Below are 57,201 nucleotides of genomic sequence, written 5' to 3'. Positions count from 1 at the left end.
CAGGCTCAGTGGGGAGCCTGCTTCTCCTTCTCTCTCTATACCTTTGCTCCTGCTCTCTCTCTCAATAAAATCTTAAAAAAAAAAAAAAACAAAAAAAAAAGAGGGTGCTACTGAACAGGAGAGTAGTGCATTCACAGGGGAGAATTGCCCAGGAAACAGTATAGCGGTGTAGTTCCACGTGTGGCCAGGATGTGGCCAGGAAAGAGCAAATGATTTTATGTAGCCAAGTGCCTCATGCATATTGGTGGGACTGGGGGACACTGTAAATTGTCCAAAGTAGCCATAGGACAAAGTAGCCACTAACACAGTGTTTCCAGCTTCTTCTTTTTCCCACTGACCCAGAAGAGATTTTGGACCTTACTCCTTTTCTTTGCCTTGCCCATTCTCCATGGAAAACATTGCTCTGGCAAATTGGTTTACCTGCACTTCTGTGGCACAGAATCAAGAGGAAAAGGGAAGAATGCCCAGGTGCTTTTTAAGGAGGTAAGGATAGGAGACAGAAATGTATAGGGGTAGGAGCGGAAGGGTTTGAGAGAAATGGAGAATACCCTGAAGAATTTCCATGCTCTTTCTAGTGCTTGGGGGGGGGGGGGGTAGGGAATGCAAGAACTAGCTTTCGTGAAATAACATTTTGGTAGCTAGGCTGTTTATTTGATCACTGCACCCCTTGGGCTAGCTCAAGCTGAAGGCATCATTCCATGTGTTGTAATGGTATAAGGCTGGATTTTGAAGGGCAAGGCTGCTGTCAACAGATTTATTGCGGGCAGCAGGGCGGGGGGAGTTGTATCATTGGTTGCATCACACTGGTTCATTGATTATTCAGGACCTTAACTCATGTGATGGGGTGATGACTGGAGGAGTAAAGATGGGCAGGAAGACTAGTTAGGTGGGGATGGGGGAGGCGCAATTCCAGAGGTTTCTGAAGGAGAATACAAAGAACTGATTATTGATTAGACTGAGGGAATGAAAGCAAGGGACTAGTCAAGACTGGGATATTTGGGTATGCAGATATACCAGGGGGCAGAGAAATGGTTATTGCTGGTTTAGGGCAGAGGTAATGAAGGAGGTGTGAAGGGGAAGGAAGGGAAAGCAGACCAGAGGAAAGGAGCTGAGTGAAGACTATGTTCAGGTGGAGGTATGTGTGTGAACCTACGATGACCTACAGGAACCTGGAATGGCAGGTTTGAAGGGGAAAAGTCAGGGCCTGAGCAAAGATGGGGGAAACACTGTATACAAGAATGGAAGATAGAACTATGTGGGATGTGTCTAATCTAGGCCATGTGAAAGGCTGTTATTTTGAGAGGTCTATTTCCAAGTCCTAAAATGGGTGAAACATACAAAATAAGAACTTGACCGAATTTGCTGGCAAGAGATAAATGTAGAAGATTGGTGTTAGAATCTCTTGTCCTACCATGGTTGCATTTATTAGGTAACAAATCCCAACTTAAAGTGGCAGAAGTAGTAACTGGAATGTACTGGCTCATGTAAATTACAAGTCCAAAAATAGGCTCAAGTTCAGGTCAGGCTAGATCCAGCAAACTCAGTCATCAACCCTGACCAAGCTCATGGTGTACATCATAAGTCTAGCTCCCCATGTGGTTACTGGAAAGCTACCAACAGCAACTAATCTACATGCACCTGCATTCAGAGAGAGAACAAACACCTCTTCACCCATCACAAGACTGAAGTCTTGAGTTTTCCTGTAATTAGACCAACCCCTAGCATGAACCCACCCAAAATCAGAAGGGTATGGAATTATGCCCAATAAAAAGTCCTCCCCAAGAGTTGGAGAGGATATCCGTCATCTCTCTCCCAAACCCCACAATAGGCACACGATGGAGAGAATGGGAAAGATCCTACTGACACAACCAATCAACACTGTTCAGTATGACCATCAATCACAACCACCCAAGTTTTTAAGTACAAAAGGCATTTGGGAGATTGTCCATCCCAGCAGAGAGTCTAAATCCAGGGTGTTTTTTCTCTGCAAAAGAAATTCAGAGACCAACTCATGCGACTCCAATCTGAAGAAAGAGGTTCTAATAAGAGCTGCAGACCGGTATTCATGTCTAGAAATTTATTCTAAGGAAATAAAAGATTTGGTCATAAGTATGTTCAGCATAGGGTAGTTTACAAGAGGGAAAAAATGCAAACAAATGAGAAGTCCAAACATCAGATACTGATTTAAAAAATGTACCCATACTGAAGAGTATTACTGTTGTAAATATAAACTGATGTTCAGATGTTTATGAAAAAGATTATAAAACAGTATGTACTCCTAATTCCATTTCTGTGGGGAAATTTTAGAGTGTCTATTTATATGGCTATTTATACAAAAATTTACCTTTGAAGAACACACATACAAGTTCTGACTGTGGTTCTCTCTGGATGGAAAGATTGGAGAAACTTTTCATCTTCTTTTATTTACCTGGCTCATGCATTAACTGTTAAGCTAACAGGCAAGCCCTTTTTCTCTTTTTGTCCTCATTAGGCATATATAACGTTCAGTCTGATTTTTCTGGTTTCTCCTACTCCTCACCCTTATATTCACAGGCAAAGAAACTGACCCATCTCCTCGGGTTCCATTTCTCAGAACAGCAACTGTCACGCTTCTCATCTGCAGTGGTACTAAGCAACTAAACAGTGAGAATCTTGTGACTGTCCAGCTAATGGGATAAAACTCACCTCTCCGAGCTCTGAGATCTGCTTGCTCACTGTGGGGAGCTTTCTTCCCTCAGTCTTGCTGAGTTAACATTTATACTAAATCGCTTGAAATCAAATTGTCGAGATCTTATCAACACTTGATTGCAATGACCTTCTTGGCTGACCCTTGACTAATGTAACCCTGTCCTAATGTTCCAATTAAAATCGCATCAAATAAGTGAAATTGGATTTTCCTTTGCAGTCTGTGCAAGCCTTCCTTACCAAGGCAGCTCTAAGCGTATTAGCTTCTTCCCCATGTAACCCAGTTAGGGTGCTGAGACCTCATGCAGTATATGACACGGCATTTCCATTCACTCAGTCCTGACTTACGAGCAGCTACCATTTGGTGGGTGAGGAAACGTGTCAGCCTGGCCACCCACTTTCTGGGGTTGGAGGGGGGGCGTGGGTTAGTGAAGTCACATGGGCAGCAGCTGGTTGCCTCCCTGTGCACAGGGCACAGCTCTAGGAGCTAGAGAACACACACCACGGTGTCCACAGGCCCCTGCCACCAATGAGCTTCTAATCTATACAGGAGAAATAAGTACAAAAAAGTCGATCTAATACAAGGCATACATTAAGTACCTTAAAAGAATTAGAAATGAAAGGACACACAAACACATTTTTATTTCACTGGCAAGACATGTAGTGGAGACCCCAACAATGACATTGTGAAGGAGGAAGCAACACACCAGAACCTTCTGTGGGCTGTGATTTTCTTTTAAAAAATTAGTCAAACTTCTCCTAGATGCCTAGTATTTTGTAAATGACTTTGAAGGGGCCAGACAACAACCTAAGTGTTTTTCTTAAAATAACCTTGGAAGCTGAATTATTCTAAGCTTCAAGGCTGTCAGTCTTGCTCACACAGCACATGCCAACCTTAACTACACATCTAAACCCTGAATATCAAGATGGTCTTCCTCCTGACTCTAAATAACCCCCAATATTGTTTACGCCTGTTCTCCTTTTTTCAGTCCTTATAGGAAAGAGAAAAGACCAAGGGGAGCCTGGGTGGCTCAGTCGGTTGGCCATCCAGCTCTTGATCTCAGCTCAGTTCTTGATCTAGGGGTCATGAGTTCAAGTCCCACATACTTAACAAAAATAAATGAATAAAAATTAAAAATAAATACAAGAAAAAGACCAAGTCCTCTCCATATCTTAGGTATGTCTACTGTTAGGAACTGAATCACATCCTCTAAATCCAGATGCTGAAGCCCTAGCCCCCAGTACTTCAGAATGGGGCTATATTTGGAGATGGGCCTTTAAAATGGAAATTAAGGTAAAATGAGGCTATGAGAGTGGGCCCTAATCCAACCTGACTGGTATGCTTATAAGCAGAGGGAATTTGGTCACAAAGAGATATCAGAGATACCAGGGAAGCATACACACAGAAGAAATACCACAGGAGGAGCAAGAAGGTAGGCTAAGGAGAGAGGCAGAAAATCCAAACTTGCCAACACCTCGATCTTGGACTTCCAGCCTCCAGGACTGTGAGAAAATAAGTTACTGCTATTTAAGCCACCAGACCCTGGTATTTTGTTACGGCAGCCCTAACAAACTAATGCACCCACCATGTGAAAACACCTACAAAATTTCGTGCTTTCATCAAATTTTTATTGAGCACCTACAATGCATGAGAGATATAAGATGGTATAAAATGGGTACTGATATTAAGAAACTAAAATCTTTTGGGGGAAATAGAATCTACAAATTTAATCACAGAATAATATATTAAAAGTGCCTCAAATGGGTTGCAGAACACCCAGGCTTCAGAGGAAGGCACCAGCTGGTGGCAGGGACCCAGGCAAGACTTCCCAAAGCGAGTGAGACTTGAAATAGTCCAAATAGAAAGAAGAGGATGAGATGAAAACAGTGGGGCATCCTGAAGAAATAAATTAGTCTAAATATCAAACTAAATGTAAGAAAAGCCTGAAATCTGATCATTCAGGGCCTACAAAGCAACTCTGGATTTCCTTAAATTTTGTAATATAAGCAAGAACTACAGTAAAATTTAACTGTAATAATTTAAGAAAAAACATCCTTTTAAAAAGCTTAGAAAGTTTTATGTGTCAAATTTAGGGATTTTCCTCTATGGCTGTTTTGAGGAGGTATCTTAATGTTCAGATACGCAGGTTCCTAATTAGAACAAATGACCTCATCTCGCATCACACTTTACCTTCCAGAGACATTTTTACATCCTATTAGTTTATTCCCTGAGAGAAGAAGGTCCTTAAAATTAGTATTAATTAAACAAAGAATACAATCGCCAAATTTCCTTTTTTTTTTTTTAAAGATTTATTGGCAACAGGGGTTGGAGGGGGTAGGGAAGAAGGAGAGAATCTCAAGTGGACTCCCCGCGAAGTGTGGAACCCAACACAGGGTTCAATCTCACAACCCTGACACCATGTCCTGAGCAAAAATAAGAGTTGTACACTTAACCAACTGAGCCACCCAGGGTGCCCCCAGAATTACCAAATTTCTTATTTTTAACTTCCTAAGCAGTTAAAGTTTTAGAGTACATAATTTCTGATTGTAAGTAATAGCCTACTTCCTCAATTCTAAGGTGTACTTTTTTTTTTAACATTTCAGTATCTCCAAAATAAGATACATCTAAAATTTAATATACACAATTAATGAGCTATGGGGTTTCTCTCCCAGAAAAGCCACAATCACATCAATAGTGCATTTTTCAATTGATGGTACCTTAAAACTAAGGAAATGGGGTCATAATAATAACCCATTTATCAGCAGGACCTAGTTCTTCAGGAATCACGGTCCCCTCAGGTGTCTTGAATTTCAGGGGAGATTTTGAGACTTTACCATGGTTTGCGGGGCACCATGAAGGTCAAGTAAAGTCCACGCCTATGGCTGAATCAGGGGATGGGGGGGAACACTCACAATGATTCTGCAAAAGGTTCATATCTCACCCAGTCACCTCTGAATCCACCCCTCTGATCACCATAGCAACCCACGTGGAAAAGGGGGTGAGGGAAGAGTTTTATGATGCTTGCTAAATCCAGGGGGCTTAGCTCATCTTTTGATGTCACTGAATATACACCCCAAACCATGGATCAGAGCCATGCTTGTGCTTCCCCATCAGGCATCAAACAGACCTAACTTAAAGACCAGACGGATTTTCCAGGCCAGATGGGGAGCAGCTCTTGTACCTTCACTCAAGCACTCTAGCTAAGCCCAAGCAAGCATGCCTCCAAACCTGCTCTAAAGCAGCTGTTTGGGAAGAAGAGAAAAGTCATTATGCAAATGCAAGCAGTTCCAAAGTAGGCAGTCTTCCGAAGATCATGTCAGGTACATAGTAGAGACACGGGGAGACTGTTCTCAGAGTTCAAGCCCGGTTCCTTCACCACTATGATCCTGGACCACCAGATGATTACCACTAGGGCTCCAGCCATCTGCACATGGTAACATTTCTCACCAATAGAACTGAGAGCCAGGCACTTGTGCCCCATTTAACGTCATCACGGAAACAAGCCTGTGGTATAACTACTGTTACATAATCAAATAATTATATAATAATAAGAAATGGGCTGCAAATGAACGACCTGGCCAATGATTTACAGTCAAGAAGCATTCGTCAGAATAGGAATGAGAGGTTTTAATCCCCAAACTCTCCTGCCTTCTATTACTTTTACAGAGAAATAACCTTACTGCTTAAATTAAAAGACACTGAGATGACAGAGCAAGTCATAATTCTAGATGTCTCATTTATCCTACAACATTTAAATGATTCTATTATATCAAAGGACACTATAAAAGTACTTGAGAGACAAATATTTAATAATAAAATCATAATTATAATCTTTATATCTTTAGTTTTGTCAAAATTCTTCCCATCATCTTTGCCTAAAAATAATTGTTCATTGTACTTTACTTCGCAAGTGGGGTTTAAGTCATCATACAATGTTTTGATATTTAACTTAAAAGATTTCTGGACCTAATTTAACATACCCGCATTCAATGTAAACAAGAGCTCAAGTTTTCACTTTCATTTTTCTTCTGACACTTTCTACAAAAGAACACTGCATGCCCGTTTTTTCAAAAGAGGCCAAAATCATATGATTCCGAGAGAATTAAAAGAGAGAGAGAAAAAAAAAAAAGGCATACAGAGAGATCTGGTCAACTAGCTCAGGATGGAACACCTCCCCCAGGTCTCCAGAGGGGCTGCAGAGGGGTCCATAAACCAGCAAATACCACCTGCCCATTATCTGCCTTAGAAAGGTGCATACCTTTGAAAGTGAAAGAATTTAAGTCCAGTGTGGCACTTTCAGAAAATGGCATCAAAGGTTGGACTATAAATCTTTCTTATTCTCAAGTCACTGGACATTTAAGAGCAAAGATATTGATGGGCTCTTTCTCTCCTGCGCTTCTTCCTTGTAACAGATGTATGATTCATGGATTGTCCTTTAGTGGTCCCCATTTTCATCTTATTACTTTTTCTTTGCTTCTGCTTTCTGACAGCTCTGAAAAACAAGGTGCTAAATTATTTTGTAGAATAAGCATAGTGAATTATGTAATTATGTTGGAATTTAATTAACCAGCTGACCAAATAAGAAAACAGAAGGAAACGAATTTACTGTATCATAAGCATAAATCCTCAGGATCCTAACCATAATAACAAGGAGAAAGACAGAGGCCTGACTAAGCAAAACGCTTGAGTAAAGAAATTTCTTTGAAAGACGGTTACCACAGATTTATTTGCGACAAACCCAGCACAGAGTCAAGGCAGGAAAAGCCCCTGCTGTGCTGAGCTGCACGGTAGCCTCTAGCCAGCGTGGGGCAACCAGGAAACCTAGGACGTGGTGAGAGCAAGTTAAAAGTGTCTAAATGTAAAATGCACACTGGATATTGAAGAAAGAATGCAAAATATCTTGTCAATAGTTTTTATGTTGATTGTTCAAATAACATTTGGGATACATATTACTTAAATTTTAAAAATCATAAAGCCAGTAAGTTAGGAAGGTTTATTTATTTATTTATTTATTTGGGGGGCTACAGTTTTGGTTTTGGTACATCCGTCCTGTTCAGCTGAGCACTTCAATCTCCAAATCCTTGAATGACATTTTTCAGGAAAAGGACCAACACATCTGCCAGTTAGCAGAGGCAGAGAAATGAAATAACACAATGGAAAAATAGACAATGCTTACAGACGCCCATCTTATAAGTTCTACAGCTAATTCTCCTTTCCTCAGTGGGCCTAAAAGTCTTAACAAGTGCCATACAGGATGCCCACACTTTGTGGTCTTTGTCTTCCAGAAAGACTAGCTTCACATCGAACAAGTTCAACTCACGCTGTGAGGACACTAAACCACACCAGAACAAAACAGATACTTAGTTTCTGGTGCTCTCTGCACTGAGTTACAGACTACCTATAGCTGAGAAAGATTACTGGTCTGTTCATTCACTTTCTCCAAGCTAGCAGAATCACGCCATTCATCATATAGTGAACCGAGGAAAGGCTGGGGCTGCCAGCTCCTTCAAACCTGGGAAATCCCCTCAGGTACCTAGCCATATCAATCATTAGATTCCCTTCTCCTAAACCAGAAGTCCTGGGGAAAAGCTTACTCTTGATCTTCCCAGGACCCAAATCTTCAATTCACAAATAGAATAGAATCACTCCATGGAGCAAACTCTGGCCTCACTTTTGGTTCACACAACATACATATTAAGTGCTGGAAATACAAAAATGAGTGGGTATCATCTTTGACTCTAAGGATCTGGGAGACTGAGACAAGCTAGAAGTCGCCTTTCATTATTCTTCCCCCAACTCTTTTTTTGGGGAAGAAACTGAGGCTATGAAATCCTCCACTGAGGAAGTAGCAGAACCAGCTTGATTCTAGAACCTGTGCTCTTAATTACCTTGTACTATATACTCTGCTATAAATTATTCAGATATATAATGTGCTAAGCATATCGTAATCACTAAACAAATATTACCTACTATTAGTAGTACCACATGACTATTCTTCAGAATTTTGCTTGACAACTTCCATTTTTCCATATTTAGATTTTGGATCATAGACTGGAATAACCTATTGGTTCATAAATAAAACAAATACCACAGCCTTCTTTATACTTTTCTGTGTATGTTACATAAATCTCTTTTCCCTCCAGCCATTATTTTAAGAAGCCTAATGTCCTGATAAGTGATTTAGCAAATTTAATGAAGTATAATTTCTTGACGGCATAGTCAGTGAAGCTGTATGTGCCTGTATACAAAATTTACAGACATTTTCTTTGGCTTTTCCACTTATAAGAAGAACTAAACATGAACCAGACCTCACTAGAGGACACAGTAAACAAAAGCAGAAAAAAAAATATTCATTTTAATATGAATAAACAAACTTTCCAGAGAGAAAGTCTTTCAACGCAGTATAAATTGAACTGCTTGAGTATAAATCAATTCATTATTTTGTTTTGCCTTAAAATTGAATTGACCTAGTGTTTGTCCTCTAAATTAAAGGTATTTATGTAATGATAAAACGATTAACCACAAGAGGGAGCCAGCACCATTCCAGTTCAGAAGCAAAGGCAAATTAAAGAAAAACAAGTTAATATAAGACAGCTATGAGATATCTTTTATGCCATATATGCTTAAAAGATGATTAGAATTATTTTTTACTATTGTAAAGAAAAAAAAAACTATTTTGCCTTGTCAATTTCATTAGGAAATTTTTTTGAAAGCAATACCTGAAGATAACTGTTCATAGGAGTTTAGTAGTCTTTTCTGAGAGAAAAAAGTAATACTCTTTAAGACTTTTCAGGTACACCACATCATAAAGGATTTGCTACTTGAATTGAACTTGATAAAATCTAATATTGAAAGATACTAAATGGTTTCCTTCGATGGAAACAGTACAATACCACCAAGCCAACTAGCGCAGGCTACGGAGGACCAACATAGAGCCTATAATACATTACCAAAATGCAAATTCAGTTCCTCTGTATCGTAAAATCACAGACTCAAAGTCTGAGCATGTCACTAACTTGATTTGCAACCAGATTTACCCTGTACATAGTACAACAAACCCAGACCAATAGTTTATTAGGGGGTCTCTATTCTTAAAAGGTTTCTAAGAAAAAATCTTTTAGAAGATTCTTCAATACATTTCTTAATTTAGAAACTTCCATTTCTACTCTGGATTACTTAATAGAAATAACTGTTTAGAGTAAATTTGGTGAAAAGTAATGGAAAAATAAAACAGTAGGCAGAATTCAAATGGCTGGGTCTTAATGGGAAAAACTAATTGCCACTGACCAAAAAAAATGAACAACTGGAAAATAATTCTAATACAACCATAAATAGTTACAATAACATCAGATATTTCAAATATGAAGAATTTTTTTAAATCACAAGTCATAAGATGGCTCAGAAATTTTATGCTGATCCCAATTCTCACATAATGTTAATTTGTCTATCTAGTTTTCATAACAACAAAACAAGAAGACTCAATAACTATCATCCCTTTTAGTTTTTTTTAAGTGTAATCATTCAACTGTGCCCAGTTGAAATAGCAATGGTTTTTTAAAATATGCTGTTATCACTGGTATAACTTTGCTCTGAGTGATAACCAACACCAAATACTGGTGGAGAAAGTGAAAATAAGCATAGGAAAAAAAATGGTAAAAATTAAAATTTTATATACTAAAATAGTTAATGTTTTTTTGAAGTCTGATATAATTCAGAGATAAATTCATTTTCCGATGTGTTCACTGTGGGATTACATACTATATTCCACCTGAAATGCCTTCTCCAGACTCACCTGCTGTCATACGTCTGTATCTGATCTGTCCTGACTTAAATATCATGTCTGTCAATAAAGGCTGGACTCCCTCCCCACAAATTATAATTTCATATGAACCACAGGAGATAAAAAGTTAACCAGTTTCTACCTTATACTTTGGTGATTTTCATGTCTTACCTGTAAAATGTTAAACTCTTTCACTTATCTTTGTGCCCTCCCTCCTCCCATCTATGCAAACAATAAGTAACAGTAAAAACAGGAAATAATTCAGCACTTCTGAATCCTCTATTGCATACTTTTGTGGAGGACTGCTTTACACAAATCACACAAAGAAAATTTTTTTCTAGGCAATAAAAGAATTCAACTTACTTGTTCACTTTCTTAGATGTAGTGATCTTAGGACAAGTACTACGTTTGTGGTCTAATTCACCACAAATAAAGCAGCCATCTTTAGGGCCCCCGCAAGAATGATCTGGAAGAGCACAGTGACTACAAATGCTACAGTGGATCCAGGCTATAAAATAAAAATTGAGTTTTAGAAGAAGTTCATTTAATTTTTCATTTGATCAACCTTTATGATGGGGCAGCATGAACAGTGTTTACTTCAAACATCGTGACCGATCTGTGTAACTGGTTATAATATGGTTAAAGACGCCAAGGTTAAGAGATCAGAATCCCACATAAAGCAACTAACTTCTTTCTGATACATGGCAGCCAGGGCAGCCCTTCTTCAATGAGTCATGAGCAGCAGGCCACTGACACAATGGGGACTGGATGAGTGACACAAAGCCTTATTAAAATGAGCCAAACCAAATGCCACACTGAAGCAGGTTACAAAGTCATGTCTCCCCAGGAAGGAGAGTGTGTGTTTTGGCAACTGCAAAAATTAAAAAGTAAATCAATGTATCTCTATATTAATTTTTTTCTCTTATAAATATAATTAAATAAAAATCCCATTCAGGTAAAGAAAAACTCTAAAATGTTTTCATAGGATCTCAAACACTAAGTCTAAATACTTACAAGGTTTTACACACTTTTTGCAGAGAAAGCAATGGTTCCATTTCCTGCCATCCTACAAAAATAATTTTTAAATTATGTTTAATGTATCATTAAAAAATCAAGTTCCACAATTAAAAATTAAAATGTCTTATTAAAATCTGTGTAAATTATTCATTCCTTATTTCTCACTTTCCTGGGCTTCACAATTAAATACTTTGATTTTAATCTATGCATTTCTCCACTCAACTCAAACACCTCCTTGATGGGCCCCAATTTCCTTAACTGGAAAACTAGGGTATTTATCTACATGAACTTGAAAGTCCACTCCAGTTCAAGCAACCCAAACTGCACAAAGAAGGATTCAATGAAAATTTCAAGAGAATTAATGATTCATAACTTTTACGTGCCTATACAGCATAATCCTTAATGAAATTCGAATTTGAGAACTTTAGATCATCTAAAAAGACAGAGATTACAGGGTAATGTTTGGGTAATGTTAAATCTGTGACCTAAAACTACCTAGAAAAGTATGTAAGACTCTTACATGTCCAGTTTAATGAGAGTTATGAAGTACACACTGATGAATCCCAATAGGTCAAGAGAATACTGCTGACCCCCTAGACACTCCCCCAGGTACCCTTCCCAATCCAGCATTCCTCTGCCCCACCAAGTAACACGTACTCTGATTTCTGTGATGGTCACTTCCTTGCCTTTGTTTATTTTTACCACTTATGTGTGTATCTCTAAATAATAAAATTTTGTTTTCCTCATTTTGAGCTTCATGAAAATAACCTGAGCATAATTTTTTTAAAATAAGGGACACAGATATTATCTCCGCTGACTGAAAATACATGTAATTAGATGTGCTACCACAGTTAAAAACAAGTATAACCAATAACAAAATGATAAAGTTATGCAAAATGTACTTTATGATGGTTATAAAAAATACAGCCTTTCCTTTGGTGAATCATTTGTACATATTAACCAATCTAAACTTCACCTGTTCTTTCTGACTGGATTTAAGGCCACCTAAAGGGCTACCCTACCTCCTTAAGACAATGAGTAGGAGGTATATTCCTGTAGTCCCTCCTGACCTGTAAAAATTAGAGAGTACTTCTCCACTAGGGCTTTGTGTGGTAACTGAGTTAATCCATGGACAGCCCTCAGGGAAGGCCCTGGTACATAAAAAGTGCACAGTGTATGTTCTTACTGTTTCATCAAAATAGGGATGGTATCTTGTGGTTCAGTTCCTTACTTGAAACATCTTAATTTTACCCTCAACTAAGTTCAGCACTCACCTCATGCTTTGAGACACTCCTAATTTTAGTAATCATACAGTACCTCACATAAAGTGAATTTAGGGGCATCTGGGTGGCTCAGTCGGTTAAGTATCTGCCTTTGGCCCAAGTCATGATCCTGGTGTCCTGGGATTGAACCCTGCGTGGTGGGGTGGGGAGTGGGGGGAGTGGGGAAGGCTACTTCTCAGTCTACCTCTGCCCTCCTGTCCCCCCACCTTGTGCTCTCTCTTGCCCCAATAAATAAAATCTTAAAAAAAAAAAAAAAAAAAGTGAACTCAATTAACTGCTAATAACAATGAAGGCATTTATTTTTTTTAAATGCACTTATTTTTTAAAGCCTGTCATACTTTAAAATTAGAAACATTGTATTAAAGTATAATAAATGATATACAATAATAAATAATACAGTAATACAAATTGTAATGTTATTAAAATAGCATTGGAGTCCCTCGGTGGCTCAGTCATTTAAGCGTCTGCGTTTAGCTGGGGTCACGATCCCCAGGTCCTAGGACTGAGCCCTGCGCTTCACTTTGGGCTCCCTGCTCAGCAGGGAGTATCCTTCTGCTTCTCCCTTTTCTCCTCCCCCCAGCTTATGCTCACTCTCTCTCTCTCAAGTAAATAAAATTGAAAAAAAAAAATAACATTAAGCAAATGTAATGAAATGAGTAAGTTAAAATAAATACATACAAATAAGAATGCATTCTAGAGAAACTATACCTTGGAGGTGCAAGAATTACAGTGCTCACAGTGTTGATTCTCTAGGGAAACATACCGTTGACACAAAGGGCAAAATCTAAGGAAGAAAGACTTAAATCAGCTGCATATTTTCAAGAACATTCACAGAGCAGGTAAATGGCACTTGTTACAAAAAATTAAGTGTAATCCAAATTCAATGCAAAATTATAGACCAAATTTAAAGGTAGCGGAAGAACTATATGAGTCACTATTAAAAGCATTTTGAGGTTGGACATATGGAACTTGATTCTCAGTAACTCATGTATTACAAGGCCTCACTAAGATCTTACCTGTACCCTTCCTCGCTAGGAAGGATTATTTTGTTGGGTGGAATATTGGTGAAAATACGCACAGGAGACTGTTTTCGACCTGTCTTCCCATGTTTATAAAGTGCATGATTATCATAATCTACCTAGAAAGTTTAAAAAAATTGAAAAAGAAGATTTACTCAAAGGAATCAACATCTACAAAGATTCTTTAACCAATAAAGAACAAGCTGGTGCCAAGAGAGGAGTTAAACCAAAGTATTTAAGACAAAATTCTTAAAAGCTAAAGTTTACTTCTTAATCGACAGACTCTGAGGGGCCTCGGTGGCGGTGAAATTCCATTATGGAAAAGGTAAACTTTGTTATGATAAATTCATACAGCCTGATCTTAAGAGAACAACTATAATCTTTTATCCAAAAACAACAGACTTGACAAGAAGGTCTATTAAGGAATTACAAATTCAGCTTTTGGTGCTAAAGAATTCCAAACGTGAAGATGTGTGATGACTTGGCTGGAGCTTTTCATTTTTGCGTGTGAAATCGGCTGCTTCTCAGTTTGCAGGTCACCAAGTCCCAGTACAGCCTTACTTCGACCCCCCAGCATTCACCATTTGACCTTTTATGCCCTGGCCAAACACAGGGCTGGGGACCACAGAGCAGCTCTGCCACTCACCTGTTGGTGCCTCGAGGTAAATTTACATAATTCTCACCTAGAAAAGGAGGTTACTGAGCCCTGCCTCAGAGATGCTGGGAAGGGTACATGAGACAATGTGCATAAAATGCCGAGTTCGGGGCCCTGGCATATATATGGTAGAGACAGAAAGATGCAGATGAAGAGAGAAATTCACAACAACGGTTGTGACTATTTCAAACATTTACCTCTCCTCAAGAACCCTACCTCAGCTTTCAGCCTTGGCAGAGCATCTGAAGCTGGAGCTAACAGGCTCAATGTTTATTAGCTTCTTGCTCTCATCTCCTCCAGCCTCTCTGCTATCCATACACGTTCTCACTTTGGATTCAAACCTGCTCAGAATCCACCTAGTCACTAGGTCCATCTTTCTTTAGATCAGTAATTCTCCGAGTGCGGAGTCTGGATCAGCCACATAAGCGTCGCCCCTGAGATCTTGTTAGAAAAGCACATTCTTGCCCCATTGAAGGACCTCCTAAAAGAGAAGCCCCTGGGGGTCAAGCCCCACAATCTGTATTCTTATTTTTTCCTTTTAAAGATTTTATTTATTTATTTGAGAGAGAGAGAGATCACAAGTAGGCAGAGAGTGAGGGGGAAGCAGGCTCCCCGCTGAGCAGAAAGCCCAATGCGGGGCTCGATCCCAGGACCCTGGGATCATGACCTGAGCCGAAGGCAGAGGCTTTAACCCACGGAGCCACCCAGGCACCACCCCCCCAATCTGTATTCTTAACAAGCCCTCCTGGCATACTAAAGTTTGAGCACCATTGTTCTAGATTATCCACAAGAATACTGTGAGATATTTATGAAGTCGGTAAAGGTACAGCCCCACTTTCAAATATGTTAAAATGAACTGTTCAGATTCTAAACAAGAATACACTTAAGAGTTGTTCAAAAGAAATGGCTTGCAAGCTAGCTCTATTTAATAAGCCTGATCTTAAGAGAACAACTATAATCTTTTATCCAAAAACAACAGACTGATCTTAAGGGGAGGGGCCTGGTGTAGTGATTCTCAAGTGTCTTTGCCCCAGGCGGAATTACACTGCAAAATTATAGACCAAATTTAAAGGTAGCGGAAGAACTATATGAGTCACTATTAAAAGCATTTTGAGGTTGGACATATGGAACTTGATTCTCAGTAACTCATGTATTACAAGGCCTCACTAAATTTAAGGACTGGGAGGAGTCAAGATGGCGGAGAAGTACCAAGCTGAGACTGCTTCAGCTAGCCAGAGATCAGCTAGAGAGCTTATCTAAAGATTGCAAACACCTGAAAATCCATCGGCAGATCGAAGAGAAGAAGAACAGCAATTCTGGAAACAGAAAAACAACCACTTTCTGAAAGGTAGGACCGGCGGAGAAGTGAATCCAAAGCGACGGGAAGATAGACCCCGGGGGGAGGGGCCGGCTCCCGGCAAGCAGCGGAGCAACGGTGCACAGAATCAGGACTTTTAAAAGTCTGTTCCGCTGAGGGACATCGCTCCAGAGGCTAAACCGGGGCGAAGCCCATGCGGGGTCAGCGTGGCCTCAGGTCCCGCAGGGTCACAGAAGGATCGGGGGTGTCTGAGTGTCACAGAGCTTGCGGGTATTGGAACGGGAAAGCCGGCTACAGAGACAGAGCCGACAGTAAGCTCGCAGCTCCGTGTTACCTTGAACCGGTCGCAGGCTCGGTGAGCTCGGAGCGCGGCCGGAGGTCAGGCAGACGGGAGTAACTGGGCGCTGTTCTCTGAGCGCGCACTGAGGAGTGGGGCCCTGGGCTCTCGGCTCCTCTGGGCCGGAGACCAGGAGGCCGACATTTGTATTCCCGTCCTCTGGAACTCTACGGAAAGCGCTCAGGGAACAAAAGCTCCTGAAAGCAAACCCGAGTGGATTACTCACCCCGGCCCCGGGTAAGGGCGGTGTAATTCCGCCTGGGGCAAAGACACTTGAGAATCACTACACCAGGCCCCTCCCCCAGAAGATCAACAAGAAATCCAGCCGAGACCAAGTTCACCTACCAAGGAGTGCGGTTTCAATACCAAGGAGAGCAGCAGAATTCCAGAGGAGGAGAAAGCCAAGCACGGAACTCATGGCTTTTTTCCTGTGATTTTTTTTAGTCTTGCAGTTAATTTAATTTTTTCTTTTTCATTTTTTTTTTTTCTCGCCTTCGGGTAAAATTTTTTTTAACTGTTACCTTTTTCTTTTTTAACGATTTTTTACTAGTTTATCTAATATATATATTTTTTCTTTTTTACATTTTTCTTAGGTGTTTTCTTTTTTAAAAAATTCTTTTCTTTTCTTTTTTTTTTCTTTTCTTTTTGTTTTTTTTTTCTTTCTTCCTTTTTGAACCTCTTTTTATCCCCTTTCTCCCCACTCACGATTTTGGATCTCTTCTAATTTGGTTAAAGCATATTTTCCTGGGGTTGTTGCCACCCTTTTAGTATTTTACTTGCCCCTTCATTTACTCTTATCTGGACAAAATGACAAGACGTATAAATTCAACACAAAAAAAAGAACAAGAGGCAGTACCGAAGGCTAGGGACCTAATCAATACAGACATCGGTAATATGTCAGATCTAGAGTTCAGAATGACAATTCTCAAGGTTCTAGCGGGGCTCGAAAAAGGCATGGAAGATATTAGAGAAACCCTCTCGAGAGATATAAAAGCCCTTTCTGGAGAAATAAAAGAACTAAAATCTAACCAAGGTGAAATCAAAAAAGCTATTAATGAGGTGCAATCAAAAATGGAGGCTCTAACTGCTAGGATAAATGAGGCAGAAGAAAGAATTAGTGATATAGAAGACCAAATGACAGAGAATAAAGAAGCTGAGCAAAAGAGGGACAAACAGCTACTGGACCACGAGGGGAGAATTCGAGAGATAAGTGACACCATAAGACGAAACAACATTAGAATAATTGGGATTCCAGAAGAAGAAGAAAGTGAAAGGGGAGCAGAAGGTATACTGGAGAGAATTATTGGGGAGAATTTCCCCAATATGGCAAAGGGAACGAGCATCAAAATTCAGGAGGTTCAGAGAATGCCCCTCAAAATCAATAAGAATAGGCCCACACCCCGTCACCTAATAGTAAAATTTACAAGTCTCAGTGACAAAGAGAAAATCCTGAAAGCAGCCCGGGAAAAGAAGTCTGTAACATACAATGGTAAAAATATTAGATTGGCAGCTGACTTATCCACAGAGACCTGGCAGGCCAGAAAGAGCTGGCATGATATTTTCAGAGCACTAAACGAGAAAAACATGCAGCCAAGAATACTATATCCAGCTAGGCTATCATTGAAAATAGAAGGAGAGATTAAAAGCTTCCAGGACAAACAACAACTGAAAGAATTTGCAAATACCAAACCAGCTCTACAGGAAATATTGAAAGGGGTCCTCTAAGCAAAGAGAGAGCCTACAAGTGGTAGATCAGAAAGGAACAGAGACCATATACAGTAACAGTCACCTTACAGGCAATACAATGGCACTAAATTCATCTCTCTCAATACTTACCCTGAATGTGAATGGGCTAAATGCCCCTGTCAAAAGACACAGGGTATCAGAATGGATAAAAAAACAAAACCCATCTATATGTTGCCTCCAAGAAACACATTTTAAGCCCGAAGACACCTCCAGATTTAAAGTGAGGGGGTGGAAAAGAATTTACCATGCTAATGGACATCAGAAGAAAGCAGGAGTGGCAATCCTTATATCAGATCAATTAGATTTTAAGCCAAAGACTATAATAAGAGATGAGGAAGAACACTATATCATACTCAAAGGGTCTGTCCAACAAGAAGATTTAACAATTTTAAATATCTATGCCCCCAATGTGGGAGCAGCCAACTATATAAACCAATTAATAACAAAATCAAAGAAACACATCAACAATAATACAATAATAGTAGGGGACTTTAACACTCCCCTCACTGAAATGGACAGGTCATCCAAGCAAAAGATAGGCAAGGAAATAAAGGCCTTAAACGACACACTGGACCAGATGGACATCACAGATATATTCAGAACATTTCATCCCAAAGCAACAGAATACACATTCTTCTCTAGTGCACATGGAACATTCTCCAGAATAGATCACATCCTCGGTCCTAAATCAGGACTCAACCGGTATCAAAAGATTGGGATCATTCCCTGCATATTTTCAGACCACAATGCTCTAAAGCTAGAACTCAACCACAAAAGGAAGTTTGGAAAGAACCCAAATACATGGAGACTAAACAGTATCCTTCTAAAGAATGAATGGGTCAACCGGGAAATTAAAGAAGAATTGAAAAAAATCATGGAAACAAATGATAATGAAAATACAACGGTTCAAAATCTGTGGGACACAACAAAGGCAGTCCTGAGAGGAAAATATATAGCGGTACAAGCCTTTCTCAAGAAACAAGAAAGGTCTCAGGTACACAACCTAACCCTACACCTAAAGGAGCTGGAGAAAGAACAAGAAAGAAACCCTAAGCCCAGCAGGAGAAGAGAAATCATAAAGATCAGAGCAGAAATCAATGAAATAGAAACCAAAAAAACAATAGAACAAATCAACGAAACTAGGAGCTGGTTCTTTGAAAGAATTAATAAAATTGATAAACCCCTGGCCCGACTTATCAAAAAGAAAAGAGAAAGGACCCAAATAAATAAAATCATGAATGAAAGAGGAGAGATCACAACTAACACCAAAGAAATACAAACTATTATAAGAACATACTATGAGCAACTCTACGGCAATAAATTTGACAATCTGGAAGAAATGGATGCATTCCTAGAAACATATAAACTACCACAACTGAACCAGGAAGAAATAGAAAGCCTGAACAGACCCATAACCAGTAAGGAGATTGAAACAGTCATTAAAAATCTCCAAACAAACAAAAGCCCAGGGCCAGACGGCTTCCCGGGGGAATTCTACCAAACATTTAAAGAAGAACTAATTCCTATTCTCCTGAAACTGTTCCAAAAAATAGAAATGGAAGGAAAACTTCCAAACTCATTTTATGAAGCCAGCATCACCTTGATCCCAAAACCAGACAAGGATCCCACCAAAAAAGAGAGCTATAGACCGATATCCTTGATGAACACAGATGCAAAAATACTCAACAAAATACTAGCCAATAGGATTCAACAGTACATTAAAAAGATTATTCACCACGACCAAGTGGGATTTATTCCAGGGCTGCAAGGTTGGTTCAACATCCGCAAATCAGTCAATGTGATACAACACATCAATAAAAGTAAGAACAAGAACCATATGATACTCTCAATAGATGCTGAAAAAGCATTTGACAAAGTACAGCATCCCTTCCTGATCAAAACTCTTCAAAGTGTAGGGATAGAGGGCACATACCTCAATATCATCAAAGCCATCTATGAAAAACCCACCGCAAATATCATTCTCAATGGAGAAAAACTGAAAGCTTTTCCGCTAAGGTCAGGAACACGGCAGGGATGTCCATTATCACCACTGCTATTCAACATCGTACTAGAGGTCCTAGCCTCAGCAATCAGACAACAAAAGGAAATTAAAGGCATCCAAATCGGCAAAGAAGAAGTCAAATTATCACTCTTCGCAGATGATATGATACTATATGTGGAAAACCCAAAAGACTCCACTCCAAAACCGCTAGAACTTATACAGGAATTCAGTAAAGTGTCAGGATATAAAATCAATGCACAGAAATCAGTTGCATTTCTCTACACCAACAGCAAGACAGAAGAAAGAGAAATTAAGGAGTCCATCCCATTTACAATTGCATCCAAAACCATAAGATACCTAGGAATAAACCTAACCAAAGAGACACAGAATCTATACTCAGAAAACTATAAAGTACTCATGAAAGAAATTGAGGAAGACACAAAGAAATGGAAAAATGTTCCATGCTCCTGGATTGGAAGAATAAATATTGTGAAAATGTCTATGCTACCTAAAGCAATCTACACATTTAATGCAATTCCTATCAAAGTACCATCCATCTTTTTCAAAGAAATGGAACAAATAATTCTAAAATTTATATGGAACCAGAAAAGACCTCGAATAGCCAAAGGGATATTGAAAAAGAAAGCCAACGTTGGTGGCATCACAATTCCGGACTTCAAGCTCTATTACAAAGCTGTCATCATCAAGACAGCATGGTACTGGCACAAAAACAGACACATAGATCAATGGAACAGAATAGAGAGCCCAGAAATAGACCCTCAAATCTACGGTCAACTAATCTTCGACAAAGCAGGAAAGAATGTCCAATGGAAAAAAGACAGCCTTTTCAATAAATGGTGCTGGGAAAATTGGACAGCCACATGCAGAAAAATGAAATTGGACCATTTCCTTACACCACACACAAAAATAGACTCAAAATGGATGAAGGACCTCAATGTACGAAAGGAATCCATCAAAATCCTTGAGGAGAACACGGGCAGCAACCTCTTCGACCTCAGCCGCAGCAACATCTTCCTAGGAACAACGCAAAAGGCAAGGGAAGCAAGGGAAAAAATGAACTACTGGGATTTCATCAAGATCAAAAGCTTTTGCACAGCAAAGGAAACAGTTCACAAAATCAAAAGACAACTGACAGAATGGGAGAACTATTTGCAAACGACATATCAGATAAAGGACTAGTGTCCAGAATCTATAAAGAACTTAGCAAACTCAACACCCAAAGAACAAATAATCCAATCAAGAAATGGGCAGAGGACATGAACAGACATTTCTGCAAAGAAGACATCCAGATGGCGAACAGACACATGAAAAAGTGCTCCATATCTTCGGCATCAGGGAAATACAAATCAAAACCACAATGAGATATCACCTCACACCAGTCAGAATGGCTAAAATCAACAAGTCAGGAAATGACAGATGCTGGCGAGGATGCGGAGAAAGGGGAACCCTCCTACACTGTTGGTGGGAATGCAAGCTGGTGCAGCCACTCTGGAAAACAGCATGGAGGTTCCTCAAAATGTTGAAAATAGAACTGCCCTATGACCCAGCAATTGCACTACTGGGTATTTACCCTAAAGATACAAATGTAGTGATCCAAAGGGGCACGTGCACCCGAATGTTTATAGCAGCAATGTCCACAATAGCCAAACTATGGAAAGAACCTAGATGTCCATCAACAGATGAATGGATCAAGAAGATGTGGTATATATACACAATGGAATACTATGCAGCCATCAAAAGAAATGAAATCTTGCTATTTGCGACAACATGGATGGAACTAGAGTGTATCATGCTTAGCGAAATAAGTCAAGCAGAGAAAGACAACTATCATATGATCCCCCTGATATGAGGAAGTGGTGATGCAACATGGGGGCTTAAGTGGGTAGGAGAAGAATCAATGAAACAAGATGGGATTGGGAGGGAGACAAACCATAAGTGACTCTTAATCTCACAAAACAAACTGAGGGTTGCCGGGGGGAGGGGGTTTGGGAGAAGGGGTTGGGATTATGGACATTGGGGAGGGCATGTGATTTGGTGAGTGCTGTGAAGTGTGTAAACCTGGTGATTCACAGACCTGTACTCCTGGGGATAAAAATATATGTTTATAAAAAATAAAAAAATTAAAAAAAAAATTTAAGGACTAACTGACAATGGAAAGAGAGGGCTTTAATGAGAAATTCCTAAGCTCTCCGTACGGCCTTGCCCATAGCCACCACATTAGCAGGTGAGCGAGTTCAGGAAGAGAGATCAACAAGTTATAGCAGTGGGGTGGGGGGGAAGTGCCATAGGAGACCCAGCTAGACAGGAGACAGTGTGGGGAAACAAAACAAAACAACAAACCCTGGAGTTCCGGTTAACTGTCAACAGCAAGAGTCCATAGTCTAACTAACTGTGGGCTCATAGCCACCCTGTATGGAAGTACGATATCATAACAAGCAAAGGATGAGGTTAGGTCACATGAAGCGCTACATTCAGTCACTGCATGTGAAGGGAGATGCTGATAAAATCAGTTCGTTTCTACCAAAAGTAATGGGAACGAAGAGGATTTGTCATTTAATGTGTTGGGGTGTTTATTAAGAAAAGCGCAAACTAGGAGGATCTGATAGCTATTTTATAACTGAAGGGGTGTCAGTGGAATTGAAATGAGACTCAGCCTTTATTGCTTTGGAGAACAGAAGTAGGACCAATGGTTAGAAGTTAATAGGGAGCATATTTTATCTCAATATGAGAAAATTTTCTAACGATTAGAGCTATTAAATAAATTGAGTTGCCTTGTAAGGCTGCAGGACTTTGCTCACTGAAAGCATTCAAGTGAGGCCGGGTGACGGCTTGTCATGAATTTAGTGGAGGGGATTATTACGGTGGGAAGTTAGCCTATGTTACACCCCTAATGGTTCTTTCCAACTTTAAATTTCTATGAATATATGTCACCTATTAGAGGCTAAGATACAAAGCAGATTTTACTTCAAAATCACCTTAAAATATTACCACAAGTAGTTTTTTTAAATGATTTCAATTCATAATTTCCCCTAAGCACTCCTCTATGTATTAAATAAATATATGACACTTTATTAAATTCAACAAAGATATTTTGAACACTTGTGAGTGTCCTAAGGAAAAAAAAAATTCTTCCCAAGAGAACCTTTCCAAGATTTTCAAATGCTGGAAAGGAGGGCCTTAGAAAGATTTCTAGTAAATGGAATATTCCATGCAATACAATACATAGCATATGTAAAAGAAGGAAAGAAAGAACAATCTCTTTATGGTTTCCCAAGGAGTCAGAGAACGTATGTGTCAGGAAGGTGGTTGATTGCTTGATTTTGCATAACCTAATTGAGATTATTATTATTTTTAAATGCGGGTTTGTTGTGCTAATTAACTATAAACATATGGTATGTAAAACGCATGCTGCTAGGGTAAATTAATGTACCTCTAACATGCATCCATATTTCATAGCTTCATCCACACAAATAAACGTCCTATGGAAGCGCTGTAAAGCAAACACAATTTTGCAAATTGCATATCACTAGTGGTAGAGCTGATACACCATTTTCCCATCATTATCTCTGACATTTCACTCACAATGATGATGAGAGGCATTTTCAAATAGAAAATTTCTCCCATGGAACTGATTAATGTGATGAAGTACTGTATAGAAATGAGGGAAAGCACAGAATCTCTGCAATTCTAAACTTTTAATTTTATCTATACGCAAATTTCTTCTGTGACATGAGACTGAAACCAGTTATACAGAAACCAAGACGTTCAAGTCAACAGACATTCATTTTGCACCTACTATGGTCTAGGCATCCAGCAGGGAAGCAAAGATGAATGAAATAAGACAGAGTACTTGTATTTTCCTAACTTCTTCGGGACTGTGACCTACTTAATTTCACTGCATCAAAAGATCGCCATCAGCCAACTTCCACCAGAGCAAAAAGGTCTTTTAGTCATTTTCCCCATATCCCACATACCTCTTATTTAGGAATGCCAGGGTGGCTCAGTCGTAAAGTGTCTGCCTTCACTCAGGTCATGATCCCAGGGTCCTGGGATTGAGCCCTATATCGGGCTCCCTGCTCAGCAGGTAGCCTGCTTCTCCCTCTCCCACTACCCCTGCTTGTGTTCCCTCTCTCACTGTGTCTCTGTCAAATAAATAAAATCTTTAAAAAATAAATAAAATAATAGCTATCTATATATAGTATATATTTTATTCCCCTTGTCACTCCAAACCCATTAAAAGTTTATATTTATTACACATCAGGTTTAAGAATTTCAGTTGTCATCTTATAATTTGCAATCACTTGTCAGAAATTCCTGTCAAAATATCTTAACTTCTGAACACGAAACTAACCTTGAAAAACAGTTTTCTGCATAGGATGATTTTTTAAGGATAGCTTTAAAACAAAACAAAACAAAGCTCTACTTTTAACAATCCAGACAAATGTCCCGGATTAAGGAGAAACAAGAGATGGATGTAGCATGTTCCTGGTGGAAGGGAAGTGAGGTGATCTAGTTCAGATATGCTAAACACAGGATCTGAATGTCACCTCCCCCCAACCAGGCCCCTGCGGCAGACATCACTAATCAATCACACACTACTCCCTGCCACTGAGCCTGGTATTCTCAACAAATTCTCCAGAAAGTCACTACGAATTCATCAGGCTTAGCACTAAAAGTGAAACTTATCTGCCATCTCTTTCCTCATTCAATCATTTTATTTTATAGGTAAGGAAACAGAGGCCAGGAAAGATAAACTGACTTTTCCCTCTTCAAATTAAAGAGCCTTTAAAAGGCAGTGTGCTAGGACTCACACTTCTGACTCTAGGTCAAAATTTCTTTTCATTACATTCTTCCTTTCTAATCTACCCTTAACAAAAACTCTTGCTTTTCTAGGTCTTTGGTGACTATTTTCTTTATTAAAGATATTGTTTATTTGACAGAGAGATAAGAGATATTGTTTATTTGACAGAGAGATTCTGCACAAGTAGGCAGAATGGCAGGCAGAGGGAGAGGGAGAAACAGATTCCCCAGTGAGCAGGAAGCCTGATATGGGACTCGATCCCAGGACCCTGGGATCATGACCTGAGGCGAAGGCAGACACTTGACCCACTGAGCCACCCCGGTGCCCTTTTGGTGACTATTTTATTCTGTACTCATCAAGTGCTTTATCACTGAAGAGTCTATATAATTTACATTTTATGAAGATCTGCAACATTTCTGCCTCCCTCTTACCTGAAAAGTATTTCAAACAAAAGAGATTTAGTGATTTTGGTTTTTTTACTGCATTGTGGTTTGCTGGCTTATAACCATCTTGGGCAATGTGAGAAAGAAGTCTAATCAAGGTCTATGGCAGAAGACCTGTGAAGGAGACAAGAGACTTCCAAATTTTTCATTTGATGAAGGCAACTAATATACACCAGAAAAGAAATTACTATAAAATAAGGTTAAAATAACAAAAGAAAAGAAAGAAAGCAAAAGTTTCAGAAAGGATAATAGTAACTCCAGAGAAATTTTCAAAAAAGAAAGAAAGAAATCAAGAAAAGAATGAAAGACGGAACATCAAGGTGAGGTATGACAAATAAAGGCTTCTAAACACAACAGGAGATATGGTAAAATCAGTTTCTCCAACTGAGCATGCGATGGGCAAACGAAGATTTGTTTTGTTTCACAGACCTTATTCTAGTTTTTCTTTTCAAAGTTTGGCTTTCTCCTTTCTAAAGGCTGCTTTTTTCACTTTGTCTGATACCCAGTCTGAAATGGCCTAGTTAGAGAAAGTTTTCTCACCCATACACTGAATTGGGTAATTATTTTTAATAAACTTGGACCTTGGAACTGTTTCTCAAAACTGAGACTCCAGAATTTCCACAAGTTCCTTTCTAGTAACACAGACCGTTGAAACAAGCCATGGCTGGTTTCTCCACATGAACCTCTCTTGTGCACTCTACTCTGGATCTGCCTTCTTTGGCTTCTTTGCCATTTCAAACTCTTGCCTACAGTGAAAACTCATTTCTAAATGTGCATGGAACAGTTTTTTGAGGGACCTATGTTTCATATACTGTACAAAAAAAAAAAAAAAAATCCCCAAAGAAGAGTTTTACCTGCACCCAGAGACTACCTGATTGGTCTTGACAATGCTGAGAGCAATAACCATTGGTCTACATTTGCTGTGTGTTAGGGACAACACTAAGCCTCTTCATGTATTATCTCAAATAATTCCTAAAACCTTATGAGGCAGATATATTATTACTCTGCTCATTTAACAAGTCACAAGATAAAATGCGTAGGCCTCACAAGTAAGTGGCAAAACCAGGATTAAAACTCAGGTCCTTCTCAATTCTGGAGTTCACGTTGTTTTCAAAAATTCAATTACTCTGTGCCAGACATTGTATTAGATGTACTAGATGATTATTCACTGTCAAAGGCAGCAGGTGTTCCTAACAACTGAAAATAGTTTATTTAGTTAACGTCTTTAGGATATGCCCGCTATCTCTGTACTGCAAATGTCAATACTAGAAGTACCCCTCAGACAAGAAACAAAACTATGTGCTCCAGAAAAGGAAAGTAAACCAGATTTGGGAAGAAAGGATGTGGACTTTGCCTAATGCAGAGCTCAAGAAATCAAGGTTAAAACAGCTTGTGCTATAAACTTTGGAAAGGAACTGTTACATGGTTCAGTAGCCATAAAAATGTCCATTAAATTTGATAACATAATTTTTGGAACACTATTTCAGTTTTGGAAATTTATTTTAAGGAAGTTATGTAAAATATGGAAAAAATTATGTGCATCAGAGATGTTTAAGGCAGTGTTATTTATGGTACCATAAAGGTGAGAGCAACCTGTATGTCTAAAAAAAAAAAAAAGCTAACAATTGATAATATAACCTGCTAATGAAATAATTTAAAGTGATTAAAAGCAGGTGCCTGGAAGGCTCGGTTGGTGAAGATCTGCCTTCAGCTCAGGTCATGATCTTGGGGTCCTGAGATCACGCCTCACATTGGGCTCCCTGCTCAGTGGGGAGCCTGCTTCTTCCTCTCCCTCTGCATGCTGCTCCTCCCTGCTTGTGCATGCTGTCAAATGAATAAATAAAATCTTTAAAAGAAAATAAATTGATTAATAGCATAAAGACTATGGAGCTACATTTTAAAATGTATACTTACATAAGACACAGTGAAGAATGCAGAATTCAGATTCATCTGCTATGATTACAAACCCGTAAAACGTGTCAAATTATTATATTTGCTACTTGGGATGGAATCACAGGTAGGGTCTGCCCTCTCATTTTTGGTAACATTGTTTCTTTAAGAATTTCTAAATAATTTTCATAATAGTAAATGCCTTTAAGATTAGAAAGATGAGACCCAAGTGCTAGCTTGGAATGGGTAGTGAAGACATGTTCATTTTTAGTTCCAGGGCAGAAAAAGCCTTCATCAAGGTAGTCCATTGCTCAGAAAGCTCAAATAGAAAGATCTCATTACAAAAGAAGAAGCAGTGGCCACCTGGTGACCCCACATGGTGATGGTGACAAGGGGGTTAACTTCAGAACCCAAGGAAATGAAGACAGGAAAGTGGACATTGAAGCAGCAAGAGTTGAGGGCAGAGGTGGGAAGAAGGGCTAGTCAACTCCACCCTGAAATCAGCACACTCGTCCACACACACGGACCTCAGCCTCTCTGCTTCTCTGCCACCTGCCACCTCAGACACACCTCCCTTCAGAGCTCCTGGCATCCTCTGAGTGGCACAGTAAAGTGTAGTTGACATTCCACCGACCAGAAAAAGCAACTGACTTCTCTACAACCTCTGAACAGACAAAAGTCCTGTTCATAACAATGACTTTGGGGCCAGTGAGGTCAGCTGGTCTAAAACCTGGCTGCGCTGCAGGCACCTTGGAAGTTTGGTAAAATGTCGTTTCTTGGGGCTGTACCCTCTAATTTTGACTTCATATGTGTATTTTGGCACCTAAGAATCTATATTTTTAATATAGATTTCAGCACCCTAAGAATTACATTCAGGAACCTCTGGACTAAGCGATGTATGTTTCAATTTTAGTGTTTAATACAGCTTATGATATTTTCCTTTACTAAAATCGATGGATTGTCTCATCAGAATATTTACTTAAGCAGAATGCCCATTTATCAACCATGCCAGAAAACAGAATATTTACTATACCTGGTAATCCAGCATGCAGAAGCTTGGAAAAAACTGACGAATTCGGAATTCAAAAAAATAGGGGAAAATCCAGAATATAGGTAGTTCTTTTTGACTGCTATCTAATGGGTCACAAAAAGGAAAAGAAAATAAGAAACTGATATTGAAAAAAAAAAAAAAAAGAGCTGTAACTGAAAGACCTCTAATATTGGGAGAAATTACAATTGTTCAATGCACTTAAATCATACTAAAGAAAAGAATGTTTACCAGAGTGCCATTTACAACTTGACCTTTCCCAAAAGTCAATGGAAATATTATTTTACCATACATTACATTTTATATTAAATGAAATATTCATTTTATGTATTTATTTATGAATTAATTAATTAATTAAATTCATTAAAGGAAATATTACATTTACATTAAATGCAGGTATAAATGGTATGTAAGAGTAGTCCTTACACACACAATCTCTATATTCTAGCTCAAAGCAAAGATATCCCAAAGAAGTCCCAAGATCATTGCGATATGGTGGCAGGAAGCATTGGGCCAGAAAGTAGAAGGCCTCAGGTCAGCATCCCAGCTCTGCCGCAGCTCATTATGTCTGTTTTCAGGGATGAATCAATCTTTCCTGAAGCATGGGAGATTCTTAAAAACAATTAAAATTAACTTCAATGACAGGGGACATAGCTATTATTTACAGAGCACCTCGTACAGGCTGAGCCCAATGCCAGGTACTTTCTATATATTATCTCCTTATAGTAACCCCTGGAGTTAGATATTAATAATCCCATTTCATAGAAGGGCAACTGAAGCCATAAGATTTAAGTCATTTTTTCAAGTTCATGCAGCTAATAAGTGGCAGAACTGAAATTCAAGCCCATTGAAATTCAAAGATCTCTTCATTGCTTCTTCAATAACACTGACTTACTTTATCCATTCTGATCAGTGGACTTAAGAACTGAAAATAAGTGGAATACTTAACACTATGAGTCATGTTTCAGATTTCTTTTGCATTCTGTCTCCAAAGCACATTATTTATGTAGCATAATTAAAGGAGAAACCTGATCACAAATTCCTGACACTCTTTCAGTTTATCAATTTGCTAACTGGAATCTAAAAAAATGATCATACCAATTAGACAGTTAATTAAATAAACTATTTTGAAGGCCTAAGGCACTTTAAACGGAATAATAACCCCCAGCCATTAACCCACGTGGGTATCTGTCCATGTGGGTATCTATTTGTCACTGATAACCACTGTATGGTTCGTCCATATCCCATCTTCCTACCCAAATCTTGGCACAGTTTAGAGCTCTGAGCCAGAGACTGGGCCCCCTCTTAGAGCTGTGGGCAAGACTTCAGGAACATGTAATGTAAGATCCATGCGGGCAGGAATATGTATCTGTCTGGTTCAGTCTCTATTTCTAGCACCTAAACAGTACCTGTACATAGGGGCCACTCAGTAAGTATTTATTGAATAAATGACAACAGTTTATTCCTATTCTTTATAAGGTCCCCTTATGTTCACCTACAAGTCATGTTGAGAACACGTGATTAGGATAATACGAAGTGTATCATGATAATGAAGTCTCCCACATTCTCAAATAAACCTGTTTAAAAAACGCACACACACACACACACAACTCAAGACATGTATATTTTATCAGAGCTCTGATTCACTGAGCTCTGCTAATATTTGACAGAAAGCAGATACACAGATACATGTTTATTTTGCAGTAAGTAATAAATTACACACCTTGGCTTTGACCTTCTTTCCACATAGCAATTAACTTCTTGAATGTAACAGCCAGAGGTTCAACCAAGCCACCAAAAGGAGGATCTGTCACCATAATGACTCCCTCACCTTTATCTTCCTGTAAAAATGTTCTGCATACTTCAAGGGCAGCCTGGAACAAATAAAAATTCATTTCTAAATGAGGACTAGAGGGAGGCACTCCATCCTATTCAGAGAATGCATTAGGCTCAGTCCCACTGTTTGTCCTGAAACTTCACCCATCCTGCCACCCCAGAGTCCCTCAGTGACATCCAGAAGCCTCTCTCATTCAGCCCCCAGGAGATTTTATCTTTTGGGTTCCTTGATAAGCAGGTTTTTAAAATTGCAAATTCAAGCACCATCACTATCAGAGGACTACACATTTCAAATGGTTAAATTAAAAAACTAAATTTAGTAACCCAAGAGAGAAAAACTCATTACCCATGAAGACTATCTAAAACGCTAAATTCAATCCCACAAACAGAAGCGGGGACTGAGCTAAACACTGGAGACACAAAGACGAGTAAGACCTATTTTTTTCCTGTCTGGTTTGTCCACCACAAGTTCAGTTTAATAAGAGCTACGCGTTACCAGTCACCTCGCACACGTCGCTGGGCAGCAGGTGTTGGATAGACATGTTTGGACACACACACTAAGTAAATGAATGAAAGTCCACAAACAACAAAGCTTAGCCAAGCCACGAAACCAGGCTATTAACGAAGTGTTTTTAGCCACTGTAAAATTAACATTATGTACTGTCTAGCATATTTATTATTTTCTGCTTCAGGAGAACAGATAATAAGAGATATACCTGTAACACTAACCCCCGTCTACTGATTTTGCAGTCATTTTCAAGCACTCACCTATAAAAGCAAATCAACAGTATACAGAATAGCCTAAGACTTTAAAGTTTAATGGCATTTTAAACTTTAATAAACCCATATGTACTTTATAATAAAAAATATATTGTTTTACTACTAAATCAATTTAGAAGATTCAATTGATGAGAGGAAAAACGACAACATCCTAATCCCCTTTCCTGGGGACAGTCTTTATTAACTTCCCACTGGAAGTCCTGGAGCGAGGGATGGCGTGTCAGGAAGGTTAATCATTTTTCAAGTGCTGCCTGGCACTTCCTTAACCTGCCTACATGAACAAGGACTTAAAGTACAGATGATGTTATTGAAAAACCTTCCAGTTCCTTAGACTTAAAAGTAGGAAAAGAAAATAAACAAGTAAATGAAACCTAAAGTCTTAGCCAAATTAAAAAACCAATAGAGTACATTTGTTTCCAGGTAAGAATCAATGGTATGATGTCCCATCATGACCTGCTGAGGGTCCTAATGTTGGCCACCCGTGGAAACCAGATGCTTGCTTATACCACCAATGCTGACAGTGTCTTAACTCTGTCTTTCATCTCAATCATCACTAAAAAAGAGCTTGGTACTTCATTATTTTTTTTAAAGATTTATTTACTTACTTGTTTGAGAGAGAGCGCAAATGTGTGCACATGAGCAGGGGGAGGGGCAGATGGAGAAGGAGAGAGAGCAGGGAGCTGAGCAGGGAGTCCAAAGCAGGGCTTGATCCCAGGACCCTGGGATCATGACCTGAGCCAAAGGCAGACACTTAATCTACTGAGCCACCCAGGTGCCCCCAAGGTGTTTGGTACTTTAAGTAATGATCCCCTGTACATACTTCAAACTCCTTGCCCATTAAGGCATATGATATTTTCTATTACCTGAAAGACTATATGATTTTCTATGAGAAAATCCTGCACAGGTAACTCCTGCTTTTTAATCCAGTGGGCTGTGAAGGGGCTTATATCCCCCAAAGCACCCTGCACACCTTCACAGGCACCTGGCCAATACTTAAATATTCAGCGATTGATTAGTAGATGGTAAGCTTCCACAGAAAACCTTGACTCAGGAAGTAGGCAGAAAAAGGGCCCATCATAAAATCATCCAAGACAATAGTTTTCTGGAGATCAATCTCTACAGTTGCAGTGCTATGTAAAGGCTGCTCCTAAAATATAGAGAAAGGAAAGCCTGGGCTACACAATTGTTTTCTTCTGGGAAAAATAAAGTGGAGCTCAGTCTTGGCAGCTTATTCCAACCATTATTTTAGAAACTTAAAAGATAATTCCATAAGCTTTCAATAAAAGTTAAAAAGAATTTTCTAGGAAAAGGCTAATTACATATTACATTTTTAAAAATATTTTATTTATTTATTTGACACAGAGAGAGAGAGAGAGAGAGAGAGAGAGAGAGAGAAAGAGCAAGCACAAGCAGGGGAAATGGCAGGCAGCGGAGAAGCAGGCTCCCTCAGCAGGGAGCCCGATGCAGGGCTCAATCCCAGAACCTGGGATCATGACCTGAGCTGAAGGCAGATGCCCAACACACTGAGCCACCCAGGTGCCCCTACATGTTATTCTTAAAATATAAGTAATGGTTAGGCAACTATTAGGTATTCAAATGTCATTTCACTCTTATCTCACCATTACCATTCAAGATAGAAAGCAAAGTCATGGTAAGAAAAACAAGACGCACATACACAAACCAGCATCTAGCAATAAGAGACACTCAGTTATTTCACCTCCTCTGATGCTGGCCCTGACACACATGCCCCTGACCACACCCTGGAGCCTGAGGTCCCAGAGTTCCAAGAAGTCATATTGAATACCTCTACAGCAATATTCCACCTGCCTCACAAACCCAACATTTCCAACTTCCACTTCCAACTTTCCCTCCTCTGTTTTGAAGAATGAAATACAAAGTCAGGCCAGACAACCAAGTCACCTGTGACTTCTACCCCAGTACACTTACCACCAAGCCTTCTGGCTTCCATCTGTGAAACGCCCACGGAACCCACCTCTCTTTTCCCCACCACCACTGGCCTAGCTGAGAAGTCCATCATCATCTGTTGCCAAGTGAGTCTGCAATTCTTCTCTCTTCTTCACACTCATCTAATCAGTTCTCAAATCCTAGAGATTATCGACCACATAAGCCCTTTGGGAAACTGACCTATGTCTATTTCTAACTGCTATTTATTTCAATACTTGGTTTTCATGGTGATCACAGCTAAAAATATATATACCCCAATGCTGACTGAGTCTCATGGAAGGAGACTGGCTAGACTGAATCAGAAGACTCGTTTTTTAATCCCAACCAACAATTTAGAATTTGTTTTCATTTCCTAGATACTAGTTTTTTTTTTTTTTTAGTTTTGCTTGGTTTTTCTTCTATCATTAATTAACATTTTAAGAAACAATATATATTTATACAGGGTTCACAATTTTTGAAAAATTGATTTACATGCATATATGGATATGTGCTTCAGGTAGTTTTGATCATTTCAAACAGTTGTGGCCAACTTCCTGTCCGCTGTGATTACTTGGTTGGGTATAGTTTTTATCTTGTAATATGACTCACAAAGAGCTCAATCGAGGAGTAAAAGTATCAGCTCTGCTATGCTGCTTATTCATAGTGACATTACTAACATCGTATTATTGAAAGAAGCTACCCCCTGCTACCCATTGAGGGCCTCTGCCATTATCACCATCACTATCACCCAGAGCTCACAGATAAGGGGTCACTCTCAAACTTGTCTAATTTTTAAGAATTAGTCTAATAAAACTATGAGTCCCCTTAATCGGGACATGAAATTTACCAGGGAGGCAGACATCAAACAACTAACCAGTTATTTAATTACAGTATCATATAGCTAGAGAAGACAGCCCGACCTCGTCTGGGTTTAAGGGCAGCCTAGAGAAAGCGACTTGGAACAGAGCTTTGAAGGACGAGGTGAAGTTAACAAAAACTAGAAGGCAGAGGGAACAGCATGGGCAAAAGCCTGTGTGGTGGAAAAGACAGTCCCAGATGAGTCATACATGCAGAACACAAACACAAACCCCAGAGCAGTAACGAGAAGAGAGACTGGAAGGTGGCAGGTGTCAGATCGGGCAAAGCCCTGGAGGCCATGGTAAGAAAGTGTGTCTATATCCAAAAAGCAGTGAAAAGTCACAAAAGAAGAATACACAATCACTTCTAGATACTCGATACACACTCAGTGGATGAAGGGGGGAAATAGCCAATCAATAAATGGTGCAACAGCCACGATTTGATCTTGAGGGATTCTAAAAAATAAGAAACGAGGTACTCTGGAACTTGTTCTTCCACAGTGACAAGGATAACGGTTGTAATTCTTACCTTTCCATCAAAGAAGTGATGGTTAAACATGTTATAATGGCAAAAGCTATCTTCCATATAAAACTGTGAATACCTGTAAAATAATTTATTACTGTAGTTATTTGCTTAGTTATGGCTATATAGTAAGTAAATACAAACTAAGTTTTAAAACTATAAAATCATACCCTTAATAAAAGCAACTTCATCATTCCTTAGTTTCTTGAAATAAAGAATATTTTCCCAAACTCTCAGGGAGTCAGTAACAATGAATGAATATCAAACTTAAATTATGTTCCCAAGTTAATAAGCCAGTGAGAAAACTACAGAAGACTCACATACAAAATTCACATGTTCCTTCAAACTACAGAATTATACAGAAACAATGATATTACTGATAGATTGTTATATAATTTAAGTTTGAGATGGGATGGCAATTAAAATGCATCTCTCATACTTAATAATTTCAAGAAAAACACTGAATCAACATTTTGGCTCAACAGCTGTTAATTATTTTCTTCTGTGGTTAACAAAAAAAAATATTTAATACAAAGCATTTCTTGTCTATTGCAGATTAGCTCAGTAAAATATGCTTCTCAATATATAAGAAAAATAAGCATGTGCATTTCATATTTACTGAATTAGTGTCAGGAAAGAGAGATATTTATTTACTGATTGAACAATTTTATTCTTCTAAGATACTACTTTAAAATGCAATCAGTAATGAATGAAAGTACCAGCTTTGGGCATTAACATTTCATAAATTTTTGCTAATTTACTAAAAATTCATAGCATATTATGGTTTAAATTTGCATTTACTTGATTTCTTACAAGACTGAGTTTTCTTTACACCTTAATTGTATTTGTATTGTCTGTCTCTGCATCTTCCCCCTTTATATATATATGGGTCTTGTTAGCTCTTGCTGAATTCTGAATTTTTTGTATAATATCAGGATAGCATTGTGAACCTCCAAAATTTTGCTATAAACAATTCACATACAAACCACACTATCCTTGTACAGAATCCATAACCTAGTGAAAAAAATCCAGGGGCACATGCTTATTTATACAACTTCTTTAACCAAATCGTGAGAGTGACACTTTGCTTCTACTTCTACTCCTCCCTTACTGTCCATAACTGACTTGCCGCCCACGATGAGCATGTAGTCTAATGCACAGACCTGCTTTATCCCTTTCATATTACACTATGGTTAAAAGTTATACAGGTTCTGTAGTCAGACAGTATGGTTTCAAACACTGGGTCTTGGGGGGCCTGGGTGGCTCAGTCAGTTAGGCATTCAGCTCTTGATTTTGGCTCAGGTCATGATCTTGGGGCTGTGGGATTAAGCCCCACACAGGGATCTGCACTCAGCTTGTCCCTCTCCCTCCCCTTCTACTCCTTCCTGTATTCTCTCTCACACACACTCTCTCTCAAATAAAATCTTAAAACAAAACAAAACACTAGGTGTCTCACTATTACCTATGTAAACTTAGTGAGTTAGTTATCCTACCAGAGCCTCAGTTTCTTCATCTACAAAATGGAAAAAAATAATAGTGTCTTACTTCATTGGACTTGGTAAGTATAAATGAGAAAATATATGTAAAGTGTTTAATACAAAGCAGCTACATAGCATTTATTGAAATGCTAGGCATCACTACTTTAGTAAGTACCGGCTGTAAAGATTTACGTCTTAACGCCCCTCATGTTAGGGAATTACATTTATGTCCAAGCAAAATTTCTCCTCCTATAATCTAAACCCATTTCTCTTGTTCTGTAGAGACAGAAGAACAGCTGTTCATTCTAAGTACAATGTCCCCTAATATCATTTGAGATACTGTCAGTACATCTGCGGATTTCATAAAACATAAATTTGCACTGAAGAAATAAACAAAAGGTTTGGATAACTGAAAAAACATTTGAAATAGACTGTAACCTGATGAACATTCCAAAATGCTGGGAAAATGTCAATTGCCGGGGCGCCTGGGTGGCTCAGTGGGTTAAAGCCTCTGCCTTCGGCTCAGGTCATGATCCCAGGGTCCTGGGATCGAGCCCCACGTCGGGCTCTCTGCTCAGCAGGGAGCCTGCTCCCTCCTCTCTCTGCCTGCCTCTCTGCCTACTTGTGATCTCTGTCTGTCAAATAAATAAATAAAATCTTTTTAAAAAAAATGTCAATTGCCATCAATAAACAAATGTCTTCCTAATTAACTAAATTCCAAATAATGGATAATATAGATATATCAGTTATTTTATATATATCTCAATACCAGTACTATTGTGGACTGACTATCATTTGAGGATTTTCTTCTTTCTTGCATTGTTGTTAAGTGTGAACAAAGGAAAATAGAATTCCTTTTAAAATATATTTCTACCCCCTCTCCATTTTTTGTATTGCTTCTCAAAGATACAATAGTCTTTTTCTAAAAATTAAAAAAGAAAATTTTATTTACATAAAATTCAGCACAGCACACTTGTCCAAAACATTCTGGGCAGCAGTAGGCAGAGTCAGAGAGAGAAAAAAGCCAAGATTTCAGCTCCGAGTTTCCATCAAATACAAACAAGGGAGCATAATTTTTCATATTTTAAATTATGAAAAATCACTGAACATTACCCTCTTAAAATGAAATTGGCCTCGAAGAATTATTCTCTGTATTGAATAAGGCAAACAAAACCAATCAGAAATGCATGCACTTGAAAACTGCAAAAGGACATTCATTTAATTTGGCCATTCATTCTCTTTAAATGAGAGTCAGTTACCAAGTGTGAAACATGCTCTATACACAGGAAATGTAATCAAGAGCTGAATAAAATTAGTCCATGAAATGAACCTAAGAAATCCATTTTTTTGATATAACTTTATTTGGATGATAGTTTGCCAAATAGAGTTTCACATCTTTCATGCTAAAATTGGAGCATATAAAAATCCATCTTAGCAAATGTTAACTTCGTATCTTAGACCCCCTGAAGAGGATATTTATAGCATATGTAACATTGGAGTTGGGGTAGTTCTCTGAAGCCTTGGACAGACCTTTTGTAGGCTGATGACAAACTAAAGTCAAAGTGCCCAAAGTAACAACTTGCTGTCACTCTATATCACATAGGAATTTGTTCCTGATTTAATTGTGGTCCTTGTGAAAAATCTGAAGCTACTTCATACCCCACAATATCGTCAGTACAGGCAACAGACTGTTCACTCTGGCCACTAACGTGTTTCAGTAAAATAAAATCTCTCTCTTTCTCTTTTTAATTTACTGGGGGGAGACATAGGGAGAGGGAGAGAGAATACCAAGCAGGCTCCACACCAGCCCAGTGTGTGGTTCAGTCTCATAAGCCTGAGATTATGACCTGAGCCGAAACCAAGAGTCAGACACTCAACCAAATGAGCCACCCATGTACCCCAACAAGCTCTCTCTTAATACCCAATGTCAACCTTTTACAGAACTGACTCCTTATAAAAGAAGCTAAGCTAACTATTACAATACCTTCAGTTTTTGTTTCCAACACATACACAGAAGCTTATAGATACAAAAAGAAAAAAGTATCAGTATATTCAATAAGTTACAAAATAACTTTAACCACATCCCCCTACTCTGTCCAGGAAATTTTAATATACAGGCTCAAGAAAGATAAAACTAAAAGACATATAGCTTAAATTAAGAGTTAAGGGTCCATGTAAATCTTTCAAATTAAAAGTAATTCAGCTATGATGGGATAGTTCTGGTGACTGGCTGTAGAACAACGTGAAGATATTCAACTTACTTAACACTACTGAGCTGTACACATAAATAACTAACGTGGTAAATTTTAACCAATGTGTGTTTTATACTGTTTTTTAAAAAATAAATTAGGACTCTAGGAATGAACAATACAAAATGAAATTTTTTAAAAAAATTAATTTTTAATAGTCTAGTATCCAGAATATATTTACTTTTCAACTTAACAAAAACAAAGACAAATAACCAATTAAAAATTGGACAGTTGAATAGACATTTCTCCAAAAAGATAAACAAATGGCCTATAAGCACATGAAAAGATGTTCAGCATCATGAGCCATTAATAAAATGCAAAACAAAATCACAATGAGATACCACATTAGAAAGACAAACAACAGGGGCACCTAGGAGGTTCAGCTGGTTATGCTCACCAAGCTGAGCTTGATTTCAGCTCAGGTCATCATCTCAGGGCCCTGAGATCAAGCCCTGCATTGGGCTCCATGCTGTGCATGGAGCCTGCTTAAGATTCTTTCTTTCCATCACCCTCTGCCCCTCCCCCTGCCTGCCTGTGTCCATTATCTCTCTCAAAAAAACAAGTAATTAATTTATTTAAAAATACAGATAGACAATAACAAGAGCTGACAAGAATGTGGAGAAATTGGAATCTGCATATATTGCTGGTGGAAATGCAAAATGGTAGTCACCTTAAAAAATAGTTTAGCAGTTCCTCAAGAAGTTCAAAGTAGAGCTACCATGTGACCCAGCAATTCTACTCCTAAGATAAATACCTGTTGTGTGTTGAACTGTAACTCTTCAACATTAATCTACTGAGCCCCTAATCCCCAGTATCTCAGACTATGACTGTATTTGAAGACCTTTTAAAAAGTCAATTAAAATAAAATGAGGTTATTAGGGTTGTCTGTGATGCAGGATAACTGGAGTCCTTATGAAAGAGGAAATCTGGACCCACAAAGAGAAACTGGAGATGTACACACACACAGGACAGACCATGTTAGAATACAGTGAGAAGAAGGTCACCTGCAACCAAAGGAGAAAGACCTCAGAAGTCACCAAACCTACTGATACCTTGATCTTGAATTTCTAGCCACCAGAACTGAGACAATAAATTTTTGTTGTTAAAGCCACCCTATCTATGGTTATTTTGTTATCGCAGCCCTAAAAAATTCGCACAATACCCAAGAGATAATAAAACCTATATTCACACAAAATTTGCACACAAACGTTCACAGCAGCATTAGTCAAAAGAGCCAAATGCGTAAGTGACACAAATGTCCGTAAACTGATGAATGGATAAACACAATTTGGTATATCCTTATAATGGAGTTGTTATTCAGCCATAAGAAGGTATAACTTGATGAACCTTGAAAATACAACATTAAATGAAAGAAGCTAGATACTAAAGGCCACATATTTTATGAATGCATTTTTATGAAATATCCAGAATAAGCAAATCTAGAGACAGAAAGTAAATTAGTGATGGCCAAGGGCTGGGGGAGGGGGAAAAGAGGCAAGGTCACTCATGGGGACCATGATGGAGACATCATCAAAGATGATGGAAATGTTTGGAATTATGTAGCGGTGATGGCTGCACAACCTTGTGAAGAATACTAAAAACCTCTTTCCTCTATGTGAAATACATCTCAATTTAAAAGACAAAAATATGCCTGATATTTGGTGGGGGAAAAAAGACTAATTCTTACCTTTTAAAATGATTATATGCATAAAAAAGTTCTAAAAAGCCAAAATCCATAAGGTTTTAGGTGACAGAATTAAAGACCATGTCTCTTTAAAAAGCTGCTATTAAAAAAAAAAAGTAAACTGGAGATCCTTGAAATTTGAACAAGTCAAGATGAATCACTGATTTTTTTTTCTAGTTTGTATAGAAACCAGTCCACCACAACTAGCTTGGAAAAAGCTTGACTTGAATGAAATAAAAAACAAACTGTATGGTAACTTCAAAGAACTGTACTATTAGAAAAACAACCCTGTACCATTTTCACTGAGGTAAAAGTCCCAAAGGTGAGAAGATGAGTGCTGCTGACAACTGATACACATTATGTTAACTAATTCAATTTTGGACACGAGACGCGTGACATGTGTGTGTGTGTGTGTGTGTGTGTGTGTGTGTGTGTGTGTGTCTCCCCTGCACCTATGGTCAGAGAGGGTTTCCTTTGGTGAACCCACTCAATGTGTTTGGTCAGGGCTGCCAGGGAATTCTACCTGCGAGGCCACAGAGAAGGTTCTGGAATAGGCATACAGTTCCAGCCAAGCCAGTCCCTCCCTGGAGCTATGCTGCTTGGGTTCTCAGGAAAGAGAGCTGTCTCCTAGACAGTTAACCTGAAATCTGCTGTCACCAAAATCCCTGGCAATGAGCAGGAAGTAAAAGCCAATCCCAAGAAAGAACGAGAGGCGGAAAGAGAAAGATGAAGCCTGAACTACACCAGGCAAGGCCCAGGACCTCGCCTGAAGGGAGGCCTGCTAGATCCTAGGCTCCAGTCATGTGAGCCAATACGTCCTGTCTGACATAAATAGATCTCCAGGCTCCAAGGAAAGGTGCCTGATGAAGGAGGGCCATATTCCAAATATATGAATAACCTGTAAACCCACTGCTGACTCATGTGAACCTTCGTGGAACAGGCACGAAGGAAAATGGGGAAAGAGAGAGACATTGGGACAAGAGAGAAATGGGCCATATAAAAAAAGCTTCTGTACAAATTTAAAAGCAAGTTATTCCCAGAGGGTATCAATTTTGGAGCCACAATGACTGGGTTTGAATCCTGACTTGGCCACTCATCACTGTTAGGTCAAGTTATTTCACCTCTTCGTACCTTGGCTTTTCACATCTGGAAAGCGAGGAGGATAACAGCACGTACTGTACAGCGGAGACTCTTGTGAGGACTGACTGAGGGAGAGCAGGGTTTCACCCAGGACAAGCACTCAGTGCGAACACCCAATGCAAACACCAGCTACTGTTTGCACTGTTATAAGAACCCCAGAGTTAAACTTCTACCCTTAAAATAATACACTGACAATAATTTAACAGTCATTCTTTAGGAAAGGAATGTGGTATTTAAAACAAGAATCTGATACATCTATCGAGTGGAACATCAATACAGCCTCGAAAGGAGTAAAGTACTGTTCCATTCCGTGATCTGGATGAACACAGCGGCACATGGAAGAGGCCGCAAGCCCAGGTCACATATGGGGATTGCCATTTACAGGACACACACAGAACCAACAGACCCACAGGGACAGAAGCCAGATCACTGACCATCACAGCAAGTGGGGAGAGGGTTTCTTTTCGGAATGGAAAAGAATGGAAATGTTCCAGAATTGGATGGGGGTGATTACTGCAAGACATAATGAATATACCCCAAACCACTGGCACATACACCTTAACTTGGTGGGTTTTCAGTGCACTGTGTCTCAATTTAAAACTTCAAACAACTGAAGTTGGAAAAGTACTTCAAGTTTACAGGATCCCAGAGACTGTGGGTGGACACATCTGCTTCTAAATTATCACCTAAGGGCCACGTGTGCTCCTCTTTGTTTGTCCCAACACATCAGATGCTATTTAATTCTGACCTTCTCCCACAGATTCCAGCTGTCTGCTAATCTTATGCTTTAAGACCTGTCTATATCCAGTGAAAGCTATATCCAATAAAAGCCAATATGCACATCATCTGGTAAAATGTGTTTTACCAGATGAATAAAATGTGTTAAAGTAAAATACAGTAAAAGAATTAGAATAAAATGAATTAAAATAAATAAATATACATATGCATTAAATAAATATATTAAAACATCATGATGAAACAAAATCCTGGGAGAAGTTCAGATTTATTTTTGAAAAATAAGTGTATGAGAGGAAATTTCAGTCAGTACGAATTTACCTCTACAATACAAGCCCAGGTCAATGAGACACATTCACTGAAAAAATTTAGGAAGCACACCCAACAACAACAAAAGAAATCCACTGCCTTTCTGTTTGAAATATGGAAGATTACAAGGGGAGTTTATATGACTAAAAAGGTGGCTTCTAACCAATTACTACTTCTGAACAGTAAAGGACTGCAACAGGTAATAAACAACAAATAAGAGAAAAACATTAAACAGAAACAGGAGACAGTAAACGAGAATAAATATCAGACTTTATAAACCTACCTAAAATCAATATCCAATAAAAGGCTTTTAATGTTAGACTTCTTTTCACCTGATGCTTTCAATCTGATCAGCTCATGCAACCTAAAACAATTCATGAAAGCATGAATGAGGAATCATTCCACATAAGGAATGTGATTCCTTAATGAGGAATCACAAATGCCACAGATAATAAGCAAATAAACCAAAACAACCCCACCAATGTTCTCCTGGTATTTCTAATATTTCAATAAAACACTGAAGAGAATTTGGCAGATATAACCAAGGTTTCGGTTTTTCAAACATTTTTTTTAAAAGGTAGAACTTATCTGAAAAAGAGGAGTCTAAAATGATAAGCAATTAAAAAATCAAATCAGAAGGAATCTCCTGTCATATATCAGAAATCTACAAAGATTTCTCTGAAATGTAATGTAGATTACAAACTCCTCAAGAGAGGGACTGTGCTTTATACTTCTCTTGCTTATTTGAAACTGCATGCGATTTCCCAGAACATAGTAAATAACTATGTGATCATTTTTTCTTACAACTTAAATAGTGGGGATAGTAGAAATCTTCAAAAAATCATATAGCATACCTCGGTGTTCCAACACACAGGACTCTTGTGAATCCAAGGGTAGAAAGTAGGTCTACCAAGAACTGACAGCTCCGATCAGCAAACAGATACTGGGCATTTGTCTTCTTGTTTTCCAGTGGATAAAGAAGCTGACTGGGCCTTTTCAACTGGGTGATAGAAATATCACCTACCACCCGGTGCTCTTGATGCTTCTCCCAGTCATCTGGCAACAGCAGCTGCTGACATCTCTGACAAAACTTCCTCTGAGACAAGGGCAACCCAATGAACTTCACGTACCTTCAAGACATAAGTCAACACAAAATCACAGATTTTAAGTTTGATGTTTTAAAGACAATTTCTGTTTGCTCTTTTTGGGAGGCACAAAGTACTATTACCTCCTAAAGAGTACTGTGTAAAGAAGCAAAGGTAAGAAAAATCTATGGAATGTTGGCTGGAATTGATGTCCAGCTGCATACCTACAAAGTAGAAAAGAATCAGCAATTTTATAAGAATTGAGATGCTCTAATTCAGTCACTGAATGAGGATCAATATCCATTTAAAATGTGAATATAATATATTACTCAAACAACTTAGTAGTAATGGAGACTACCATCACGTTTAAATTTATTGACAAATCCATGTGTTCTAACTCTGAAGTGTTAAATAGTCTGGCTCAGTATGACAGTCATTTTAAAATGAGAAATTAAGATCATTCTTCAATTTTTTATGGCATACTTAGCAAGAAAAATTACCTCCTAGGAGAAAAAACGTTGCTACAAAGTTCCTCTATTCTTAGCAGCACCAAGGAAAGCAATTCTGAAAAAGCTCATCCCCCCCAAATGTAAGACAATATCCAAAGCCTTAAAAAAAAACAAAAAACAAAAAACCCGTACTGATATCCCATTTGATCCCTTTCAAGTCATCCTCCTATCTTATTTCAAAGTTACCACTTTGGGGTTTTTTCCCCCCTTTCATTTTATTAGAGATAATTAGAGAAAATAATTACAGCACATTATTTTAAAACTGCTGATTTTGTACATGCAGTAGCAGCTATGAAATCAGAGTAAGAAAACCAAAGAAAAACAAACACCAGTATCAAGGCCCACAGCAGGTCGGCAATGTCCAAATCTAAGCATGTCGAATACTGCACGAAAGGGTTCTTATAGAGTTCGAGAAGCCCACAGTTTCAACTGACTAACCGCTAGAACTGCACTGGAAAAACTGTGAGCTTCACATAGAATCAAAGTGGGCTTTAAAACTTTTTATATCTAAGCACAGCTTCACTTGAAAGCACCCAAGGCAGTGACAAATCGATACTCTGAATGGCTACAGCAAAAAATAAGCTTATCGTGCCAGTAATTTAAATGTTTCTATTTCCATGATAACTGTGCTTCTGACAGCTTTATCTATGGCTGGAAAGAAAAAGGGAGAGCGGTATTAGGGGAAACTTTTCTAGTAATTCAAAGTAAGAATGTCAGTAGAGAAAAGGGCCCCTAAGACAGGAAATGCAGTAGAAAGAACCAACACATTCTCCAGCAACAGAAACACTGAATTTACGACTACTACCTTTCATTATTAAAGGTAAAGAGTTGAAGGCTTCCACATCCAGCCATGATGGAGTCAGAGACCAGATTTACCCATCCTGGCCCTCAAAAATTTTTTAAACAGACAAAATACATGAAAGTACAGTTATAACATCATGGATGACAAGCAGCCCCAATGGTGAAGAGGAAAAGGGAACACATGAGGGACTGCTACACCTGCCCAGTTTACTGCCTGTGGAGAGCTGGTGACACGGGCACAGAGAACCCAAACACAGCTCAATGACTTGACCAGGCAGAGTTAAGAAGTGCTGGAGGCGAGGGCAGCTGGAATCCACAAGGCCGAGTACTGGAGAAGATACATTTGGAGTCCACAGGCCAGAAAGCAGGCCACTGAGAGGGAGCTCCATGGTTTGCCATGATTCCCCTCAAGTCTGTTGCTGAGTACTGAGCAGTGAGCAGCACGTGCATGTGAAGAAAGATCTCAGAGCGAGGGAGAGAACCGCTGAAAGGAGCAGGCGGAACAATCACCGGATACCCAACAGGACACAGAAAGGTTCCAACTAACAAGCCCGAATGAAGAAATCTTCTAAGACACAAGCATCAGGTACAGTGCTAAGGAGGGTAATTGCCTCAGAGTGGGGAGCAACTAGCCCTACCCTCCAAGGTGCCCCAGTCTTGCCAAAAAGCTTAAAGTAAGCCTTTAAAAGTAAGGAATAACAAACCTTTTCTGTATAGGAACAGGTAATAAATCTCAAGCTTGGCAGGCCATCTGGTTTCTCAGTCTCATCCACTCTGTGACTGTAGCACAAAACCCAGTGTTACTGAACAGGCCTGACCACAGCTGGCCCTCGCCCTGCAGTTTCCTGAATCCTGCTCCACAGTATCAAACTACAGTCAAGTAACAACGGCATTCCAGGAACGAAGCTCAAAAATATGGAAAAGGAATAAAAACTCCCCAGGATACAAGAAGGTAAAATGGACACTGCTAGCACTGAATCAAAGTATTATCAGGTATGTAAGAAACAGAACACATGACCCATGGCTAGGGGCAAAACACCAACAATCAATTCAAACTGTCCAAAATGACAGAGATGCTATGATCAGTAGACAGAGACATCAGAGCCATCTACTGTAACTATACTCTGTATGTTCCAGTGGTAGAAAAAAGACGAGCCTGTTAACTAAAAACACAGAAAATATTAAAAAGACCCAAATCGAACTTAAAAGTTTTTTTTAATTGTCTGAACTGAAAAATACTCTAGATGGGATTAATAGCAACTTAGATATTACAGAGTAAAGATCAGTGTATATGAAGGCATGTAGCCTTAGAAATTATCCAAAATGAAACACCAAGGGACCAAAATACATGAAAATGCACCCACAAGAGGGGCAGGCAGAAAAATTTTTGAAAAAATTATGGCTGAAATTTTCCAAAAATTACATCAAAAGATTGAAGAAGCTCAGAGAACCTCAAGCACAAGAAACATGAAGAAAACTACAAAATGCCTCATAATAAAGTTGTTCAAAATCAGTGAAAAAGAGAAAATCTTAAAATCAGAAGAAAAAAAGATATGTACAGAAACAAAGATTAAGAACAATACCAGATTTCTCACTGGAAACAATGCAAAACAGAAGACAGAGGGGCAATACCAATTCCACACAAACCCTTCCAATACACTAAAGAGGAAAGTACAGTTCCCAATTCCTTTCATCAGGCCAGCATGACCCCACTACCAAACCAGAAAAAAAAAATTATAAGAAAAACAAAGATGAATAAACATCATAAACACAAACTCAGAAACTAATAGAGTTTTAACAATCAAAACCACAGTATATAAAGAAGGTAACAGATCATGACCAAGTGTAGGTTAGCCCAGGAATGCCAAGCTGCTTCAATGTTTGCATTCGATCAACACGAGCCACCATATTAACAATCATCAAAAAAAAAAATCACCTCATCAAGTGCAGAAAAAAAGAACTTGACAAAAATCACTCATTCATGAGAAAGATTCTCAGAAAACTAGGAACAGAAGAGAACTTCTACAACCTCATAAAGAGCATCTGAGAAAAACCTATAGTTTAACACCATACTGGTAAAAGACTGAACACATTCCTCCCAAGACTGGGACACAAGCAAAGATGTCTACTTTTACCATTTCTATTCAACACTGACGGGGGATTCCAGACACTTTGATAAGACAAGAAAAAGAAATAAAAGGCACAGATTGGAAAGGAAACATAAAAATTTTATCCACAGGGTTATCTGGCTGGCTTAGTCATTAAGCATCTGTCTTCAGCTCAGGTCATGACTCCAAGATCTTGGGATCAAGACCCACATCGGGCTTCCTGATCAGTGGGAGGCCTACTTCTCTCTCTTCCACTCCCTCTGCTTGTGTTCCCTCTTTTCCTGTGTCTCTCTCAGTCAAATAAATAAATAAAATCTTAAAAAAAAATTTTATCCACAGACAACATGATCTTATATGTAGGAAGTCCTGAAGAAATATTTTTAAGTAGTTGCTACAACTAGAAAGTAAGCTCATCAAGATTACAAGATAAAAGATTAATATACAAAATCAACTGTATTGCTTAGAGACTGGCTAATTTGCACGTCATCAATCTTAAAAATCACACAAAATGAATAACCAGACATTATCTATGTAATACAAAAGGAAATATACCCCATTACTTACAAAAGAATACTCTCCCCTAAAACTGAACACAAGTCTGATCATACTGCTACAAGAAATACAGGGATGGAATAAATGTTAAACATTGCAGCATATAATCAACAAACCCAGAATGTGAGGAATTCTATAGGACAAATTACTCTGCTTCTTCAACAAATGATTAAAGATACCAACCGATTACAATGCATAAACCCTGTATGGATCTGATTTGAAAAACCAATTATAAAATGGCATTTATAGGGTAATCAGAGAAATGTGAATACTAATCACATTTATATATTAAGGAATTGTTCATTTTTCAGGTATTTTTAATAATATTGTAATTGTGTTTTTTTAAAAGGCCTTATTTCTTGAGATACATAGAAACACATTTATGGGTAAAATTATACATATCTATACTGGAAGTCAGGATAGAAGGTATAGGTGAAATAAAATTAGCCACATACTGATGACTGATAAAGCTGGGTGTGGGTGTAGGAGATTCTTTATACTATTCTCTCTGCTTTTGTGTACGCCTGAAATTTTCCAGAATAATTGATTTTTAAAAGTGCTTTAAAGAAAAGGCAAGAATTCAGTTCAAAGAAAACATGCAAAGATGACCCCAGAAAATACTAAGCAAGAAATGGGTTGTATTCAGCCCAAAATCACATGCAATTTGGTTTTTCATTCTTTGGCAACAGGAATATAATCTGGGAAATTTCTCAGAATTAAAGAACATGAGTTTCCAGTTTGAAAGGATTTACTCAATACCCAGCAAAAGAGAATTTAAAAGACTCACATCAAGATAGGTAATCATAAAATGTCAGACCCACAGGAATAGTTAAGATTCTTAAAAAAAAGACAAAGGGATCAAACAGATCACAGCTCATTTATGAGATCAGGAATGAACCTTCTGAACTTAAACTTCTCAATAGCTACAATGAATACAAAAGTAAATGGAACCCTGCCTTCCAAATTCTGAGGGAGAAATATTTCCAACCCAGAATTCCATCCATCTGTACAGGGATCAACCAAGTATCAGCAAAGAGAAGTTTTTTCAGAAACACAGATTTCAAAATTGTTGGGTAGTAAAAATCAGGTTGGCCTCAGATTTTTACAATACCAAATTTAACTCTAGAACAGTATTCCTCACAGAGTGGCCATGCACTAGTGCTGGCAGTTAACTGTTACCAGTTCCTGATGAGACAAAGACAGATATTAAGAGTCTACGTTTAGAAATTTTTATACCAATCAGAGCATTTTTATGCGTATTCAAACTAATAAAAAATGTGGGCTTGTAGTTTGTATGTTTCTTTTTTCTTTCATTTAATTTCCTAGTAATTTATTTTCATTATATTTACAGAAGTATCTGATCTTAATGGGTAGGGAATAAAAACAAGAACATAATACAAGCAAACAAAAGACTGATCCTTTCACAGAGATCATTTAAGAAATACTACTGTGGAGGCCTTGAAGCAATCCTGCATTTATTCCAAGGAAAATATGTAATCTGAATAATTTTATAGCTGGATCAGTGCCATTCAAGAATAAAGGAAGGAAATAAATATTTGGGGACTTGGGAGAACTCAGGTTTATGTAGTCATAGAATCTGGGTCCTTAATGAAAAACCTTCAGGATAGCTGGGTATCAGGTAAAAGAGCCATTCCAGACAGGAGCATTTCTGAAAGCCCTGGGACGGATTTCTCTATGATGATGAAACCAATGGATTATGCTTCATCTGAATGTTCTTAAAGGACTCAGACATCTGAGTTTGCAGTTGAAGTAGTGATATGTACATAAATAAGCAAACAGCAGCTACAATAATAAAAAATCCCAGTCTATTATTAACTCCAAAAAACCCAAGAAGTTGTGTTGGAAAGAAAAAAACTTACTTTGATGTATTACACAGTTTAGCTCTGAGCAGCATGTAAGGGTTATAATAATGCAAACAATAAAATATGAATCTAACTAAAATTATGATATAACCATATACAAATGGGGTAGGAAAAAGGCATGAATTATGGGGAGGTGGAGGTGGAGGGGAGAGGGCAGGAGAAGCGAGAAAGAAAGATAAACCCTCAACTTCCACGGGACATAGATAATTCACAACTTGATTAATCAAGAAGTAGCAATATAAGCATGTTTTGTATTTCATAGACAGGAAGGTAAAATTCTAAACTAATTAGCCAGAAGAGCTGACTATAGTTGCTTCTGGGGAGGGGGAAATGCACAGGTGGAGACAGGGGTATTGATTGTTCTCTGCAAAGCTTCTATTTGTTTTTCAACTATTTGATTCCCCTGCCACATACAGATTTCGGGTTTTTTTTTACTGAAATTTAATTCATGAACCATATAATCACCCTTTTAAAGTATACAATTTAGTGATTTTTAGAATGCTCATGAAGTTGGGTAACCATCATCACAATCTCATTCCAGAACAATCTCATCACCTCAAAAAGAAACCCTGTACCCATCAGCAGTCACTCCCCTTTCCCTGACCCCCAGCCTCTAACAACCACTAATCTATTTTCTGTCTCAATAGATTTGCCTGTTTTGGATATTTCATGTAAGTGGAACCATATGATAGCCACACAGGATTTTGATTTAAAATTTTTGGTTAATATAGGACTTTTATTTAAAAAGCAAAAACCACTAGAGGATGAATTTTAGCCAAATAGGAGATCAATGAAGGAACTACAGCAATGGGGCCATCAGTAAGTACCAAATCCATTTAGCCACAGAATGAAAACAGAACAATATGGGTATTATAGTTACAATATAAAATATAAATAATATAAATCCAAATATAAGAGGTGGGGGAAGTCCCGGAAAAAGTGGGAGATGCTGTAAGTATACTGATTTTCTCATGTGTCAGAGTCAAAGGCCAAAAGATATTTAAAACAGAAAAATCAAGTAAAAGCTGTAAGCAATATTCAAAGGCATAAAGGTTATCCTTAAAAAGAAATAACCAAAACTGGATAGTCATTGTAGAGAAAGAGATCAGAAGATGAAATATAAGTTTATCATTTCTCATTTTTAGATGTATGAAGACAATCTAAAAAACAAAACATTTAAATATAGCATAAAAAGCTACAAAGGCAATTATAAGAACAAAAACAAAAACAAAGAAAAAAAGAAACAAATACTAAAAAAAGAAAACATACACCACATAGTGAAAGAGCAAAGAGAAGCAAGGAAACCAGAAAGCATAAAATAATACAACAAAACCAAGATCAAGCACATCTGTTATATCCAGTCTGCGAATGAGCTAAATCTACCCATGAAAAGGAACCCTGATGGACCAGATCACAAAGCAAAATCCAACCATACCATTTCATCACTTCTAAGACGCACGTTTTCACATTTTATTTATTTATTTATTTATTTATTTATTTGATTTTTAAAGATTTTATTTATTTATTTGACAGAGAGAGATCACAAGTAGGCAGAGAGGCAGGCAGAGAGAAAGGAAGGGAAGCAGGCCCCCCGCTGAGCAGAGAGCCTGATGCAGGGGCTCGATCCCAGGACCCTGAGATCATGACCTGAGCCGAAGGCAGTGGCTTAACCCACTGAGCCACCCAGGCACCCCACGTTTTCACATTTTAGCATCCACAACACAGAGATAGGATATATAAAGCCATCAGCCAGACTGAGGTCATGAGGTAGGTGGGATGGTCCCCCAATGGCAAACCTGTCCCAGCCCTTCATGCTGTCATCTCTTCAACTCAGCACAGCAGACTGTTGGAACTACAAGCGAGGGTCACTGCCATCACCTACAATTTCAGTCCCAAAACACAAAGGTATCATACATGCAGTCAGGAACCACAATTGAGCAACAGAGTGTACGTTTGATATTAGGGAAGCAAATACTCATCCTTGAAAGAATGACAACAATCAAGGGCTTTACAGGAAAAAAGAGAGGGAAGATCCCCATAGACAGAACTGTGTCAGGTTCTGTTACTTAAACACAATCAGAAGGACTGCCTAGCCCTCACCTCGTGATACCCACTGAGGGCAGGAGAAGCTTTCATCTCAGGAAGAGATGAAAGACAGTTTGAAACCATGAAGGACCGGGGTATAATTTGCTCATATGCGGGACTGTCTGACAGCGCTTAGTTCTCCAAGTTTAATCGCTTTTAAACAAAGGGGGAAAAATACTGTTAAATGAACCTCCACTTATATATCTTTGTGCCTTGTCAAAACTGTTCCTCAGAAAGCTTTCCTGCTAGTTTATTAACCTTTTCCTGACAAAAGATAAATAGAGATCTCGTGCATACTTCTATTCAAAATCACATCACAATCATTCAAGTACACTGCTTTACATTTTGCACTCAGAAACAAGCCTTTTTCGAAGTATGGGAGGAAGAACATGCGAGTGGAAGGCTGAGGCTTACTCAGCGTCACCTCCTCACTGTCCTTTCTGCACAGACCCGGGGTGGGCAGAAGAAATCCAGTCTGCCGCAGGGCTCAGCATGATTCACAATTTGCAGGCTAGCATTTTGAAATGTCATTTTTATTGATCTCCATTTGATGTTCCATTTGCCTTTCCTAGAGTAGACGAATTATGTTTATGGCATTTCCCTAATAGCAGACCTTGAAAATCTGAGTTTAAATGAGCTCTGAAAACACATAACCAAATGAAATATCAACTAAACAAAACTCTATAGATGCACATAAATTAATACTTATTTTAGCAATAAAATAGATCTTCTCTAAGACTTCATAGGTCACAATAAGGTGCCAACATACTACATAATAGAATAACATTCCAGGGCATAACAGGCAGCTAACAACTATAAGGAAAGTCAAATCTCAGACACAAAAGGTAAATCTGTCAACTGAACACATGTAATATAAAGCATGGTTCAAAGAGTGAGATTAAAAAAACGAATTATCAAATCCTGTTCTGTAGCACCTAGACATCTGTGGAGCAGTCCCAGCTCTGTCATAAAAATCAAGTAACACGGGCCCATTAATCTTGCTCGCTACCATAATTCCTTTCTAACAATTTGGAAGAGAAATTATCAGTGAAAAGCTATTGTGACTCCACAGTGACAGATGAAGGCTTGCATTATAGAAGAGAAATCATGTTTAAATGCATTTTAATACTTTCAAATGGACTACTTATTTCATAATATAATTTATAAATGAGTTGTAGAAAGTTAACTTTGAAAACAGTACAGTAACAATACACCATTCTTAGGTTCCTTTACACACAAGGATGAACAGCTAATCTCAATTCTCTCATCTAAGAGAATAGGTAACTTAATAACATGGAGTAAGTTCGTTAGGTAACTTAATAACATGGAGTAAGTCCGTTAAAAAGCCAAAAGTTTAAATTTTTAGAGGAATGACTGATTTTAAATGTTTTACTCCACAGAAAGCCCCTAAGCAAGCATGACAGCATCAATCACAGGGGGGGGGGGGCAGCAAAATCAGTGATACTACCTGTCAAAAACCTTCAACTTCTCCCAATCCTCCAAGACCTGTTCAAGTCCCGTGTCGCTAAACTGTACTGATCAGCGATGGCACAAGGAGCAGCATGGTTGCTGACCTTCTAGAGCACTCGGTTTTTCTTAGAACTATTTTCTATGTTTAGCATATTCTTCTTAGCACTGCATTATCTGTACATATCTCAAGTCCACTACTAGCAGTTTAAGTTCTTTTTGAGTCCTCAAAGAATGAATACATGGATGGAAGGAAGGGAGGAAGGAAGGAAGGAAGCAAGCAAGCCTGGGTAACAAAATCCAAGGTTAATGGGTTACAGATGATTTAAAATGATGATTTAAAATATTAAGATATGCTCTCAAGAATCAAGACTAGATTAGAGATGAGAGTATGACCTCCAAGAAATAAACTTTTGAAAATTCTTTAATATTTCACATGTTAGCAAGTTTTTTTTTCTAATTAACATGAAATATGAATTTCCAAAATTATTCCAAAAAAACACACCCTGGCACTACAAAGACAGAACAGTGGTTTAGCTCCAGACTAAAATTTGGTTACACAAGGAAACAAGATCACCTAGATTTCTTATAGAGTTTAATTAAATCATCAATATCCTTAAGTCATAACATAGAAACAGGCTTATCAGATAAAATCCATAACACAGAGTACAGGAGACTATGCATGCATTAAGGCAATGACCTTGTCAAACAAATAAACTTTGGTACAGGTAAAAAAAAAAAATCAGGAGAAAATACTACAAAATGAACAAAGTAATGGGTTCAAAAGGAGAAACCACCGGTGACGTTTTTCTGCTTTCTACTTTCTGCATCTTTGATATTCCATTTTATGTCATTATGATAATCTCATTATATCTCTATATAACTCACATTTTAACTTCTTAACTCTCCTTAAATCATTACACATCATATGTTAATTACTATCTGCTTTTATGTTTAAAAATAACATTTTAGAATCAGAGGCATAAGTCGGAGTCACTGCTAAGTCATTTTAGCAGTAAGAGCTTAATGAAGTCACTCAACTTCTCCAGGCCTCAATTTTCTCATCTAAGTAAACTACCTTAGCAAGATTAAGTAATTCTCATGTCAAACACAGCACACTAGCCAGCTCACAGTAGTGCTAAATTTACAATTCCCTTGTAAATATGTTTTGTTGTTGACTGGATTTCCATGTATTAAGTAGTTATCACTGATTAAGTACTCTGGTTAGGAGTGATCAAGTTATCTTAAGAAACAGCCTACTCCATCAAAAGACTTCAAAATGTAAAAAGTTCAAGAAGGTATTTTTAATAGAGCCCAATTCTCCTTTCCACTTAACATAGAAAAGACCTCAGAATCCTTCTGAACACGGCAGCCCAGGTAACCAAAGGAGTTGCCTTGAGAGGAAAAACCTCCAGCAACCCAAACCCGGGGCTTCTTAAGGAGCCTCTCCCAGCATACACAAATAAGGCCTATGACATAGGAAGAGGTGGCTTTTCACACGTCTCCAAAGAGATAAATCTAGGATTCAACTCCCAGCCACCCAATAAAACACTTCAACAATGTAGCTTTTTAAAAAGTGATGTTCACAGCATTCAAAAAATGTTTTAGTTTTATGAGTATTTCAAAAAAGAAATAGTATGGTAAATCTTCCTAACAGTGGATATAACAATGGATTCCTAGCTATATTACCAAAAAGCAAAGAAAACAAAAGCAAAAATCTGATAAATTGGGACTTCATCAAATTTAAAAACTCCGGTGCATCAAAGAACATCATCAAGAAAGTGAAAAGGCAATCTACAGAACAGGAGAGAGCTTCTACAAATCTTGCATCTGTTAAGGGCATAAATCCCTTAACATATAAAGAACTTCCATGACTCAACAACAAAAATGACAATCCTATTAAAAATGAACAAAGGACTTGAACAGACATTTCTCCAAAGAAGATACACAAATGGCTAATAAGCACACAAAGATAATCAAGATCATTACTCATCAGGGACCCAAAATTCAACACCACAATGACATATCACTTCACAACTACTAAGATAATAAAAAAAAAAAAAACAGAAAATAGTAAGTGTTGACAAGGATACGGAGAAAGTGGAACCCTGGTACGTTGCTGGTGGGACATGTAAAATGGTGCAGCCAATGTGGAAAAGAGTTTGGTGGTTCCCCAAAAAACTACACACAGAATTACAATATGATCCAATAATCACACTCCTAGATATGTACGCAAAAGAACTGAAGACAAAGACTCAAACAGATATTTGCCTGACAGTGTTCACTGGAGCATTATTCACAACAACCAAAAGGGGAAAAACAACCCAAGTGTTCACTGATGGATGAACAGATCAAAATGTGGTGTATGTGTATATAATGGAATATTATTCAGCCATAAAAAGAGGAGGTTCTGACTCATATTACAAGATGGAAGAACCCTGAAAACGTGTTAATAAGGCAGGCATAAAAGGGCAAATATTTTATTACACTTACATGAGGAAGCTAGAATAGTCAAATCCACAGAGTATAAAAGAGGTTACCAGGGTTTGGGAGGAATTGGAATGAGGAGTCAATGCTTAATAATAACAGAGTTTCTGTTTGGAGTGATGAAAAGGTTTTGGAAATAGGTAATGGTGAAAATTGCACAACATTGTGGACATAATTAACACCACTGAACTGTATACTTAAAATTATTAAAATGACAAATTTTACATCATATATATTTTACCACAATAAATTTTTTAAATGAAAGTAAATGCAAAGATACAGGGAAAAAGAAAACAAAAACAATAAATAAAAATGATAACACATCAGCACCTTTCCACACACTGCGTTCGGGAGAGAGGAGGCTGGCATTTTTGGTTATGAGCTTCTCGGGCAGCAAGTCTGGCTCCTGACAACTGAAAAGGAATAAAAACACCATTTAATAAACTATCAAACTTGCTACCATCCTAGAAAAACTGGTTTTGCATGCTAACATTAAAAAGCCAATTAAAGCAGCTCAATGTTGTAAACAAGCATCTGTTTCAGGGGAAAATAAAAACAGAACACATTAAACTGGGAAAGTTAACATATTAAAGCACTGCGAGATTATCTCACACATGGTGATTTTAACAGGTGTGCAGAAGTGGTAAACAAGACTGTTTTCCAATAAATCTAAGACAGCTGAAATTTTTCTAGACAAAACTTTCCGAAACTCTAATTAGAGCTGAGTCCAAGAGGATACCAAGCTCACAGCCAAATCTCTAAGTGCCTTCATTGGTTATACAGTAGCTGTATAAAGGATGTTCAATGCAAATGTTTAAAAAAAAAAATGTTTTTCTAAAACACTGCCTAGAATGATCACAACCTAAACTCTATATGGAGAAATCTGTATTTGCAAATAAATAAATAAATGATCACCCAACCAGTACTGATACCTCATTGTCTTAAAAACGAATGGTATTTGAGACAGTTTACAACATCAGTACTCAGAGTAGATTAAGTTTAGAGTAAGCATAAACTCCAATCTCTCAAACCAAAAACAATAGTATCTTCAATTATCTAAAGAGATTTATCTGATTTAATGCTCAAGTTGCATGTTTTTATTGGTTTAGACCAATGTTCTCAAATTGTCACATACTTCAAAAATTTTTTTTTTAATATGCTTAAGAAGTTGATATACCTTTTCATCTTCCCACTGAAAAAAATTGCAGTCTTTTCTATCTCTACAGGCTGAGCAGGCATAGAATCTCCGTGTTTCTTCTTTCCCTTGGTTCACCTTTACAAACAGAAGAGTGGGTCCTAGTTCCAGAATGGGGGGAAAAAAAATGTAAAACTAGAGTCATCTACATCAAGTACCTAGTTTTCACCACCCTTAAATAAAACTTGATTTGGTTTTATGCACAAGATGTCATAATTAAGCCCACCACTCCATTTAATTACTTTTTTAACCTATTATATTTAGGCACTGATCACTTGAGATGTAACTCTTGAAAACTAGTCTCTGCAGAAAGAAAACGCCGTTGTTGCTGTCTACGTGGTGAATGATCCGGTATTGAGACTAAAATCTGGAAGGGATCCAGAGAACGGAGCACTTTGCCACTTCCATCCAATTATCATTTCGGTGAAAATCTGGGCTTTTGGAGTTGGACACATCCTCTCTACACAAATTACAGAAAAACTAGGTCTGGTTTCTGAGCAATTCATGCTATCCTTCTTCCTAACTTTTTGAAATAAAAGGATAGCAAAACAACCAATGAAATCCCCCAAATACCTGACAACGGATTCACTCAGTAACATGCATCGCCTTTGCCTAGCTCGCCTCTTCCCATGAGGGGAAAAATAAAATGTAACAGCCGCGAAGCCAAAACCACCACAGTGAGGACTTTCTATGACAGTTTCTTAAGGAAAGTGAAAACACTACGTCCCCGGGAAAAAGCATTTTTCGGCATCACCTGTGGTGAAAAGAGAGGAAGGTAAAAATCTGGGAAAACAGTGTGGGGCCCCAGAGAAGCCCAAAGCATCTTCAGGCTAACCTCCGCCCTTCGCGCCGGACCGCTCGGCTGAACCCAGACGCACACCCACCGTGAGGGCACAGCGGGGCGGGGGTGGCGGGATCGGAAGGAAATACCACCTCCACTCCCGAGCTTCCCTGACGACCCGCGATCCCCTCTGCCTCTACTGTTCCCAGCCACTCCCTGGGTGCCGCCATCTTCCCGCCACCGTCCCGAAAGTCTCAGTCCTACCGAGGAGGCTGAGAAAGAGTGCCGCCGTGCCCCGCGAGGACTCACAGCGCCCCCATGCGCCTTGGAGGAACTGAGCCCCGAAAAAGCAGTCCCTTCTGCCCACGCTTCCCCTAAGGGATCCCTCCCTGGTGGACCCGCAGGGGTAGGGGTTTGGGGAGAAGTGGGCGGGGGTTGGGGGGTTGCCGGCAATTTACTGGACCTGTGCAATAAGTTCACCTATCTTCTGCTTTACCCTCAGCACCTCTAGCACCCTCCTCTCATAAGAATACAGCCTAAAGATGAGATTACTGGAGCAAAGATTTGGTGGGGTTTTCAGACCGAAAGTCAGCATCACCACCACCAGCACCTGACAACAGAAATGACTGCCACAACCCCGTTTGAGGAAAAAATCCTCTTCTTTTTT

At 38.5% G+C, this 57,201-nt stretch overlaps 1 protein-coding gene across 5 annotated transcripts; it reads right to left on the bottom strand.

Annotated features, from left to right (window-relative positions):
• Positions 1–6,474: 6,474 nt before the first annotated feature.
• On the bottom strand, positions 6,475–56,782 carry ZCCHC4 (zinc finger CCHC-type containing 4). Of its 5 annotated transcripts, none has more exons than XM_059381922.1 (14): positions 56,638–56,782; positions 55,736–55,854; positions 54,889–54,971; positions 42,436–42,711; positions 41,865–41,945; positions 33,993–34,065; positions 29,770–29,920; positions 28,032–28,132; positions 23,295–23,354; positions 13,783–13,904; positions 13,475–13,550; positions 11,481–11,532; positions 10,830–10,974; positions 6,475–7,193 (listed from the first exon to the last, which is right to left on the bottom strand). In XM_059381922.1, the coding sequence occupies exons 1-14, from the start codon at positions 56,762–56,764 to the stop codon at positions 7,043–7,045; spliced, it is 1,617 nt and encodes a 538-aa protein (XP_059237905.1). In that variant the 5' UTR covers positions 56,765–56,782; the 3' UTR covers positions 6,475–7,042. The 5 variants fall into 5 exon arrangements, with proteins under 5 accessions (XP_059237905.1, XP_059237915.1, XP_059237935.1 ...); XM_059381932.1 differs by having other exon boundaries at positions 6,475–7,178; XM_059381942.1 differs by lacking the exon at positions 6,475–7,193 and adding an exon at positions 7,585–7,802.
• Positions 56,783–57,201: the final 419 nt, after the last annotated feature.

Source organism: Mustela nigripes, chromosome 1, assembly GCF_022355385.1.
Source record: "Mustela nigripes isolate SB6536 chromosome 1, MUSNIG.SB6536, whole genome shotgun sequence".
Taxonomy (NCBI): domain Eukaryota; kingdom Metazoa; phylum Chordata; class Mammalia; order Carnivora; family Mustelidae; genus Mustela; species Mustela nigripes.
The sequence above is the reverse complement of the archived record's forward strand: the minus strand, read 5'-3'. Positions and strand labels throughout refer to the sequence as shown.

What these genes read in the sequence shown, in the direction of transcription:
- ZCCHC4 (XM_059381922.1), bottom strand. Translation starts at nt 56,764, where the DNA reads ATGGCGGCACCCAGGGAGTGGCTGGGAACAGTAGAGGCAGAGGGGATC. An exon ending in CTGTGTGTTGGAACACCGAG is followed by an intron (nt 41,946 to 42,435) that starts GTATGCTATATG and finishes GAATTGTTTTAG; the next exon opens with GTTGCATGAGCTGATCAGAT. An exon ending in ACATCTAAGAAAGTGAACAA is followed by an intron (nt 7,194 to 10,829) that starts GTAAGTTGAATT and finishes AAAATAATTTAG; the next exon opens with CACCTTGTTTTTCAGAGCTG.